This window comes from Saccostrea echinata, unplaced genomic scaffold (assembly GCF_033153115.1).
Source record: "Saccostrea echinata isolate AGI-Se365-2 ecotype Australia unplaced genomic scaffold, CSIRO_AGI_Sech_v1 ptg000016l, whole genome shotgun sequence".
Classification (NCBI taxonomy): domain Eukaryota; kingdom Metazoa; phylum Mollusca; class Bivalvia; order Ostreida; family Ostreidae; genus Saccostrea; species Saccostrea echinata.
This window is the reverse complement of record NW_026889765.1, coordinates 22992889-23064977: the sequence shown is the minus strand read 5'-3', so window position 1 is coordinate 23064977 and position 72089 is coordinate 22992889. Positions and strand designations below refer to the sequence as shown.

The following is a 72089-nucleotide window of genomic DNA, read 5'->3' as shown; positions in this document are numbered from 1 at the left end:
GAAGTTATTACTTTGATATTCCACATATGTATTCCTTGTGACAAAGTCTTTCTTTGGGTACCAACATATTTAACCTCTTAACTTTGAAGTTTGACCCACTTTTTGCAAAAAAATGATCCGTGTTAAGCTTGGTCATGACTTTTGAACAATTGGTGATAGGGCTTTTATTTTTCACATGCGTAACTCATAAGTCTGGTGTCAAGACCTTTACTTGAGTATAAATATTTTTTTTTTACCTTTTGACCTTGGTTTTGGAGATTGACCCACTTTTGAAAACTTTAACCTTGTCCATAACTTTTGAACACTAAGTACTGTGGCTTTTATATTACACAGGTGTACATGTATTCTTTTGAGAAACTTAAACGTTTGCCCTATAATTTGCCATGTGAGGGCATCAGTGTTTTACAAGCACATCTTGTTTAATCTTTTAATTAATCTAAGTGAATTTGGTAAGTAGACAGAATAACAAATCAAGTATAGTTTCTAAACACAATTGCATTTATTAAAGTTTGTATGAAATACCCTTATCAAACTGAAGCAAACAAGCATAAAATTCGACTATTGCCTAAATAGAAATACTTCCGCCCGGTGCAATTTATTAGAAGGTTTAATTTGTTAAAAGTATGAAAGGGGTATGTACAAAAAGCAAATTCAACGTAACATATTTTCCGGAGATAAATTAAAAGTTTAATTCTGTCTTGGTGTAGTAAGATTATATCAAATTAAGCCTAGTTTTCCACGTGATAAAATTTAATTTTATACAACACATGTACGTAATGTATATGCATTTTCATACAAATTAAATGTTCGCCACATTATTAATATTATCTACTCTCACTGACCAAACCTACACTGTACTGTCTTTTTTTCCCTTGTCACCATTACGGGTTAGTACTCTCATGGTAATTAATAAATTGTGCTAAAACAATTGACATTTTTTCACTGCCCTTGAAGTTTTGACTCGGGAACGGGTCTCACCGCGGGTCTCTTCTTTTGCAGACAGGTAGAGTATGAAAACAGAAAAGCTCCACACTGCAAGCACTAATAATTAACACACAAAAATTTTGTTATTTGGGTTTGTTTTTTTTTGGGGGGGGGGGGTGTTGTTGTTGTTGGTGTTGTTTTTGTTTGTTTGTTTTTGGGAGGGGGGGTGTTTTTGTTTTTGTTTTTATTTGCATATTTTGCATGTTTTGCACGTTTCTTCATATATTTCACAGCAATATTTTGAAAAAAAAAAAAAAAAAAAAAGATGTTTAATGCATGTATGTTTGTTATTTATCGTTAATTTTGTATAAAAATGTTCGTTTAAAGGTTATTTGCCCCCCCCCCCTTTTTGTGGCATCAAATCAAATTCCCCCATTGTATAATCTATATATTTTTTAATTCACCGAAAAGTTGGGATTTTCGTGTTTGGGATTTTTTTTTATGCATAATATATTTTATAAAAAATTAGTGTGAATTGTTATATTGATAAATTTGAGTATAACGTACACAATAATGTATTTGTGTAATAGATGACAATTTTGTGAGATCCAAATTCCTATTTGGGATCGGTTATGTGATTTCTCTTCAAATTATCAAAGCATCTAAACTTTCTTAAAGCCGATCAATAAATTATTTCATTCTTCAATTTATCAAACATTAAATTTTTAACAAAGGCATGGTACTTGAACTGCTCGCCGAATTTTTCCCTCATTTCACCATCAGATAAAAATTGTAAATGAAAAATTTCAAAGGTTCTTAATTGTTTGAAAATCAGGTTATTTTAATTAAAAAATAATTGAGGCTACATGTACAAGACCATATGAATGAAAATATATAGCTTCCTGATTTTTGACCCCCATCTTCAAACATTAACTTTAAATTGCCCTCTACAAATAAATAAATAATTAACAAAAATTTAAAAAAAAAAAAAAAAGACAAATGAACAGCGAACGCAAGCTCGATTATCTGAGATGCCTCCGCACTTAGACCATCTGCGATATTTTGTTTAAAAGGGGGGGGGGGCAACGTTACACCCAAAATTCAAAATTATTGTAATAGTAGTGCTAAGCAAAATAAAAAAAAGTATACGCAGCCAGTATTTATAATATTGATTATAAAATTATAAAAGCATAGCACTCACTGGAGTAAACATTATCTGTTCAGGCTGGAATAAAAATCGGGATCGGGATACAGAAATCCTCTGAACTTCCTTTTCCTATCGGTAGCCATTAATAGTGAGTTTCACGTTGTATATGGAAATAAATCCACACTTATCTCAATAAATATTTGTCATCTCTGGTGTTTATTCATTTTATGACATTAAATACTCATTGTACCAACATTTTAATAAGTAATGGCATAGGTATATGACGCCATATACATGTAACTATAGGTAAAAGTTTAGTCAACATTGGAGGAAAATGTCAATTGATCTGCAAGGATTGTTTAGTGAGATGCGTCGATAGGGTGTTTCATTTAGGAATTTCCAAGTTCTTCAAACATTAGTTCAATTAACTCTCATAATTTTGTAACTGACACACTTCACTGAGTCATTAAAGGACTACATCTCGACACTCTATTTTTTTGAGGGGCTTATTTTTGAATGCCACACGTTCCAAGTTATTAGTTTCATGTCATTATTTGCAGAAAAATGGGCCGAGTGATCAGGTCTCAAAGAAAGGGTCCTGGAAGCGTTTTCAAGGCCCGCACAAGATGTAGAAAGGGTAAAGCAGCCCTGAGAGCTGTCGACTATGCTGAAAGACATGGATACATTAAAGGAGTGGTGAAGGTAATGTTCTGTGAACCAATGTGATGTGGACTCTGTGAATCAATCTGTGTTGTCAATGTGTATCATTTGTGTGTTGCTTCATGTTTAAAAACACTGTAAAATGGCAGAATTATGGAATGTTAATTAAAAATGAGCTTGAGGAATAAATACAATTTTCTTACTGTTTAACACAATGTAAAAATGCAGTTTCACTTCATAGTAATAGAAAGAAAATATGAAATTGAGAGTACTAATTTGTAAAAATGTACATTCACTATTTTATATAATTTTGGAGAAATGAACTGATGAGAAAATCAAATTTCATTTTGCAATTTGTATTGTTTTTTCCTGCATGTATAGGACATCGTTCATGACCCAGGACGTGGTGCACCTTTAGCCAAGGTGGTGTTCCGTGACCCATACAAGTACCGTCTCCGCACAGAAACCTTCATTGCCTCTGAAGGAATGTACACTGGACAGTTTCTTTACTGTGGAAAGAAAGGTTAGTAATTACAATTATAATAGTCAATTGAAGAAGGCATTTTTCCCTCCACCAGTGGGGAATATAGTACTGGTACCCTTTCAGTTGAGAAAAGAACTTATTTGGAATTTTCAGTCATATGTCCTCTGTTCTTAAAGTAACAACTATTTATGCATGTTTTGAAGAAATACAACAAGAATTCATTGTTCCATAAAATTATATCTCTTGTTCTTTTGTATTTAATTAAAGACATCAGTAATGTCAGACACTTGTTTATGTCGAGCAATCTTTCTCCTTCCCCCCCCCCCCCCCCTTTTCACATGAAAAAGGTAGTCAAATATAATATCTTAGTAGGGCTGAAACGATTCACCGAAATATCCATATTGTTCAATATTACTGCTTGGTTCAGTGTTCTATTCACAATCTCGATTTTCGGTTCGGTACATTTTTTTATAATCGGGTTTGGTTACTCCTTGAAATAGATCGGATTCGACCTCATTTTAATAGTTTGACACACACGTGGGAGAAAATTGCAACGGAGAAAGTTTCAGAGCAGGCTGCCACTGCTAGTATTGACACGAACAAAGTGCTCTTTTAATCTACAGAAGCACAAGTAGTGCTCTCTATTGTTTCACCACCTTTTACTTGCCTTTTGAAATCTGAATACATGTTTTCTTTAACTTTATGATTTTTTTCTTTTTTAAAATGTATCGTATTGGAAAAATTGAATTGTGACACAAATATCGCAATGCGTACCGTATCTTGGAGGGGGCGTATAGTTTCAGCCCTATATCTTAGATAATTTCCTGGTTTGGTAATCTTTGGATAGTTGGGACAGATATCATTGGTAACTCATTGTGAATTTTAGACAATTCAGAGGAATCCATCTTCAAATTATGCTCATCTCTTTTTCTGTGTATGGATGTTTCAGATAGCAAGTGTCAGATAGGATTTACAGAAGACAAGAGATTCAATTTTTTGGTTGAATCATGTATATTTTATCCTAATACATTGATAAATTAGAGCCATAACTGAAATTTAGAAAAAAAAAAACATAGACATGTTAAGTCAGGTTTCATTCTTATTTTAGTTTTTAGAAAACGTAGACATAGCTCGATCAGGTTTCACTGTAGAGTAAAACTTATAAGTTAATACGAGTGACTTCCATGAATGTGGAGAAAGCTATGGTTTTGGCTTCATTAGTGGGTGAAATGGAATGATGATTTAAAATTTTCTTCACTTTGAACTGATGATCATTGATGTGAAGTAAAATTGTCTGACCTTTGATGGTTTTTATAAAACCTTATGAATTTTAGATGTCACTGAAATCAAAAATCATTTCACACTTTTCTTTCAAAGAATTTTTTTTTTTTTTGATATCTGAGTGACAAGGTACAATATTTTAAATACTAATATTTTCTGAATTTTTTACAGCCAATCTTCAGATTGGAAACATTTTGCCAGTCGGATCAATGCCTGAGGGTACCATTGTGTGCTGCTTGGAGGAGAAGATGGGTGACCGAGGCAAGATTGCCAGGGCTTCAGGGGACTACGCGACAATTATCGCCCACAATCCTGAAACCAAAAAATCGAGAGTCAAGTTGCCATCTGGCTCCAAGAAGCTTATCCCCTCTGCAAACAGAGCTATGGTTGGTTAGTGTTTACCAAAATGGACCAGTGTTATTTATCAATTCATCAAATGAAACTTTCTTGTATTTTTTGGTGTAAAACATCCACATTTGAAATTAATAAAATATATCTTAATGTATTAACTGATAGAACCAATACAGTGTACATGAATATTGTAGTTTAAACAGTAACTTCTAGAGATGAGACCCAAGTCCCCCCTTCAGGCAATAGAATAATTTTATTAAGATTTTCCCCCTTATATTCTCTGTAAAAAAATATAGGTGAGAGAAATTTTCTTGGGTACCTGTCTCAGTCATTTCTTAGTGTTGTAGAGTCTGCATTGATTAGTGTTATTTATATCTGATCTCTAGGTATGAATAACAGGTTAAAGAAATGCTTACTGGAGACCCTTTTAAAGTGAATTTCAAAATTAACATTCTTGTGTGATCACAGGGATGCATCATAATTTCTTTTATTTGTGTCCAATAAGCTGATTTTAATCCTCTAAATATAAAACTTCCATGTAACCATTTAGCCTTCACCTGAACATTACTAATCATTAAAAAAAACTGAGGTTCCAGAAGCTTTATATATATATATATACAGTATAATAAAATTTGCTACTTTGTTTGGTGTATAGGTATTGTAGCTGGAGGTGGACGTATTGACAAGCCTATGCTCAAAGCAGGTAGAGCTTACTTTAAATACAAGGCCAAGAGGAACTGCTGGCCTAAAGTCAGAGGAGTGGCCATGAACGTAAGTAATCATTCTAAATTCTTGACATGAAATGGCCATTTTTCCTCCTGTGCAGGGATAGACATTATCAGTTGTCAGATAACCAGGATGGAGTAAAATCTCGATTTTGGCAAGTTAAACTGTCAGTTAACTTTCCAATTGGGCCAGTAAATGTTTCTGATAGAAAATTATTTTAATCATACAGTAGTTTGTAAGAAGTTTAATAATAAAACACTATTTTCATCAAGAATTCAACATTGTTTTTGCTTTCTCAGTCCCTTGCTAACATTTTTTGAAAAATTTAGAATAAACCAGTGAACCCCACATAAAATAAACCAAAAATTTAATCTCATTGTCTAGAGCTATTTATTTAATAATTTGTAATAAGCAAAATTAAAATGTTAATCATTTTTAGTGTCCAATTCCTATTTCTTGAGCCTTAAAACTTCAAATTATTAATTGAGTTAATTTCTTAGAAATTTTAGGCAACCATATTTTAATAGACAAGTAAAATTTCATGGCAAATGCATTTGAAACTTAATATCCATCCTTGCTGTGTGGAATATCTGCTGTATTTCAGGAATAATTATTTTTGTTCTGTTGGTTTAGCCAAATTGAATTTTTCAAATTTTCTGCAAATTGTTAATTTTCCAGCAAGAATTTACCACAAAATTGAAATCATGTTGATCCTGTCTGTATTAATATCCCTCTTAAATCCCCACCCCCTGCCTTTTCAAGTTGCTTTAATCCACATTTTTTGAGGATAAGCAAGTTTATGGACAGTGGTCTTAGCAATAAATATTTTGGTCGCATTATTTCAGTCAATCACTCTCAGTCTTATTTAGGATAGGAATAGCTGATTTTAATCTGATCGTATTGAATTTGATCTCTCTGTTTATGTGTGATTCCAGCCTGTTGAGCATCCCCACGGAGGAGGTAACCACCAACATATTGGTAAGGCATCCACAGTCAGAAGAGACACACCTGCTGGTAGAAAGGTAGGTCAATGTCACCAAGTCCACCTCACTGTTTTAGTCTTAGCTATTTGCTCTAAACAAAAGAATGTATTTTTTTGTAATGAAGCAATGGTAAAATATTTACTTGCTACTTTATATTGTCAGTATATTCACAGAATCTGGAACAACGATCTAAGGAAAACAATTATAAAATTATAATTTAATTAATAGTTTGGAACGCAAGATGTGAATTACTATGGAGGTGCTTTGCTTTACAGGTTGGTCTTATTGCTGCCAGACGTACTGGTCGACTACGTGGTACAAAACAACAGAAGCCCGCAGAGAAAGAGTGATAGACTGTTGTTGTTGTATAAAGATATTAAAAAAAAAAAGATGCAACTGTCCTCTTGTGTGTTGCATAGGTGCTATATAATATCACCCTTTCCTAATATCTGATATATGGTGTCCTGGACTTTTATAGCAGAATTTTGCAAAGTTGAGATAATTTAATCAAATCTCAAAACAAAGAACATGGGCTTCTGCAGGAATTGTGTATGAAACATTTATAAATGTCCACAATTTGGTCGACGGACCACAGCTGGACAGACTTGATGCACAGAAAATGTTAATTTACTTTGAAATACCTTTTCGAATTGTAAAATATTTAAGTCCGCATATGTTAATAGTTAGGATAACATAGTAACACTTCACATAAATAAGATGATAGGGTATTGTAAAATGCAATTATATTGAGGTTTCAGTGGGAAGAATTGCTTTCCATTTTGCAATTGAACCAAAATTTATCTGTTTTAAAATTCAATTAAATTGGTAAAAATTAAACTGACATACGACTTTAAAACTAAATAAACGCTCCTTGCGAGGATCGAACCAAAACTGGGATTCCTGAATGCTCTAGACTGGTAAATCCTACTACTGAGCTATCATAGCTACTTAAACGATGGATTTTAAAATGATAATGAAGCAATGCATTTACACAGTGGTATTTGTTGGTGGTTTCATTTTTAGCTCACCTGAGCCGAAGGTTCAAGTGAGCTTTCTGATCACATTTTGTCCGGCGTCCGTCTGTCTGTCCGTCCGTCTGTCTGTCTGTAAACTTTTCACATTTTTGACTTCTTCTCAAGAACCACTGGGCCAAATTCAACCAAACTTGCCACAAAGTATCCTTGGGTGAAGGGGATTCAAGTTTATACAAATAAAGGGCCTCGCCCTCTTTCAAGGGAAGATAATTAGGAATTAGTGAAAAAATAATGGCATCATTTAAAAATCTTCTTCTCAAGAACCACTGGGCCAGGAAAGATGAAACTTATATGGAAACATCCTCAGGTAGTGTAGATTCAAGTTTGTTCAAATCATGACCCCCGGGGGTAGGGTGGGGCCACGATGGGGGATCAAAGTTTTACATAGAAATATATAGGAGAATATCTTTAAAAATCTTCTTCTTAAGAACAGCAAAGCCATGATTGGTCATATTTATATGGAAGCATCCTCAGGTAGTGTAGATTCAAGTTTGTTCAAATCATGACCCCCAGGGGTAGGGTGGGGCCACGATGGGGGATCAAAGTTTTACATAGAAATATGTAGGAGAATATCTTTAAAAATCTTCTTCTTAAGAACAGTAAAGCCATGATTGATCATATTTATATGGAAGCATCCTCAGGTAGTGTAGATTCAAGTTTGTTCAAATCATGACCCCCAGGGGTAGGGTGGGGCCACGATGGGGGATCAAAGTTTTACATAGAAATATATAGGAGAATATCTTTAAAAATCTTCTTCTTAAGAACAGTAAAGCCATGATTGATCATATTTATATGGAAGCATCCTCAGGTAGTGTAGATTCAAGTTTGTTCAAATCATGTCCCTTGGGGATAGGGTGGGGCCACGATGGGGGATCAAAGTTTTACATAGAAATATATAGGAGAATATCTTTAAAAATCTTCTTCTTAAGAACAGTAAAGCCATGATTGATCATATTTATATGGAAGCATCCTCAGGTAGTGTAGATTCAAGTTTGTTCAAATCATGTCCCCTGGGGATAGGGTGGGGCCACGATGGGGGATCAAAGTTTTACATAGAAATATATAGGAAAATATCTTTAAAAATCTTCTTCTTAAGAACAGCAAAGCCATGGTTGGTCATATTTATATTGAAGCATCCTCAGGTAGTGTAGATTCAAGTTTGTTCAAATCATGTCCCCTGGGGATAGGGTGGGGCCACGATGGGGGATCAAAGTTTTACATAGAAATATATAGGAAAATATCTTTAAAAATCTTCTTCTTAAGAACAGCAAAGCCATGGTTGGTCATATTTATATTGAAGCATCCTCAGGTAGTGTAGATTCAAGTTTGTTCAAATCATGTCCCCTGGGGATAGGGTGGGGCCACGATGGGGGATCAAAGTTTTACATAGAAATATATAGGAAAATATCTTTAAAAATCTTCTTCTTAAGAACAGCAAAGCCATGATTGGTCATATTTATATGGAAGCATCCTCAGGTAGTGTAGATTCAAGTTTGTTCAAATCATGACCCCCAGGGGTAGGGTGGGGCCACGATGGGGGATCAAAGTTTTACAAAGAAATATATAGGAGAATATCTTTAAAAATCTTCTTCTCAAGAACAGCAAAGCCATGATTAGTCATATTTATATGGAAGCATCCTCAGGTAGTGTAGATTCAAATTTTTTCAAATCATGACCCCTGGGGGTATGGTCGGGCCACAATGGGGGATCAAAGTTTTACAAAGAAATATATAGGAAAATATCTTTAAAAATCTTCTTCTCAAGATCAGCAAAGCCATGATTGGTCATATTTATATGAAAGCATCCTCAGGTAGTGTTGATTCAAGTTTCTTGAAATCATGACCCCCAGGGGGTAGGGTGGGGTCACAATGGGTGATCAAAGTTTACAGAGGAATATATAGGAAAAAATAATTTTCTCAAGAACAGAAAAGCTATGATTAGTCAAATTGATTATTGATATGGAGTCATCCTTGGGTAGTGTAGAATGAAATTTGTTCAAATGAGGGTCCACGGGGGTAGGGTGGGGGCCACAATGGGGGATCAAATTTTTACAAATGAAAATATGAGAAAAAATCTGCTTTTAAAATTCACCCCCCCCCCCCCCCCCCCCGGTAAACTGTTCAATACTGAACTGATTTTTGCTTTTTTTTTCCCAGCCAATATGCTCAGGTGAGCGATGTGGCCCATGGGCCTCTTGTTAATGATCTCTTTGATTTTTAGCTCACTTCAGCTGAATGCTGAGCTGAATGTAGCATCGTTTTTGAAAAGGGGGGGGGGGGGGCAACCAGAGAAAAAAATTTCAACTTACCTGCTTTCCTGATCACTTGTTGTCCGTCTTTAAACTTTTTACATTTTTCAACTACTTCTCAAGAACCACTGGGCCAATGTTAATTGAAGTTACCAGTACAAAGCATCCCAAGGTAAAGGGGATTCTAAATTATTGAAATGAAGGGCAAGCTTCCTTCCAAGGGGAGATAATCAAAAAGACAAAAATAGGGTGGGGTCATTAAAAAATCTTGTCAAGATCCACTGGGCCAGAAAAGCTGAAACTTATGTGGAAGCTTCTGAGGTGTTGTAAATTGTTCAAATAGTGTCCTTGGGGGGGGGGGGGGGGGGGTAGAGGGGCCACAATAGGAAATCAAAGTTTTATATTGATATATATTGGAAAAATTTTCCTCTCGAGAACCACTGGACCAGAAAAGCTGAAACTTATGTGGGAAGCTTCCTTAGATAGTATAGATTGTAAATTGTTCGTATCACAACCCGTGGGTTTAGGGGGTATGGATAGGGAATATCAACCAATCACATTAAGCCTTTTATATTATCCGTCTTCTTTAATTTGATTCCTGCTTTTCAATGAGAGAAGCAAGTCTAAAGATTTCGAATGAAATTTTTCAGGGGTCCAACGGCAACGTGTTGACTATGGACCCCTGACGTTGTGAGGATGATGGCCACTGGGGATACGATGGGGCCACAATAGGGAATCAATGTATTACATTGAAATAGATAGGTAAAATCTTTAAAAATCTTCTCAAGAACCACTGGACCAGAAAAGCTGAAAGTTATGTGGAAGCTTCATGAGGTAGTGTTCAAATCATATCCCCTGGGAATAGGTTGGGGCCACAATAAGGAATCAAAGCATTACATTTGAATATATAGGAAAAATCTTCTCAAGAACCACTGGACCAGAAAATTGAAACTTATGTGGAAGCTTCCTGAGGTAGTGTAGACTGTAACTTGTTCAAATCATATCCCCTGGGGTAGGGTGGTCCCGCAGTAGGGTATCAAAGTGTAACATTGATATATATATAGGGACAGTCTTCTCAAGAACCACTGGACCAGAAAAGGTGAAATTTAAGTGAAAGCTTCCTGAGGCGGTGTAGATTGTAAATTGTTCAGATCATGGTCCCAGGGGTAGGATGGGGCCACAATCGGGAATTAAAATTTTTACATATAAAAAAAATCATCTCCAGAACTGCCAGACCAGAAAAGCTGAAAATTATGTGGAAGCTTCTTGAGATAGTGTAGAATGTTAATTGTTTAGATCACGGTTCCAGTGGGTAGGGTAGGGCCATAAGAGGGATTACATAGGTAAAAATCTTTTAAACTCCTCTACTCAAAACAGCAAAGCTATGATGAATCATATTAATGTGGAAGCATCCTCTCACTCTGTAGATTCATGTTTGTTCATTCTACGGCCCCTGTATATAGGATGGGGCCACAAAAGACGATCAAAATTTTACAAAGGAATACATGTATTTTGGGAAAAAAAATCTGTTGCAGAACAACAGGACCAAAGTGACTCAGGTGAGCGGTGTGACACATGGCCACTTGTTTCTCCATTTTTAGCTCTACTGGTCAGAGACCAGAAGAGCTTATGCGATTAGTAAGGTGTCCGTCGTCCGTCCGTCTGTCAATTTTTTCAAGATGCTACTTCTAAAGTTTTGGTCTGATCTCAATATAACTTGGCAAGCAAGTAGAATACACTAAGATACTAAATGATTTCAATATAACGACACACAACTAGATTACAATGAGATATATGATTCTGTATGTCGTTATTTTGATATTAGTGAAGTGATGCCATGGTGACATGTACTAAAATTGAAATTTCTGTGAAATACTTTTAAAACACCACTCCCCCTACAGTTTTGGTCTGATTTTGATATAACTTGACATGCAATAGACTTCACTAAGAAACATAATTGCCTTTATCATTTTTTTTTATGAATGACGTTGCCATGGTTACTAAAAATAGAATTTTCTGAACTTTTTTTTTTCAAAAGACTACTCCTCTTACAGTTCTAGTCTGATTGCAATAAATCTCTTGCCACAAAAAGAGAGTAAATCATGGATCATTCTACTAATTGCTTTTGCAAAGTTTCTTTGATTATTGCATACAAATAACGTTTTAAGATCAGAGAGATGATCCAGAGGGTGCAAATTTTTAGAAAATCGTGTTTAAAAATGTAACATTTTGTACCAAATGACTCATCTAGCCATATTTTAAGCTATGTTTTAGCAAATCGAAAAAAATATCAAAAAAAAAAAAAAAAAAATACCGGAGAAAAATTTCCCTTTCCTATTTCACAGGAACCCGATACATCAAAATAATACTAAAATTTCATGTGACAGGTTGATGAAATTTTCACTTTTCAAGTTTTCAGATGCCTATCAAATGCGCTCTCGTTCTTTCCAACTATAGTTCTACTTGTAATGGAGGCCGTTACAGATGTTCCCCAAACACTCCCCTTTTCCTTTTTTGTGACCGTTCCCTATAAGCCTCATTAAATTAGGAAAAATAGACTTTTATAACTTATTTTCCAGAATATTTTGGGAAGTAACAACACACATATATCAAAACGAACATAAGACACGCACATGATTTCGAAAATTTTATACATCATCTCATAGTATGCCTTGATAAAGAGCTGTATTTTAGATTTTAAAAAAATATTACTGTAAACGTAGAAAGTTGCAGCAATTTGAGTATCAATCAATCAGAATTTAGCACACGTGCATGCATCTCTTTGTATATATTCATTTCTGAAGATTTCATAATTTAGGGACTTGATTTATATACATATACATTCTCATATTTTGTCTTGTTTCATTAAAACCAAGAAATATGTACTAACTATTTTCAATTTTTGCCCAATCAGATTTCAGCGCAAGTGCTTGCGCGTACTTTCTAATAGTACCGTACTTTATATACTAGTACATACTGTCCTTTGTCTTAAATTTCAACGTATTTCGTTGAAAAGTAAGAGAGCTATAGGCCTACAAAGTACATGTATTGGCCAATCAAAATTCAACACACGTGCATAAATGCATGTCATTGCATTCATTTCTGATTGATGAGACTGATCGCATAATGCAAAGACTACACTATGTACAAGTTCATTAGAAGATTGGATAACTCCCTTTCAATATCGGAAAGGGAGTTATCTTTCGCTGTCTAATCCTGGAGGCACAACTGATCGTCATGCATGGACTAGTTAATCAACGACTAATGTAAATAATTTCCCGAATGAGTAACAAACTTTTGAAATATTTTATCTTTATATTTTATTTGACTTTTGATGATAAAATTTAAAAACCTGGTCTTATAATAACCTTTTTTTTTATCTCATACATCAAAAAGTGAATCTCGAGCGAGTTGACAGCTGCCGCAGACGACACCAAGAACAAGATAAAATCAAAACAGTCATCATTTCATATTTCTATCAAAAAATTCTTGAAAAGATCTCAATCGAGGATAGGAGTGCATTAACAAGTGTATTAAAATCGCCTAATAAGAGGAAATAGCTTATGATCATTTTAGATCTGTAATAAATGCTACAAAGCACGTGAAAGATAAAATGGGGGAAAGTGACTAAAAAGGTGACAAAGAATTATGAAATGATTCATCTCTATCAATTACGAGCTATAATAATTTACAGGCCCGGGTTAACCTTGCAGTTTATCATTCAAAGGCACCGTTTACGCTGGGCTTTAAATGGCTCAATATGAAATACCTGCCTAAATTGTTTCAGCAAAGGACCTCAAAGGAGAGCGACGATCGCTCGCAGTAGAAGAGAATGGCAATGTACACGCACAGGCGTATACAGGGCAGAAAAATTATTAAAGTACCAAAACCACATAATGTTCAGTATTTTAAAACATCGGGGAAGAAACATTTTATATGATGCAAACCATTATTCATCGCAATATGCTTCGCTTCTCAATAAGTAACACTGGGTAGACGGTGGCAGAGTTCAATTTTAGTAGCTTATAGATTATAATTATTAAATCAAATAATAATTACAGCGTGCATATTCTTGCCCTTACTGCCCACTGCCCTTAAAATGCTTGGCAACACGGAGTTTGCAACTGAATCTCGAAACTCACTTAGTGTACATATCATATATTTTCAAATAGTTTCATTTTAAAATATTGTAATATATACATGTTTTAAAATGCATATAACATATCAAGATGGTAAATAACAAAAACATTCTGATAAGACACATTCAGTGGAGCTCACCATACATTGTTTCCATCAAACTTACTGACTAGAATTGAAAATCATTAAAATGGAATGGTAAATTACTGTATACAGTACAAGTTGCATTGCTACTGCCTAGCATAAATATATTGTTTTGTTCTCTTTCACATTTCTGACAGTCATTTACCTGTTTTGGAAAAAGAGTGTAAAGAAATAAAATGTGTTATAGATTAATTTGCTGGATCGGTGAAGTAAACGAAATATATTCAAAAGCATAAGTTTCGGAAATTTTTCTTGTCGTTAATAGTGGGAACTTGAAATTGTTCATATGTTGGACATCGCATGCAAAAACACATCAACGTGTACCTATATACGTTTACATTTTATTTCTTCTATGGACAATTTTCCACATTTCTACCTTCCATAATACCTTAACACTCCAACTATTTTAATGAATTTCACCTGGTCGGGAAGTTTGATTAAAATAGTCTGTGTTGAACATTCACTGAATGTGCATAAAATCCCTTAGTCGTTTCGTAAATTTACAGGGAGAAAATTGAGCCTAAAACCGTGTTCTATGTGAATAATTGTCCATTTCAAATTAAAGTACGTTTTCACAGTACAAATTTTCAGTTACCAAACGTCTGTTTTCAGTGTAAAATGCACATGTTTCAGAAGCATTAGCTATCATATTGAAGAAATTGAGGACGACTGCAAAACATGATTCATTTCCCAACCACATCTGACCTGCAGCATATTTGATCTGCCAATATTGTAAAAAAAAAAAAAAAAGAGAGAGAAGCAGGAACCATACGTGCGACTTCACAGGAACGTGCACTTAATGAAAGATATTTGTCCCCCGCTTTCGCTGGTGATATTTTAAAATTTGGGTTTATCCGTCATTCTGTCTGTCTAATACTGCATTTTTCGAATGATATCTCTAGAATTCCTATAGCTTTTGCAATGAATTTTTACATCATAACCCACTAAGACTTATAAAATACCTCTATTGAATTTGATATCAAAAGGTGAAAGTCCAAGGTCAAAAATTGTAGGAAATGGTTTCCTGGTTATAACTTTAGTTCTGGCTTTGCAATGAAACTTGAGCTGATGACTCTCTCTTACTTAAGAAAGACCCCTATTGATTTGAAGGTCAAAAGATGAAAGGTCGAGGTCTCAAAATCATACATGCATATGGTTTTGATCAATTCACTCTATAACAATTTGGTTTCCAGATGGCTTCCAGATGACAAGATCTTTTACTTTTTAAACTTCCTGTGACTCAAAGAAGACCTGTATTAATTTCTAGGTCAAAAGGCAGAGGTTAAGTTCAGAAATTCAAATACTGCATTAAAAGGTTCTTGGTGATAACTTTTGTTCTCCTGGAGCTTTTGCTATGAAATTTGAGATGATTACCCTCTTTAACATAAAAATGACAACTATTAATTTAAAGGCTAAAAGGTCATGGTCACATTTTTTTTTTATTTGGACATACTCACTCTATAAAAGCTTAGTGTCTGGATATCTCCAAAAGTTCTTCAATTATAGCTTTTACATATACATTTATATCATATTTTCCTATGACTTCAAGAAGATCCATATTGAATTTGAGGCCAAAACGTCATAGGTCACGGTCATAATTTCATATACTGCATAAAATGTTTTTTGATGATTACTTAAGTTTTTTTTAAGCTTTTGCAATGAAACTCATTATGATAACTCTCTGTAACTTAAGAAAAATCTCTTTTGATTTTGAGACGAAAAGATAAAGGTCACAATTCACATATGGAATGAAGCTATTCTTTCTTTTGTCAATACATGTGCTGCATGATTTCTACCAAAACAATATTATAAATCCTTAACATCATGACTCTTCGATCTTTTCTCTCTCCATCTGCATTCTTCAAGTCTTCCATCCACTTATTCTGGCCGTCACTGTAGCTCAGCCGGTAGAGCGCTCGCTCCGTGATCGGAAGGTTGTGTGTTTGAATCACGGCCGCGATTAACCTAAGTGGATAGAAAATAGGTAGCAACTGTTCCTTCACCAAGCGCTTGGCACTTTGAAGTGAAAGTTGCGGGTCCTTCGGATGAGACCTTAAAAGACGAGGCGCCGTGTCACACTAGGCGTTGGCACGATAAACAACCCTTACTGCTCAATGGCCCTGAGTGCTGAGTAAAGGTCTAAATTTGAAGCCCTTCACCGGCATAGGGTGACGTCTCTATATGAGTGAAAATTCTCGAACAGGACGTTAAACAACATACAATCAATTGATCCACTTATTCTGTTCTTGATTAAGTAGGGACATAATTTCCTTGAATTAGCTTTTCATAACAAAGACAAATATTTCTTTAAAGTTTATTACCAAATAAACAATGGTAAATATATCGTAATTACATTAATCATAACACATCAGAATTGCCATAATACTCCGTGCAAGTATATTAATAAGCCATTGTGCCAGGTCAGATTTATAAAAATTTCTCTCTAGATACGAATTAGTATTAGGTTGTCAAATACATACACATGGATCTTAAATGGAATATAACCTATAATTTTGTGTCTGATGATATAATTATCTTTTGTGGGGCCAGTCACGGGTAATAAAGTGGGATTTAATGAACTGCTCAATTTTAGATTTAGTGTTTACACAATGATTGGGGGTAATTTTGTGTATACCGATATTGAAGAAGCGTGCAACAAATGGCTTTTCTTACAGGTATATTGGCGTATTACAATCATTATAAATAATATACGACTTATACATGAATCATCTCCATTCACTCCTAACGAGGAAATTCGGACACACAATCAACATTTACAACAATTCAAATTCTTACAGTCGGTTGACAATGATACTGTCATATTGAATAACATTTAATTTGGCAGATTGAGAAAATACGAATGACATTTTGGATAACTTGGATTAGCATATAATTTATTCTAGCAAGAATTTGAAACTTCTAACCATCGAAGATATTTAAAGGTCCTTTGACAAGAGAAGATCTCGTTTTACCAAATAAAAATATTTAGGTATCAATGCATTGAAAAGATTGAATGGGAAAGGTAGGAGTTGGTATTTCCTCTGCTTTTCACAAATCCTGTCTAATTGGCTGCTAATGAATGTATTGCACTTCTATCAATTCTGACAACATTTTTTCAACAACAAAGATTCACACACAAGATTTATCAAAAAAAATACTTCTGAATACTCATCATAATTATAGTTCTTATTTACGTGATCGGAAATACCATTCATTCACTATCACAGACATGTAATGAGGTATCAACCCAAACAAATCAAACTTTCAAACATAAAACCCTGACATTTCTATCGTTTTCCCAGACTGACTCGATGTGGTTTCCGAAGACGACCGACTGGAACCACGTGACCTATCGGAGGTATCGGACCGGTCTGATCTCTTACGGGTAACATTGTTCTCTATTGGTTTGTTTGCTGATGGCAAGACGCAGCCTGTTACTTCTAAAACAATGATGTTTCCATCATGGTCCATGGTTTCCCATCGAGTGTCTGATAAAGGTTTACAAACATTTGGGAAAAGTGGCACAATATGGCCGACGTCCGTTACACGAAATTGTAATTTTACACATTCTAGAGGTCGAGGTTTTGTCTCCTTTTGGAGTCTTTTTAATGCAAATTGAACGTCGTAATGTGTATGAGTATGCACCGTAAATAAACAGAAGTCTTCCCGTAACAATTCTGGATCCGCTCCTATGATAAGTTTGTAGAAATGTACCATGTCGTCCCAGTTTTCTTCACTAGCAAATATTACTATTCGAATATGCTCTTTCCCATAATGCACCTGCCGAACAGCCCAAAGCGGAAGATCTTCTGAGGTATAAAAGAAGTCCTGACTGTTATATGGATACGGATTAACCCGGCCTCGGGACACTTGCTCCGAATGGTGAAATTTCCATGGAGATTTTTCAAAATGAATTTTGGCAGTTTGAATTCTTTCACATCCTAACATGCCTTCCTCCTGTAAGAATATCATAACGGCGGTACTGGGGAGGCTGGCATCCGAATCAGGGAAGTTTTTCTGTCTATGTTCAGAAACATTGATCCGCTCCGAGACCTTGAAAATATGAAGGTCTGGATCCACCCAGTCAATTACGGGCTGATACATGTCCATCATAGGATAAACTTCGTGAGAATCCGCTAAAAAATGCACAGTTAGCCGGTAGGGGTCGCTCAGCATAATGGAATCAATGTCGGAATTTCCAGACAAACTTATGTTTTCCCCTTCCGATCTCATTGACCCGATGGAAGAAATACTGCTTCCTGTGGAGAAAAAAAAAATAAACATGAAATAAAAAGGAGAAAAACATTATAAATCATATCATTTGTAATCGAACAAACTAGGTCTAGAAGTGTATTATATCCACTCGGTACCTTAAGTTTCAATGAAATGAAACAACATACACATTTTCAATCTCAAGTTTTACAAATTAGACGCTAGACAAAGATAAACAAAATTCCTAAAACACATGTTCCTATCGTGTCCGTAATTCCTCAGCACGAAATTCGTTGCCATCGAAGTTTTGTTTGCGTTGTGTCAGGAGTTACAAAGTAATGGTTCGAGGTTTCACCTTACTTGTTTGATGTGAGGGGTCTACCCTCTTGTGTGGAAAACCAACACTGGCAAAATCCAAAAAACTCTTCAATTTTCAAATATATGCACCAGATTTAAGACCCCAACCTCGCAGCATGGTTTTATTAACAGAAGTGTTCTGGATATCTTAAACAGGATGACCCTACACATGTTTTTTTTTCTTTTTTTAGCATTCCCATTATAGCCAACAAAGAGCCTAACCCTAGTGGTTTTAATAAAAAAAAAACTCATTGCAGTGGAAATTATGTTTTTTAAACACAGAGATTTTTAGAGAAATACAATTGTTATGTTTGAGGTTTGAATGACTTCATATTGGAAACGTAAAATTGAAGTTATCTTTAAATAAAAATACAAAAGAAAGACTGCCATAATTGATTCCCTTGGTCTCGTTCATTGCAGTCCAATGTATCGAATTTCCATGGAAGTGCATTGAAAGAAGTTTTTGTAGAAGTTCAACAGAGTAAAACATTTCATAAAGAGATCATCGATGCCCCTCAAACAAAGAACACAGTAAAAAGAAAATTGATATAACAGTTGAATACGCTTTGTTACAGAATTTTCGTGTAAGAAGATTTTACGACATGTTTTAATATTAATGATGCACATTTTTCTCTTGAAGACAATTATGGGTGATTTTTTTAATGGTCATTTCATGAATATTTCGAACATTTCCATTCAGGCTGTTGTTTGAACGTATCAATTAACAGCAATAATTACTTTGTTATAAATAATGAGATTCATTTTATAATTGCCTGCTGCATATTTTGAATAAATTTAAGATATGCTGAGTCATCAGCTTAAGGAAAAATTTAAAAAAAAAAAAACAAAAAAAAAACTAGACACCATGAATACATGACTATAATTAAGATGATTAGTCAATGGTTTCCGCTCATGATGAACTGACTATGTGACCGATAAAAAAGAAAAGATAATTGCTGGATCCACAGTGATCCGTCAATGAACTTGAAAATTCAAATTTCGTTAAAACAACTTTGTATAATTATGAGGCATATCCGGTGTCGAAAGATGGGACATATTGGAACAGTAAAATTCCTTACTTCCCCTCTCCATTTTGCCAAAATTCTAGAAATATGTAGAAAAATTAACTATTTTTTTTAAATGATAGAATCCACATTGACATCAAATGACCAGTAGGCGTTAATATCTAACACTTCTTTTTAACCAATCTAATTTAAACGAAAGTCTTAAAAAAACTTAACTCATAAAGTAAACTATAGTAAAGTACCAAATTATATTCAGAATCAACAGGGAACAGTTATCATTTATATAAACACAAATGATGTCAGAACTTACCATCATTAGAAGAATTGGAGGCAGACGTTGATAAACTTCCTCTACGTGATCTGTAAAACAAGGAGAGAAAAATCAGAGATGTTTCAGGCCAAAATCAGATTCAGAGAAATAAATAGATGTTACAGGTCAAAATCGGGTACAGAGAAATAAATAGATACCACAGGCCAAAATCAGATCTAGACAAAAAAATAGATGTTACAGGCCAACATTGGGTCTAGAAAAAAAAAATCAGAAATGTTAGAGGCCAAAATCAGGTCCAGAGATGTTACAGGGCAAAATTAGGTTCAGAGCCGATTATTGCACATAGACAATTGTAGGTGGAAGTTTATATTTTATTGTGCATATTTACACAGGTCCAAATTAAACAATTATGACTCTTATTAAAGATCGTGCAGATCCAAATTTAGCAATTGTACATATTCAAGTCTAAGGCCCTACAGGTCAACTCCTAAAATTGTAAAGACTGAAATGTAAAATGTATACGTATTCAAACATAAAAACATTGTACAGGGCAACATTCGAATATGTTTAATTGATCATGTAAAAAAACTGTAATTATGTAATCGATTGCCTTTTACACACCAGATCTTGCATGCTATCTCTTCCTATAAAATCGTTTTTCTATCAATATCAATGATTAAATAGACAGTGTTGAAGAAAGGAATCGGTGCAGAATAAGTATTGTGTAACTGTGTTAATGTTCAACATAGCCTCTTCGCGTTGTTCCATGTGATTTCTTGGGGAAACTAAATTTCTAATGGGGAGATTTATGGAAGAAAAAAATGCCACTATCACGCAAAAGCCCTATTACTTTCCTTTCATTGCAGCTTTTTGCTTCAGTGACATTTCAAATTCCTGAAGAATGAAATGTCTTTGTGTGAAATGACTGACTTCTTGTTTCTAATGATCGAAACATGTGATAAAGTGCATCTTTATTTCCGCCTGGTAGTTTTTCGGTGTGGAGGAGAACGCCGTTATCGGCCTGACGCGCGCTCGTAGTCAATGGGGTGTTACTGAATTAATCTTTACTTAAAATGTTGAGTGGGCAATAAAATTGAAAATAAAATGAAAATCTTGGAGGGGTATTAATCCACCTTAATAGTGGAAGGTGTTCTTAATGCATATATTGAAAGTTATATATTAAAACTCTTTAAACACAAAAGAAAAGACGATTATAAAATCTCAGTTTATAATCCGCTTGAAAGGGGATCATTTTCTATTGTTATAACATGCTGAATATTTTCCTTGTAGATTTTCAGGTAAACAAACTGAATACACATTTTTCTGAGGATGATCCGACATAATTTGATTGTTTACTGCGCGCACCTGTCATAACAAGAATTATTTCAATGTCGCAAAAAATTGAAGGAAAAAAATCTACTTTTCAAAAGAATTCCTTTATCAACCTTACTTTCCCATTTTAGATTTCAATTGCCTTACATAAGATTATTTCAATACCAGTCCACATATCTTAGATACTTTATAAGATTTTGGGTATCTCATAGAGAATTCTTTTATATCGGAGAAAGTCCTAATTGTTTAACATATCAGTTTTGTCTCGTTTCAGTGCAACTTCGCGCGATATTGCCGGCCTCCTGCCAAGAATGGGGATATCAAAGATTTCTAGGGATTAGGAAAGGTCCGGATGATTGGGATTAAATTAATAACCCCATCAGACCTGCTTAATGTCAAAACTGTTATAATTAGTTACGGATCAAATATTGTCATTGACAAAACTTTCATAATTTAATCTTTCATATTCACGCCATTGTTTAAAATATTTCAAAGTTTTTGGCTGATCCATTTTTAAGAAGGGTGTCCGTGAAGGGGGAGGGGAGGGATAGATAAAATTAATTTTTGTTCAGACGAGAAAGATCGATGTTTCAATACTACAATTGAGACTCTTCCGTTTCAGCAACTTATAGATTGCGGCAAAAAAGATGAATGCGATTGCATTTTAAATGAACACAACTGCCTTTTAAATTGCTTATTTCAATGACTGGTCATGATGTTTTCGGTTTGTTGTGCATTTGCTTTTTGTCTCTGATTCTAGGAAGTCTAGACAAGGGGTCTAGTAACCGTACAATCTCTCAAAATAAAACCCATAGGACAAACAAATGCACTCTGAAACTGACAATACTTATACAAATAGCCCTAAATGTGTATAATCTTATCGTATGACTGCTGTGTTCAGACTGTTTGCATTTTGCAATCACAATTATTGACCGCTTATCAATTAAAAAACTGTTCTGTTTGAGATATAAACAGACCCTCACGGATTATAACTTATCAGTAAATAGTCCATAAACCACTTACAATGCATGTAATGTTTCGTTAAAATCATTATTCATTAAAATTGATGCCGTGATTTAAGTCTTGTTTTAACGGTGTCGAATTTCTAAACATACGAGACATTGTAAATCCTTGCAGACTTCATATTACAGATGTGTATCCGATCTCTATAGTCCGGGATGATTCCGACAGGATAAGTAATAAAAAGATTATCATACGTGGCATCGAAAGAATAAACATTTAATTACGCAGAATAACAAAACATGAAACTGTACATTGAACTCTTTTTTTTTTAATTATTGAAATGCACTGAGCAGCTTCTCCATCCGTCAGGTTTCCAGCAAAAACTGTCAATCGGATTAAAACGAAACACAGAAGAACAAAAGGGAACTTCACAATGCGACACATGAATAAATCAAGACATGCTAATACGCTACTGTCTGCAGACAAGATTTATGATTTAGTTAGAATTTTTGGACGTGCATAGAGTTTCCGATCTGCACATAACTTGACATTTTTGACGCAGGTATTTTCTCGTTTGAACAAAAGCATTTTGACAAGATTTGGCATAAAATTAAAAGTTTAAAAGGTTTCAGAAATGCACTTAGAATTATACGATGATAACATTTTACGTCAAAGAGTCCAAATGACTTCCGGTATCAGTGTTTTGACTAACGCCATGACTAAATGTATAGGAATAACTTTTTCATTCTCCACCATAGCCGTATTCTGGGTAATTTGATTCCGTTTGTAAGTTCCAGAAACAATTAAGTAAATGCATTAAAATATCATCAAGGTACTATATATACTCATTAAAAAAAAATATTTTGCTTAACATTTCGGCATAAACAACAAACAAACAATTGACGGAAAACATATGTTTACTGATCTCTTGAAAAAATCGACCTTAGATCCCTGAACAAACACTACAACATGTTAGTATACCAACACAATCTCCTCAGGTTCATATCGTTTCCATTTAACACAAAAAGCAGAAGAAGCGATAGTCGCCAATATAAGGAAAACAAGGTCTCTTTGTAGAACTATCAAGGGGAAAAGTACTTAGAATATAGATCTATTTTTTTTTTTAAAATAATCAACAACAAACAGAGAAGTTTCTAACGACATCAAGATAACTTACAAGATTTGCAATTCCCTCTAATTCTCACCATGAATTCGCTCCATTTCAGGTTTAAATATGAGGGCAAAGTTTAGAATTCGTTAAATCTAGCCTATTTAGGACTGGAGTGTTTTGATATTGGATTAAACTGGTCAGTAACAGCGAGTATTGTTGTAAGGTACACGGTATTCTCTCTGTCTCTCTTTCTCTCTTTACGTATAAAAGATACCACGTTAGGGCGCATTTCCACCTCCGTCCGAACCCACTTCTTTGGATATAACAGGAATTTAGCCAAGCAAAAGTTAGTATTTCTTTTTGTGATTAGCCGAAAATTGTGCGAATTTTCCGAATAAAGAAGATTAATTAAACTGAGAAAATAGTCGTAACACCATTTTATATCTTAATAATATCAAGACGTTATTAACGTAACTGGAGTTCTCCGACTTCATACCGGTATGTTAATAAAAAAAGGGAACTGCTAATATTTAAATATTATACCTGTAGATTTTCCCCCTTTTTCGACTTAAATGTTAAAGTTTAGTCATATGGCAATTAACTATACAGCGAAGGTACTTTGAAACAACATACACATGTTACTACTTTGAAACCATATATGCATGTATGTATATATGTATGAAGGTTCACTGAAACCACGTACATATGCTGGTACTTTGTAAACACGAAGGCACTTTGAAACCACATGCATAGGTTTGAAAGTATCTTGAACCCACATAACATACGAAAGTACATGTGCTTTGAAACCACGTTCACATGTTCACATGGTGCAAAGAACACCAATGAGCCGTTTGTTTGATAAACTGTTTGATTAAAAAAAATTAAATTACTTTATGCTTGTTCCAAATCACCCACAAGAAAGCTTTTTTTCTGATCAGTAGATACTTTTTTTTCGTACGAAACTTCTTTAAATGTTTGCCTTTCTCAAAAGGTCAACAAAAACTTTAACGACCTCTTTAAAACATTGGTCAACATTGAAGTTAAACTAGCACCTGCTGTTGGTTTGTACATTACAATTAAAGAAGTCTAGGTCAAATAGATTTTAAAGTTCCTTTTAAAAAAATTGGACACCTGTATTTTAGTAAATCACGAACATCTAAAGAAAATAAATGTAAAATATCCCATCAAAGAACTTATATGTTTATTTGCAAGGTTATAATTATTTATAGAAAAAGGTAATAAACTTAAAGCAAAATTAGAAACCTCTTTCAAGCCGAAGAATGTCGCAAAACTAAACTTTTTCTTTTGCCTATGTTTAACGAAATCCAAAAAGTGTGTACTTATCGTGTATTTGATTTTTTTAAATGTTAAAGAAAATCGTCAAATTACGTTATCACATGTATTTTAAATCACTGGCAGTTTTCCTGGGCTCTTATTAATCTTTTGCTTTATAAAACTGAAATTAACATTCAAAGAAAATTAAGGAAACAGTTCGCTTTCAATGTATGAAAAGATAACGACGAAATCCTACATCTACATGTATTTTCAAGCATTATTGAAAACTTGATAACAGTTTTCTAACCTATTCACAAGTACGTTAGATAAAACACTCAAGAGATGTATTATCAAACATCATTCGGGAAAAGCTATATAACAATGACAGAAAACTAATGGCGTCGTGTTTACCATAACTCAATAGTCCTCAACACAGATATATTACCTCGATGCTTACAAAGGAAGTAAAACAGAAAACCATTGCAAAAATTGTGTCAAAGTATGTGATTTTATAATTGAAAATGAAGTATACATTTATTGGGTATGAAGATCAGTTTGTTATGCCTGTTTTCAATAGTGTCATCTCTCCAGTTTGCTTTCAAGCATTGGTTTTATGACAATTAAACGCTAGTTACTTTGTTTACAATAATAACGGGGAATTCCTGACAATATTGAAAATTGTCGCGTTGACGCCTTCCCCAAATAAAGCCAGCTTTCTTTACGAAAATAAAATCGTTACTATTTGATAAGTTCTTTCACTTCAAGTATATTCGATCGAAAGTATATTGAGAACGAACACACAAGAACACCGTCATGAGAGCTGAGTTACGTTTTAAATTTATTGCGTAAAGAAAATATTGTCTGCTGGGTTGCGTTCAAGGTCGCAGTGACTACGTAGATAGCGCTACTAAGATAAGCATCTGGGTTAGTCCTGCTTAAGGTCTAAAAATCATAGACCTAGATATCTACCTTAGTGGTTCGATCTTGAACGCAACCTGCAATGTGACGTCATCATCTGACACGTAGTCTAAAGTCTAAATAATAAACAATCATACAGAGATTTTGAAAATAACTCAAATCAGTCAAGATTTAAAAATCCATGGAGAAAAAGAAAAGGTATCATATCTGTCATATTGCGCCGGTCAGCATCTGCAGGTAGCACTGCGTTTCCCATTTGTCTTTGCGGCATCTCGCGTGACGGTCGCGTGGTTTGGAACTTTATCGAATTTGCCTCACAATGGGTCGGCAGGTGTTAATCCCTACCAAAGAATTGTTCTCCAAATCCATACGTTTGTATCTGATCCCTAATGAATTGGCAAACATCATTCATCAAAAGCTGGGGAGGAAATGAATAGTTTACAAGCGGAAGGATTAATATCTTGTGTTTGTGATGCGCGAAGCAACATATGAGAATTATCGTTGTCAATACCATCTGACTCATTTATGAACCCTCTCGCATCTAACAAACGCTTTATCATAACGAAATATCAATTAATTTTTCATTAACATATAAGGTATGAAAGTGCAGTCGACTAATTCCCTATGCCATAAATTATCCGCGCTGACCATACCTTGACAATGAAAATTTCCATCTACGATTTTAAAACCGGTAAGGTGAGCAGATTGTCTACACCGTCGCTTTTCCAGAATCGACAATTTTCCTCTCAGAATGTTCTTTGTCTTCTCTTACAAAGAGCATCAGATGTTCGACCATTTTTCCAGCTTGGCCATTATTATCAAAATGGTCAGTCGATGCATTGGCGGTGATATATACAACGTGGAAAAGACAGCAGAAAAATAGATACCTGAGGATTACCGGACACGGACAACATAAATAAACACTTGACCTGTCCATAATGTGTCACTCGTCAACACATCCTAATGAACATGCATTTAATAGGTGTGAATATATTAAGGGTTAACAATGAGAGTTATAGATTTACAGTTTTACTTGCAATTATTTTAAAAATCAATTATCGTTGATAATCTGAGATTTTTCTCTTTTAAAGTACGTCAGTTAATGTTCATGGGAAGTGCATATGTACAGTGTACATGTACATCCTTTGAAAGGCATCTTTTAAAGTACGTATATTTAATAAGTTATCAGTGTCATTTGTTAAAACGTAACACATTCTAATTTTCTGTGGCTGATTTGAAACTTGTTCATGATAAATATCTCTAAGAATATATGTATGTATATCATTTATTTCATGTACAAACATCCAAGTAACTGATGTTAAAACCCATGCATGCCCCATCTTGATTGCTTATTATTTAGCTTACATATTATATGAATATGGCACTTATAAGACTGCGATCCGATTTTCAAATATCTGTCGTATACAACAAACCGATTTACCCAGCTACCCGTGGTGAAAATCTATTGCTAATTAGAAATCTACACCATATAAGTGTGTCTAATGAGATTTCTCTGGCCACTCCAGCAACGTTTTAATAAGGACCTCGCCAGGTGCCCGTTTCAGAACAAAAAATGACAAAAGAATTGGTCTGTATATCAAAAGACATTAAAACTTATCAAAATCCGACATGAATGAAACTGGTAAACAGATACGTGTGGATGATTCGCAGCCGCTATGTGGAAGTTAAATAATTTGTTCATCTGTGAGCAGAAGATGATAATTAAGTCCTCAGATTAAGATGATATCGTATTAATTACCAATTTATTAGGATTTTCGAAGTTTAAAATCAGGGTTATTACGACACGTGTTTATTTGATTACAGATAATAACGTGTACAAACATTGACCGGACCCCTAATCGTACTGGGCCTACTTCCTCTCAACGAACCGAAAACTACTTTTTATCATTTCAAGTGAATTTCTCAAATTCCACTTCAGAGAGTTTTGGTTCGTTTTGCGGTTTAATCGCTCGTCATTTAATTTTATTTTTGGCCTCTCTTTTCAATTTTCAGTTGCGTATATTATCATATATCCGACTCAGACCCGCCTTAAACATACCTTTTAATCATTATCCATAATTGGTGAAACTTGTAAATATTCTATTCTATATTGACGCAAAATTTGAAATGTTAGGGGACCATTGTATGTTTGCACAATCGCAATTTCCTTATCCGGTTTTTCTTAAAATATCTTTTGAAATCTAACCTTTAAAGATACAATCAGTTATATGTTAACTGTTATAATCGATTTTTAATGTTTTTATATCTGCATCATAACCGTCTTCATACATTCTATGCACAAAATACACCTCTTTTTCCTTGGACCACACATTCAAATGGGGTACATAGTTCACGCTTGATATCGACAAAATCAAAACCCTTTGAGAGCTGATAATAAAAAGTTCATTGGTTGTATAGACAAAGGTTATTTCGATTTGAATCAATATTATGAAACATGGGATTTATCAGTAAAAGTTCTGTCAGAAATCGAAATTCGTTTTTTGAAGATTAGATCGTCTACACGTTGATTAGATCATGAATTAACGTCTTTGTCGTTTATGTCTCAAATACATCTATATGTCTACAAATGGACATTAAGCACAGAAATGGGCAGGACTAAATTCCTGCATGCAGAACAAAAACATAGACCGCAAAGAGGGAAATCAGAAAGTCGCGCACATATATTGCACCACTGGAAGATGATGATGGTATGGTAGCTGCAAAACTGTAGCGTTATGGCTTTATATTTTAGTCTTTGACCGTAACATAAAACCATAACGCTACAGTTCTGCAGCTGATGGTATGGATAATGATTTCTTCTAGTCCAATATGTCCTTACATTGCCTAACCCACCCATACTTTCGAGCAAATTTCTCGGATTCTGACATCGAAGAAACTCCCGGTCTCCTGCTAAGTATTTTCATTTCGGGTAGATCCTGTCCATTCTTTGAAGTGACACACACGGAGCAAGGGTTAGGTCGACAGGTCCTCACAAAACGGTTAATTACCAGTCAGAATATTGCTTTTCTGTGCATGAGGTCCGTGAGAGAATTCTAATGTATCTAGCTTTTGAGAAAGTTTCAAACTGTCAGCAAGAGGTCATAGATAGATCGACTATTGATGTTGGAAAGTAACGAATAAAAGGAAACAGAGGAAACGCATAAGAGACGAGAGTCTTGTATAATTACATTGTGACACGTGCACAATAGATGTCCCAATTACCTAAACATGTCAGCCACGCCCTCTCTGGAAATCAGAATGTAATTATAAACTATCGACAGAGGGATAATAAATGTCCTATAGACGAAAAAAGATTTTTTTTTTTCGATTTTCCTTTTCATCATTTGAGGCTATCATATTAAAGGAAAGGAAAATTTCTTAATTGGTTCAAATACGTACTAGTATATATATATCTATACATACTTATATATAAAAATATCACTTTCTGTAATTTATATATGATTCTAACATACGATCATATACGTCTTGGTTTTCAAAAAAAGTTTTGTTTAGTTGATATTGTAAACATCTTGTTTTACAGGACGAAGAGCTTGTGGCGTCTTGTCAGAAATTTGACGATTTTTCCTTCATGATTCAATAGTAAAATACAATTTAAAATAGGATCCGTCTGGAGTTGATTTTCAATCAGTACGAAATCCAAGACAATTGTTAAATACCCTGCTCCCTATGGTCTACTTTTTCTCTAAATGTAAAATATCATACAAAAAAAAAATTGAGTCAGACCTTAAAACAATGAAATATATCGTCTTACAAGAAGTTCTCTCTCTCTCTCTCTCTCTGAGACCCCAAACTTTTGTAAGAAATGACCAATTTTCTTCAGCCTGTGACTACGAAAGTTACATGTGCCCCACATTAAATATTTAGGGGTTCTTCGCGGAATTTTTCTCTCTCCCATGCACGGATGGATAATCTCATTTGGCCGTTACATTAAAGAATCGCAACAGCAGTATGTTAGACTTCCCATAATCTCTATAAAAGTTGAATCTCGTAACCTCTGAGTGTAGTGAAGTACGAATGTTCTTATCACGAGGTGTTGTGAATTTAATACAAATGAAGTAGTTAAGAGTGCCACTGTACGGTAGCAGTTTATGTCTCCCAGGAACAATAAAGTTCGGGTAAATACAAGACACATCACGAGCGTATTTAATTGAAATCAATCGAAATACAATGGTCGCATCTATGGCAGGTTGTCGTATGAATTTTCCATATCTTGTATACGGACCCTGCTTGGGGAATTTTGATGAGGAATGAAGGGGAATTTGTCAAACATGGTATTTGGAAATGGACAAGGTTTGGCGACCTAGATGATGAAGATTTATATGACAGTCGGCAGGTGCGAAAACAAAATAATTAACCTCCTAATTTAATTATAGATTTATCTTCTTTTCCTGTTTATTTGTGTCAAACCATTGTTGGAGAGAGAAAGAGAGAGAGAAGGAGAGAGAGAGAATAATCCAAATACAAAATGTTTTTGTCGTTCCATTATATCTGCACAATTCAATATTCACAAGAATTCCAAACGCCCATTAGGGATACATACAAACTGACACAAAGGTAAGATGTAAACCACAGGATGCCACTGTTTGCAATGTCTGCGAGATTGCCATTTTATTACTGCACGTGTAAGGTTTAGTATCGGGAAATGAATTTGGTGACTATTGGTGCAAAGTCGTACATGATTGCAATTAGTATTCCCTGTCAAACGGGCCCACAAACCTTTGGTGTATATTAATTAAGACAAAAATTCATAAACCGGTAATTCATTTTCTGGTCAATACGAATACATGGCCCATAAATCTATTGGAGACTATTTTGATACTTGTAGCAAGTTCAAAATAACTGGAATTTGATAGAGAATACCATATGAATCAGAAAATAAAGTGTTATCTATACTGCATAATGAACAATGATTCATAGTTCAAGTTTATTAATTCAGCCGGACAATTCATTTACACAATGTGGACCACCCCAATTAACTTTTCCTGTTTTTGCAACTACTTAACGGACTTCAAATAACTTCGCTATTGTCAGTTCTTCGACAAGAAAAACATATTTTTGAGACCTTTCAACAAGAAGAATTTCGTCATCAAACAAATATGTACGCTTATTCAAATGACGTTTTGCATTGGCTGCGGTTACACCCATTGTAAAAGGTGACAACATGAACGGAAGGTGCTTGAAAAAAGGCAAACAATTTCCTAATCATCTCAAAAGGTCCTAAAATAATCAAACTTGATTACAAGACCTTAATAGTTCCTAGACCATCATACCACCTACGGTGTGTACCGTGTATTATACCTGACCTTATTATTTCAACAATCTCTAAGCTAACGGAAGTCTCTGTTTGACTAACGACCCTTCAGATTAAATTATCTTTTGAAAGCATCTCCAAAAAACACTCGACGATCGTCTTGATCAGTTTTTACGTCGTCAGAGCAAATATGATGAAAAAAGATATATATAAGACGATCCTGAGTGAATCGGCGGATTCTAAATTCAAACGTTCTTTTTCTTATCCACTAAATCTAATAAGGAATTGGATCAAAATTGCAGCAAGAAGTTTGAATGGGGGGGGGGGGGGGTCTTTACCATAAATACCTTGAAGAAATAAAATAAAAAAAAAATCTGCCATAATTAATATGCTGTTGCATTTTGATGGTTATGCATACCGATGTGAACAAAATTAAACATGACATGAAATAGAGATACATTTTGTTCACCGCAAAACACCCTCTGATCAGGAAAGGGATCTATACTTAACATTCTTATTGGTTTATTGAAGATCTCGTCTTCCTCGCTTTCCATTATAATACAGTACATTAATTAATTATGCATGGCAGGCTCTTGCTGATTGATAATTAGCAGTTTCGCCATATGTCTCTACACGAGCAAAGACAGACGTATCAATATTGGACAGACTGTCAAATATATATTTCTACAAAGAAAAGCAATATTCGAGAACCAAAATGCAATTAGCGGTAGGGTGCTGTCTCAAATGAGAAATAGCATATAATTGCACGTGCCTTATTTACCTGTCGGCTCCGCACACCCAAAGAGCGCAGAATAAGTGAGAGCGGATGCCTGCTTAATGTGTATTGAAAGCTTACAGAAAACATCAAAGGTCTTTACGGTGACAAAAGATCGCAGCATGCATTAAAGACAGGGAAAACAACTCCATGATAGACAAGGTGTCTTGGCTAGTTAACGCTTCAAAAATGCTTTGCAATTATTTCAAAACGTTCTCATTTTTCACGACCCTAACATAACTTGAAAGTGTTTAGGAAATAAGCTATAAATATTTACAGTGTATATTTCACATGAACGACTTTCATGTATCTTCCTCCCATTTTCCGGACTTCTTTCCACAAACAATCACACCCCCCGATGGCGAGGGAGGGTCCGTTGTATTACTACAATGGGCCGTAAAATCGGGTTAGTAACGGGTTGGCGACATGATTTCGCTGGGTGGGCGTGGATGACACCAGAAACAGATAAAATTAACAACAAAAGCACAGAGGAAAGGAGAAAGTCAATTGTAATAAAAATCGTGGTTAAGATACAGATTTCAGGTTTCTCGGGTTATAAGCCTTTGGGAGGTATCGAAGACTGATTTGATACTTTTGATATAAAAATTTAAAAATTGCTTCGTTTTCCTGACTTTTTTTTGCCCCAAGAGTACTCGGCAAATTGTAATCAACTCTAACATAAAAGGCAAAGATCCAATATTAAAACGTTAAATAAAGCTGCAACTGTTTGCATTTATTTATTTCCTTTAAGGCAAACCACCCATCTGCACGTGTAAATAAAAAAATAATTATATTTTTGCAACATATTGTTCAAAAAACGCCCCCGAAATCGATATGAAAAGCTAATTAATGATACAGGTATACAATCGATATGTTGTCAGCGAATACAAATCGCTATAAGAGAGTTTCGCGTATAAGTCTTTTTTTATGATTATTAAATCAGGCTTTTAAAAAAGACTCAAGTCTTCAATTGCAGGCTACACAATCTCACAAAGAACCCTTTCCAGTTCTACCGCTAATATATTTCCGATTAAGACATTAATCTTGTATATAAGTGTTATTTGATATAATCTTCGTTGAATATATAATTGGCTATAAAGGTGCACACTTGTATATGCAATATAACATATCAGAATAAATTTCTAATTACATTAGCATTAAAATTTGGCTGGATGGCAGTAGCTATAGGAAATAAAATGCCATTTCATTACTAGGAAGGGATTTAATTTCTCTCTTCGAGACATTCATTTTTAATCCAGTTTTGAGTTGGTTTTCACTATATGTTAGAACTAGTTACGGTGATATGAAGTTATATATATAAAGTTCTATAAACGTTCAGATATATACATTTATTTGTAAAACTTGTTTAGCTTTGTAAATTTATTTTGTAGATGACTTTGTATTGGTCAGAAATGGAGTTCTATAGGAGTATATACACCTATTTAGTGAACACAAAATAAATATATTGATAAGCGTTACTACACTTCGATGGGACACTTAGACTTTAATAAATTATGTAAATATTCCCTCATGGTTCAAAGTGGGCCATAAAATAAAAATAAATGTCTTTTACCGTATAAAAGGTTCGATTTTTTCCACTCTAGAAAAACTCTTTAATACATTCGACAGACAAGAGGTATGTACACATATGTGTATTTTACGAAGACAAACATGAAAAAATAAGAGTTTTCAGACACAACAGTTTGCAAAACTAGACCACATATAAAGGTAACCAAAAATAAAGGTAGCCACACAAAACTGTGTGGATAGGTATACCACATATAAAGGTAACCAAAAATAAAGGTAGCCACACATATAGGTAACTACATATAAAGGTAACCAAAATATCTAAGTAACCACATATAAAAAAAGATAATCAAAAATAAAAATTGCCACATACATATAGGTAACCACAGATTAAGGTAACCAAAAATAAAGGTTGCCACACCTAAAGGTAACCACATATAAATGAGGTAACCACATATAAACGTTACCAAAAATGAAGGTAACCACACATATAAGCAACTACATAAAATAAACTTAAGGCAACCACGCATATAAGTAACCACACATAAGGTAAATTGTATGTGTTTTTTTTTTCCTTCAAGTGCAGGGATCAAAGATTGACAATTTGAATGTTAGATAGAAATGATTCGATTAAATCAAATATATCTATTGATACAGACATCGTTAATGCATGAACACCTTTAGACGATTAGATACTGCAAGTTTTTGATGAATTAGAGTAGGTCATTTGATAACGGGAGAAGCGCGGGATAATATTTTAATGGTACATATATAGTGATTAATATACATAGAGTTCGTGGTAGAGTGCGTTTAGTTTCCTTACTTATTGCCCCAGTGTAGGAGGCTGGGTAAGGGTGCGTTTATATTCTTACCTATAGTCCCAGAACGGGTATTTGTTGGTCGTTCCCCCGGGACGGTTCTTCTGGGCGTACGTTCTCTTGACATAAGCCTCCATTTCGATCTCCTTTTAACCCATCGTCTGCTTCAGAGATTTATCTTCTGCATCCAGTGATCATCACTTAATTCATTAAAATCCAATACACAAATAACGAATATCCAATTCCTTTCGTATCTTGTTAAGTAGCTCAATAGAGTGTCGTTTGAATGCTTTCAAATTAGTAATATTAAGCACCAAATTCCGTCAAGAATTCTCATTAATTTCCATTTATGTCCAATTAACTGTAATTAAACAATCGAGAGCGAATTCAACGCTATATCACTTGTAAACATTATCACTGTTCGCCAGTCGTTCGATTGCGCTCTAATGACTAGACCTTTTACCGGTGTTATGTAGATATATAAATATCGACAAGAGATTTTGCTACCTGTTTTAAAATACACGCACCATTCCACCAGTGTATACGTACAATCTAACAGCGCGAGTAAGATGTCGTCTGTTTCCCTCCTTTTTCATTGATTGACGACGTCACAGGTACGTGCTGAAGAAGATCCATGATAAAAATCTGAAAAGGTGAACATTAAGGAAAAAAATGAAACTATGAATGTATAGGCTTTAAATTTTCGGTTCTGTAGACTGTCATAATGATTCAATAGTCAATATCTTACTAAACCCTTCTTCTTTATAACGTTTATGCAAGGCGACCTATGCTTCTTTAGGTGTGCAATGGACTGCAAGAGCGAAACGTTCAGGAGAACAAATAAAGTCCTCAACACTTCGTTGTAAGGGTATTAGAGAAACAAAAGGCGTTTACACCTTAATGGTAAACGAAATTTAGCTTATGACTATCCATTAGACGCACCTGCATGTAATAAAAAAAGTCTTATCTCCATAAGTGTTGATGCCAACCGAACCTAGCTCCTCCTTTTGCTAGTACATGAAACAAGGTATGCATCTCCAATGAATCGTTCACAATTTCCTTAAGATCCGCGCCTTTATTGTTCCTCTTTATGTGGATCACTTCTTCGTGATAAGAAGGTTTGAATTGCTACTTGTTTAACACAAATTTTTCCAAACTTTAAGTTTGTATCCCGTATCATTCCAAAACTTGACAATTAAGCTGATGCCAAATTTATATCAGTTCGTCTTAATGTACTTGTTTTTACACAACTTTTATTTTAAGCGGAGCTTTCAGAACTTAAGAAATTGTTAATGTTTGCTTAACAGTTTTGGTTTAAAAAAAGTTTCTTGTGTACGTTTAACCCGTTACATTCTACGGGGTGGTAATCTTTACTTCAGCACATTTGTTATATAAGCTGTATGGTTATATTTTAGAAAATTTGACACGCAGTTTATATATTCGAGCACACTTATTTATTGAGTGGTTAATCGAACAAACCTTACTTTTTGAAGAGACATACCCAGTATTTCTGACATCTTTTCCTATTGCAGGTCAATTCAATTCACAATCTTTCTTCAGTTGTTCTCAGATGGTCTTAAAGCATTTTTTTAGCTTTAAAATCTATCATCATGGACATTTTTTTTTACTTTGACTTCGTAAAAACATGAATCATATGATTTTCTGAATGGGTTAATTTTTCAAGTATGTATATTTATAGCTTAACATCGTTTTTTTTTTGGGGGGGGGGGTATCATTTTTTCTTTATCTGTCTAGCTATATACAAGAAGCACAGTGTGCATTTTTAAAAATTTATAGAAACGATCCAAAAAAAAAAAATATTGAAGTAGTCATTTTCTTTTCATATTAAAGCGCATCCATTATACTTCATTGATGATGTTTTCCCTCCCAACATTTAAAACAATGTGATGCAAAAAATCCACGACACTGTTAACGATTTTCCAATTATATTCGTACAAACTGAATCCCTACTTTGTAAATAACTCGACTGCGATTTACATTGGGTCACAATAGACTGGGTCGCGTTACCCGTAACGGTCGTGCAAATACGCGCACATTGACACTAACCGTGGGGCAGTTGTACCTGCTGGTTCTTTGGTCATGTGACCAGAAATTGATTTTTATTAGGGATGCTAAATCGAATCCCGTTTCACGTTATAAAAATATTTTTTCTTAATTGTCCATGTTGGTCTTTTTTTGTCGTCTGTGTTAGAATGTACATGTAAATACCTATATACATGTAGGTTAGATATATACCATACACTTTGCAACATTATTCAACTCAGTATAAATGATCGCTTTTTTCCCACATGTTTAAAAAGTGTATTAAAATTTCATAGTTTAGGTCGATTTGTGTAGAATAGCTCACACTCTATTTTGATGGGTGTTGTATTTATCTGTAAAAAGTGTTAAGTCGTTATATAGTCAACTTTTTGTTGATATGTTGGAATGTAATCAAGGGGATTTGTGTTTTGATTCATACACACACAATTCAAAATAATTTTTTTTCTTTTAGGCTTCATTTTTTTTTTCTTCATTATCATGTCATAATGTCATCTCTACCAGACGTTGTTATGTAGAAATCTGTCAGTTTCTGGATCTGTAATAATGCTGTCCACAGAATTCATTAACCGAATTCTTCGCCTAACCTTAATATTTTTTTCATTTGAAATAGAAAAATCATTCTGGTTTCCATGGAAATCATATACGTTTCCATGGATAAATGCTAGGCCTGCATGTTTCTGCAAATGACGCATGTACCCTAAGATGCTACGAGTTCTGTAATCAATACAAGTAGATAATATCTACGAGCAATTCGTTTTCCTAGGTAAAAAAAAAAATATTCACCTCTATTTGACTTCTTTCATTTCTTCTGGATCCCGCGGGAACTTATCCTACTTTCTAATCTGTCAAATAAAATTTCTGTTAAATATTCAGGACATTTCTAGGGTATCACATAGTCATCAGGAAAGAATTAAAATATTAATATACCTAGATGTAACAAATGATTTCAGACTGTCGGTAGGTCTGTTTTAAACCCATACCTACATTGGAAGGTCACAGAAAAACAGGAAATGTTGTATAAGGGGGGCTTTGCTCTGATTTAGCTATAGTTTGACACTAATCTGTTATTTTTATTTTTTACGTAAAGTGATTTTGATTCACTGTTAAAGTGCAAAAATAGTGCCACACTGCAAGAATTGGATCAATATTTTCAAATAATGATCTAGTCATGTACTGGAAATGCCGATAAAATGAAAAAAAAAATGCAAGTCTGCATTATGTGTGTACATATGTAATGAACTCAGGCAAAAATACACATGCATTGATTTATAAAACTGCACACAGAGTAAAAAATGCAAGTTTTAAGATGTCATATTTTAAATTAGAAGGAATATTTGTCAAACAATCAAAAAAAGTACTTAAGGTCATTTCAAATTTTCTATAAATCGCAAACCTTTAAAGGGGATTACCAATATAAAGACTGGCTTTTCAATGGGATTAACAACTTTACAAAACAAGTTAAATATTGGAACCTTTCATCTATTTTCAAGCAATTTGACTATTGGATTTAGGATAACTAGATTATATTGATTGTGAGAATTGAATTCATGTTATGTAGTACAGAATTGGAGTTATTTTCATAATGCTTTGTCCTTCTGGGGGGAAGCGAAGCTGGTTAAATTTACCACGATCAAACGGAAAAAGAAAAACTGCTTATTAAAGACTCCAGGCTCGAGAAAAGGGAAAACATTACACTATTATTTTATATATCTTTAAAAGATTACATGTATAAATGTCGACAGAAAGGGTATAATAGTGCTATTCAATTACGTTATTTGTTCTGATTAATTTAACTCTATATTTTAACACAATAATGAAGAACATTTCAAGGTCATCTCTGGCATAAATGAAGCAAATCCATTTTTGTTACGGTGACCTGTACAACAGCAATAGAAAATTCCTTAGTTGCTGTACTTAAAATACTATCAAGGAAGTAAATGTCCTGCAAAAAAGTTTTTTTCCCCCAGTGGACTGCATGTTTTTCTTTAATTAGATTTAGCCTATATTGTTGTTTTATTAGACGTGCACATCTCGTTCGCTTCATATGTTTAAAGTTTCCAACACAGTGACCATTTTCTACCATATACACTGTACAACAGCACAGAATGTAACAAAGATTAATTGCTTTCACCACATACTTGCATGTGGATAAATGTACTTACTATTATAAGGATATACAGGATACGATATACACAAAAATTTGGCGCCTATATCATAGGGGCTCGGTTTCAGGACGGTGTATTTTGTGTATTGTGTGTTTTTCTATGTATATCTAAATATATGATAATAATAAACAATGAAAATCGCTGCAATTTGCACTTAAAAAAATTTCTTGTACATAAAACAGCATATACGTGATATTTAATTTATGATTTTAAAATAATTTTTTTTCGATAAGTTTTCAAAATTACTTGGATACATTTGTAAGTAATGGAATGCAACTGGCTTTTTCACAGTAAAAACAATTTAAAAAAAAAAAAAAAAAAAAAGTTCTGGAGATGCCGGGGATCGAACCCGGGGCCTCTCACATGCAAAGCGAGCGCTCTACCACTGAGCTACATCCCCACGTTGAGAATTCAGGGCATTAAAGTAAATCCATGCAATGCACAACAATATCGCTAAACTTGGTAGAAAACATACTTCGGATCAATAAAATTAAACATAGGTTCAACTCATATAATATCATATGAAGTGTAAAAAAAGTTCATTATATGTATACAAACTAAATCCCAAAGCACATGAACTGGACTGTTTGAAGCAATATATGCAAAGTAAAAAGAAAGATAACTCCCAAACTTTGAAGGCGTAGTGCAAACGTACACTGGTATAATAAGAGTTATTCTTCTTTGAAATCTGCATACAGTCCATTTAAGTGTTTTATAAGGTCCACTTCTTGGAAACTAGTGTTTACCAAATTATTCTAACACGGACAAATCAAAATGTATGCTTAAGATCCGTTTTCAGGATGGTTTAATTTGTGCATTGTGTTCTTCTATGTCTGTCTAAATGCACCCGAAGAATCATCTAAACTAAAGGATAGTTAAACCAGAGACCCATATACTTACTTAGTATATATGTCCCTGGTTAAACATGTTTAACTTAATTGTGTGTTTTGTTGTTAATTTACCTGTTTACGGCATGAATCTTCAATATCTCCAGGATCTTTTTTGCCGGTTTTCTTTTATTATTCCTTTTCCCTAAGTTCAGAATTAAATCATAATTTTCGTTTACCTAAACATCAAACAATCCCATTGAAATGGAATGTAAAATTATCCACATCAATATGGGAAAAATTAATTAGCTAACGTCCATGTTCTTAAAATTTTTCTTTCAAACATTTTTTTAATTCTTCAATGTATGCTAAATAACTGAGTATGTTTATTTAGTTAATTCCTAATATGTCCTTAATATCTTTTTTTTTTTTTTTTTTTTTTTTTTTTTTTTTTTTGGTACATAATTATTTATTTTTAAAATTAACTAAATTAAGGAGGTTATCATTTTATTTTTATCTTTGATTGTATCATGTTAAATATATATTTTCTTTTCCCCGAACACAACAATGTTTATGACATTGTTTGTCCCTCGATATTGCCCAGTTAAAATTTGAGATCCCTCTGGAAACTTTTTTGAAATTGAAATTTATCAACGTATCTAGGAGAATATCTTTATCAGAGACTGAATTGATAAAATAGGTTGTAAAAGTTTTTATATCAAAGTTATATTATTTAATTTTTACATGTGAAACTTAAAGTACGGATATACTGCAGATTTTCGCAGCTGTCTTCTTCTTCTTCTTTTTTTTTTTTTTTTTTTTTTTTTTTTTTGAATTAAAAAAAAATATTTCATTTATTTATTTATGTATCTATTTATCATAATTATAATATATATTTTTATATTTTTTTCTTTTTGTATTACCATAAATTATAAACGTGTGTATACAAACAGAATAAATGTAATTTACAACAAAGGTGTTCTTACGAACAGAACAAACCTACGTGATACGCCCCTGAATGAGTACATGTGTAAAGTGTTGATTGATCCACGCCTCGTTCTCTTTAGATACGTTTGACCTATTCCTCTGATTTAAATACCTGATCTTACCGGCACAAAATCGATAACCTGTGATGGTTCTGTTACCCGGTGTAATGTTTTGAGGAAGGGCCAACCCATGTAAGTATAAAACAATAATTACTTATATAATTCAATTAAACATTTATTTTCATTGACAGATATTCACATGTATTTTTATTTCTTTTTAAATTCATTTTTATTTCAAGAACCTATGAAATTTGATGTGATGAAGATAAAATTTGTACGCATATATTATAATTGGATTTTATTTTTATGTTTTAAACAAGAAAATAAAAACAACAATTACAGAATAATTCGTATAATGAAAAGAAAAATATTCCTTTTGTTCCGGTTAGATATACATCTGAGAAATAAACAAAAAAGCGTTGATATGAATGGCTTTTAATCGGCCTTGTTGAATTAACGATTGAATTTTTGCCAATCTTGTACCACATCGCACGATCCTGATTGTTTTGTTGCTCTCTATATATGCACACCTCCATTACCTTATTGATCTTCGCTGTAAAAAAAAAAATTTCTGCCAAGTCTTAACGATATTATTATCAAGGATATGTCTATACAACACATTAATAAATGATATCGCACAGCCTGGTTTATCTAGTAGTTTCCAGAAGTTTATGGATCAAGTGACCAATTTTTAAATTCTGCAGTACTTTTTTTCCCACTATCATTACATATACAAATATGAAAAGTTTGTACATGTATATAGCAAGCTACATTGAAGAATAAAATTGTAAGACTTATTTTTGCGAAATGGTATGCAGTGTGAATCATGTTTGAGAGAGAGAGAGAGAGAGAGAGAGAGAGTTGTCCTGTGACTTCAACAAATTCAGCACTACACAATTTGTATGTATATTACTTGAGTATCGTCAAAATATAAAAAACATTATTGTTAAAATGCTGACAACACTACGTTTTTAAATATGTATAAAAAATCTCTTCTCTTTAGATTTCTAAATGAAAGGTGAACTCCCCGAGAACATGACCGCAGTATACAAAAGGGTTACGCGACGTCTCCAAACAATAATCCTTTAAACTGTTAAACTCTCAATGACTTCATTATAAACATATCATTTCACTATTGCCTTTTAATATGGTTTAATATGGTTTCATTTATATAAATAAAAGTAGTATAATAGTTAATCAGGCAATATCTTTTTCTTGCCATGAAATGTACGTTAAAGAAACAATGAGCTTAGTTACAATATCTTTAACAATGACATCGTGTTTCAGTGTGAGTAAAGTCCTCTTGAGCCCTTGAGATACACGTATTTCAAACTTATATACATGTACATGTATATCTTCTATGTATTTATTTTCAGTTTTGATTTCTTTTACAGATGACAAAGGATGTATGTGGAAGTGACATCATCGCGATCATCTGCTTCCCCTGTCCCGCCATATCCGGGGTATGATTTAGAAGATTCTTACCGGGAACCCGTATATGTACCACGTGTCCGGCCGGAGGGTGAATCTTACTACAACCGAAATCGAGGGTCAGTCGGGAAGTGGGCCTTCGGTTGTTTTACTGAGCGAAGGACACCGCGTCCTGTCCCCCGGTGCCCGACAGATTCCTGTAAATCGAACTACCAGCATGGTAAAAACGGAACCATAAAACCTCTTTTAAATGGAAAAGCTACGCCGAGACCGGAAACAGCACCTCCTCGGATCAAATCCGAGGCGGAACCCATTGCTTCAGTAAGTAGAGGAAAACGCATGAAGAGAATTATACATAAATATGCCCAGTCTGCTCCTACACCTCGTGTACCGAGGGTTAAACCCGAGGCTGAAGAAATAGTCGTACCTCATAAAGGAGGACGAATGGAAAATCTGATTCATAGTTATGGAAAACTGCCATTGTCAGATAGAGGAGTTCCTAGAGTAAAACCGGAAGGAGAGAGTAACGCGTACCTTGACAAAGGCAAACGAATGAAGACCACAATTCACAGTCCCAAGACTCCGGGAGCACCACCGTCCACAAGAGCAGTTCCTAGGGTCAAACCAGAGGCAGAAGACAATGCCGAATTAGACAAAGGCAAAAGAATGAATAACTTACTACATAAGTATAATCGTATGCCTGAATCTTCTAGAGCTGTTCCTAGAGTAAAGCCCGAGGGAGATCCGAATTACACGCTAGATCTCGGTGGAAGGATGAGCAGAATAATGCATGAGCCTCCAAGTTCTCGACTTGTCTCGAGTGCAGTGCCACGTGTTCGATATCCTGAAGCACAAAAAATATTAAGAAAGAGTCGAGGACAGATGGGACGAATTTTGAGTCACATTGGGCGGAAGTCTGTTGTTCCGGTTCCTGGGTACCAGAATCGACAATTCGAACGCTGCCCAACTATGTAGTTCTCAGACGAAAGTTAGATTAAACTATTTTGTGCAGAAATTCATTATCTGGTTGAATATGTCGTAAAATTCGAGTTTCGGAAAATGCAGCCATTTCTGTTTCAAACATGTACAATGTATTTCGTTTTTAGTTTTTATGGCATTGAAGAGCAGTATTAATCTTCACTTGGTGCTTCCATATTGGTGTTTTTATATTTATATATTTATTTTGTTGAATGTTGATCGATGAGTAGAGGTGGGTTTATTTCTCTAATTATTTTTATATTCAAAATCAACTCACTATATTAATCTATTATATTAAGTTTTGCACTTAGAGTTGCTAGAGTTGCAAATTCTCTAGTAAGGATTCCTTAATAAATTTCGTTGATAATTTTTAATGCAATGTTTGTTATTATTAGAAAACTACATATATTAACAGCATTTCAGGTTCTTTGATCCTCTGTTAAGTCTGTTAACTCTTATATTAGAATAAAGACTATTATCCCCTTGAAAAATTGTTAAGTAAACCCCCTTCACCGCAGTCACGCATTTTAACGCATATACCTTTTCCCCGCAATATGTCCGAGTCGTCCGATTTATTTGACGAAACTTCGGGGGCGATTCTAGCTGCAATAATGTAGCCCTCTCCAATTTTTTTATATCTGATATTTTCAGGAGAGGGCTACAATTCCACTGCATCTCCGTAATGGTGCAAATATATTTTTTAGATATGGGCGACTGCAGGCAAAATAAATTGTTTTTGCATTCAACTTGCTTACAATAAGACGGAATTTTTATTCACTATCAACATCATAGCCCTTTATACGCGAAAACCAAGTAAAATAAAGAAGCCATGACAGTTCTCGCGTGATGTACAGAGACTTGCGCTTGAAATTTAGAATCACTTGATAAAGTAAATGTCGGTGTTGATAAATGATTGTGTTGTATGGTATCACTAAACATCGATAAATAAAAGCATTCCATGTGATATTTTTTTCATAAACAATGATATTTATGCTTAAAGGAAACGATCCGCTCCCCTAGATCCCGAATTCTCATTGGTTGTCCCAAAATAAAATCGATCAAGGTCAGTAAACATGGCGGATAAATTCAAGTTGTGATGTTGACGAAAAATAACCGATATACGGATTGTTCTGTATATTTTTGGATCAATTCATGTCTTGCATGACTACATTTTATGAGTTCAGGTAAGATATTTTAATAAAATACCCACTTACTGATAATTTGAGCTGAAATCTGTGCGTTAGTGAATCACTCCCGCACTTGCACCATTACGGAGATCCTAAGGGGTTGTAGCCCTCTCCCCCCCCCCCCCCCCCCCCCCCAAAAAAAAAATCTGAGAGGGCTGCATTATTGCAGCAAGGGCGATTCAAGTAAAGAAAGTCTCCCTATTGACTAAATAAGCTCACCACTGGAACCACTGGCTTGGTGATGTGGAAGTCCTCCAAATTTTGTGTGAGGTGGGGCCCTCGATCCACGATTTACCATTTTTTTTTTTTTATTTATTTTATTTTATTTAATTTATTTTTTTTTTTTTATTTGTTTTTTACTGTTTGTTGAAAAGCGTGCACAGAAATTGACTGAAGGAACAGATAAAATCACGACAGAAGTTTATATACTCGTACAGAGCTCTGCGCAGAGAAAAGGAATTTTGATCATAAAATAATGCTCTGTACTTATGGAACGCCATAGCTGCCTGAAGGTCACTTTCATATTATATGAGGTGGTATAACCTTTATATAAAGTGGTGAAGTCATTATTTATAGTGGTAAAATCATTATATCCAGTGATAATTGTATTATATGCAGTGGTTTTATCATTATATACAATGGCAATGTCATTATATGTAGTGGTTAAATAATGTAATGAAGTGATAATATCGTTATATTATTCTGTAAAATCATTATATGCAGTGGTTATTCCATTATATTCATTAATGAAATCTTTCTATGATGTGATAAGTTCAATATATGCAGCTATAAAAATAGTTTGTGTGATAGTGCAATCATTACATTATACTAGACTTTGCCCGTGCGTGCACGGGTTGGCATTGTTATGAATGCATCAATGTGCATATCGGACATTTACAAAATAGATACATCGACACATTCATATTGAAAGGTACTTTTGAAATAAACAATGAATGTGAATATAATTCTGTTTTTTGTTTGTTTGTTTGTTTTGTTTGTTTTTGATTTTTTTTGTTTTGTTTTGTTTTGTTTTGTTTTTGTTCTTAAAATTGGTGCGTAACGGCGTAGCGCAGAATGGGTTTGACCCCCAGTTAGCTATAAATCAAGTCTTGAGTTCGAATCACGCAAGAGCTTACATAAATTTCACATTTCCAAACAAATTTAATAAAAGAAATTATGGATATTTATTGAAAATATGACAACAACAAAGATTTGAGCACTGCTGATACATATCAAGCAAAGTAATGAAAATGAAGAAATGTGCTAAGGTGGTATTTTTACACAATCAGTTATTAAGCTAAAGGTGTAAAAAATTTTGTAACAATTTTAACACTGCAGATCTCAACTTGTTCAAAATATGACCTCAACAATAAAAGATTATTAAGCACTGCTAATACATATAGTTTATATATACACAGGTAATAGACATGTATATAATCTGTAAAAGCAGAAATGAAAATGGACAAATGTGCTATACTGGTATTTCTACACAATTTAGCAGATGTGAAGCATATACCCCCCCCCCCCCTCAAAAAAATACTGGTTGTTCAAGAGATCATAATAAAAATTAAGAATATCAAATGGACTTTATCTAATATATGATATAAGAAAATGCTCTCATGACTGTCTGTTTTGATAAAAATTAATGTAATACCCTTAAATTAGTAATAGTTTGGATCGATTCGATTAAAACAAAAACCTCGGTTTTTGAATAATTTTGATTCAATTTTTGGAAACAATATGTTTGCTTCAGTTGTGTTTAAACCTGTTATAGTTATTGAAAATTCGAAATAAATACAATGTAGTGACCAATTTGAAAGTTTTTTTCATCTTTTATGATTCAACAAATGTAATTTAATTGTTTTACTTTTTAGCTCACCTTAGCTGAAAGCTCAAGAGAGCTTTTCTGATCACATTTTGTCTGTAGTCAGTCTGTTCGTCTGTCTGTCCGTCTGTAAACTTTTCACATTTTCGACTTCTTCTCCAAAACCACTGGGCCAATTTCAACCAAACTTGGCGCAAAGCATCCTTGGGTAAAGGGGATTCAAAATTGTTAAAATGAGCTACCACGCCCTTTTTCAATGGGAGATAATTAAGAAATATTGAAATGTTTTGGTAAATCTTTAAAAATATTCTTCTCAAGAACCATTTGGCCAGGGAAGTTGAAACTTTTGTGGAAGCATCCTCAGGTAGTGTAGATTCTAAATTGTTAAAATCATGACCCCAAGGGGTAGGGTGGGGCCTCAATGGGGTTGAAATTTTACATAGTAATATATAGGAAAAATCTTTAAAAATCTTCTTCTCAAGAACCTTTTGGCCAGGAATGTTGAAACTTATGTGGAAGCATTCTCAATTTTAATTGTTTAAATCTTATCATGACCTTTCATGACCCTTGGGGGGTACGGTGGGGCCACAATGGGGGAGGGGTATCAATGGGAGTATTTATAGGATTTTTTTTTTTTTTATGAATTTTCTTTTCCAAAACTATTTGACCAGAGAGGTTTTCTGAAATATAAATTCATATAATGTACATTCAAATTTGATGATGACGATCACAGGGGTGATGATAGGGTACAACCACAATGGGATGGGGGGGGGGGCAAAATATTTACTGTAAATTTTACATATGAAAATCTTTGGAGAAAAAAGTTAGAATATGTTTCAAAAATTTAATATAAAAAACTAAACAGATATATCTGATTTGTTAAAGCTGTTTGGGTTAGAGTAATTGACCATTAAAACATTAGTTGCTCAAGTGAGCGGTGTGGCTCATGGACCTCTTGTTTATGCTAAGTTTAAAATATTTGGATACAAAAATTATGATTATCTTAGATAAGCCAAGCAAGGGTATCCTAAGTAGGAAAGTAGGAACTTGAAGGTACTTCTTGCTGCAATAATGAAGTCTTTTCCCGGGGGGGGGGGGGGGGGGTTACAACTCTTTTTGGATCATACAATATCACTTCCATTTTTTATTTGAAATCATACAATGTAATCAGAAACATTTTAAAGTAAATGTTTCTTATTTAATTATTCAGAGCATAAATTTTTCCAAAATATTTAATATACATGTAGTCTGAGTTTAGCGCAAACTTTAAAGTTTACTGACCTTGACCGATTTTATTTTGGGACAGCCAATGAGAATTTGGGAGCGGATCTTGAACTGAATATGGGAATTTTTCTTACTTTATACGTAAATAATGCAGCAAAAATATAATACATACCTCATAAACATTTGTATATCTATTTAGTGATAACAAAAATTAATCTACTGCAGTATTAAACGTTTTCAATCAAAAGTCATTACATCACATGAGAACTGTCATGGCTGCTGAAGAGGACAGCTTGTTTTCACGCTGGTGTATTTTTTCTTGTGGCGATTTAATAAAACATAAGTTTGTTTGCTACGATTAAATATAATTCATTTCATCATTGAATAAATATTTTTACGATCTTAATTTTGTCCCACCTCATAGTTTTGAGATTTACTATGCATGGATTATATTTTACAAACGATCGATATTTTAGCAGCATTGATAGAATGAACTGTACGGGCCGCAAGGGCTGCCTTCAGACTACCTATCAAGCGTAGTTACCATGACAACCTTTACATATTTAGAAAATATCTAGCCTAGAACAGGCTGTCCCTTCCATATAACGTACTGAAGATCAATAACAATAATTTACATATTTCATCCACTTTTTTTAAAGTTTAATAAATTTTGGAGGTGAAATTATAAATCTCAGCAGTGAAGGTAATAGTAAACATGGCGAACAAATTCAAGTTGCAATCATTTAGACACATTTCAAATTGAGAATATTGGTTTTATTGACGTTATTTAATTATTTCGATTTATTTCAAAGTTAAGAAATGAAAATAATGTAATTGTAATTTTTGGCGGAAAAAGAATGCTCACTTCACCAAGATGTGATTTTAGGTGGACTTGTAACCCCCCCCTTTCCCCTCAAAAAAGCATAAAAGAAAGGAAGGATAAAATAAAATCAGGTAGTTACATTAATATTGCTTCTACGATCATGAGCTTTTTGCGTTGAGATGGCCAGAGACATAAATAACATAATTACAATGTGTATCCGAGATGGCGAATGATTACCCACGTGGCCACAATATCAAATTTGCATAGATAAACTCAGAAACAATGATACAAATACGTGTAAATTTCCATTGGAAATTTGCTATATATTAATGATTTCTTATCTATACTACTATATTAAAATAATAGACTCGAATTTGCTATATATTTTGTTCATATATATTTATGATTTCTTATTAGAGAAATTATAAAATAACAAATATATATCTACTTAGTACAAATTACTTTTGTCTTCTCCGATTCCTGAATAGACTGGCTTGCCTGTCTGATATGCGCGATATACAATAGAGGCAGGCAATATCAGTCTACGATTTGAACACCCTGATTTAGCGTGAATGTAATGCGCACGCGCAAGATTGTAAAATCCAAAAAATCCGGATGACTTCCGGAATTTTTTTAGGAATTTTCGTTGATTATTAATTAGCGAAGCTTAATTGAGAAAAATAAAAACAAATTGGTAATCTTCAAGTACCAATGATGTTTAAAATATATAAAACAAAACAGTACTCTTCCGATTTATCGGTATTAAAGGCCAAAAATTCGAGTCTATTATTTTAATATAGTAGTATAGATGAAACACGCTGCATGTGCAGTGCCAAGTTCATTTCATTCAGTGCGACATCTTTACATGAAGTGAAAAATTTATTATGTGCAGTACTAACATCATTATATTATAAAGTAAAATTATTATATATATTTTAAAACCATGCTATGCAGTGGTGACATCTTTATATGATGTGGTTAATAATTATTTGTCGTTGTTAATTCGTTATATGAAGTGGTCAATTCTTTATATGCTTTAATCGTTTCATGTTATGCAGAACTTGGTAACTTCTTTAAATCATCATCTAAACTGGTCCTCTTAAGGAGAAAACATAGGTAATCAGAGATTACAGAGCTCACCTCAACGAATGTTGTCTTTAAGTAAGGCAAAGTCCCACACTAAACTAATAATCTAGGAGAGTGCATCCCTAGATGCAACATTTATGCAATTTTGGTCTGATAGGGCTTGCAGTTACTTGAGAATAGACTTATCTGAAAACTTAAAACTAGTCACTCATCCAGAAGATTTAAGTCAAATCCAGCATCCGAAGCAAGTTTTGAGATTGTTTGTCCCTTGATGCATCATCCATGCAAGTTTGGTTCAGATAGGTCTTAAAGTTACTTGGAAATGAGATCTGCTCCAAAAACTTTAACCCGGTCACTCATCCGGAAAATATAGGTCAGATCCAGCATCCGAAGCAAGTCCAGTAGTGTGAATCCTTATATGTATCATCCGTGCAAGTTTGGTCAATATAGGGTTTATAGTTACTTGGAAATGACATCTGCTCCAAAAACTTTAACCCGGTCACTCATCCGGAAAATATAGGTCAGATCCAGCATCCGAAGCAAGTCCAGTAGTGTGCATCCTTTGATGTATCATCCATGCAAGTTTAGTTAAAAGGGCTTATAGTTACTTGGAAATGAGACCTGCTCCAAAAACTTTAACCTGGTTACTCATCCAGAAAATATAGGTCAGATCCAGCATCCGAAGCAAGTCCAGTAGTGTACATCCTTAGATGTATCATCCATGCAAGTTTGGTCAATATAGGGTTTATAGATACTTGGAAATGTCATCTGCTCCAAAAACTTTAACCCGGTCACTCATCCGGAAAATAAAGGTCAGATTCAGCATCCGAAGCAAGTTCAGTAGTGTGCATCCATAAATGTATCACCCATGCAAGTTTGGTCAATATAGGGCTTTTAGTTACTTGGAAATGACATCTGCTCCAAAAACTTTAACCCGGTCACTCATCCGGAAAATATAGGTCAGATCCAGCATCCGAAGCAAGTCCAGTAGTGTGCATCCTTAGATGTATCACCCATGCAAGTTTGGTCAATATAGGGCTTATAGTTACTTGGAAATGAGATCTACTCCAAAAACCTTAACCTAGTCACTCATCCGGAAAATTTAGGTCAGATCCAGCATCCGAAGCAAGTTCAGTAGTGTGCATCATTAGATGTATCATCCATGCAAGTTTGGTCAATATAGGGCTTATAGTTACTTGGAAATGAGACCTGCTCCAAAAATTTTAACCTGCTCCAAACACTTTAACCTGCTCCAAAAACATTAATCTGGTCATTCTTTAGCTGAAATTGCAGCATCTGAAACCTTGACTGGTACAATGAAACACACTAGAAGCATCCTCCATGCATCTCTGACTAATATAGGCCATAGAAGTACTTGAAAAGAAAACTGCTCCAGAAACCTTAACCTGGGACGCCGACGGCGACGCCAAGGGTATTACATAAGCTCCCCCAACTTCGTTGAGGTGAGCTAAAAAACGCGCGGAGTTCCAGTTTAAAGAGGGTGTTGCTAAAACGCGGAACGGAAAACGGCAAATATGATACATTTCCCAGTTTAAATCTCTTGAAAATATATAAATTATACCAAAAACGATGTTCATTATATAGGTTGTTCATATTAAACGTTGATTATCAAGAACGAGTTGATTTATTCATGTTTATTCTCAAATGAAGATTCCTGTACAAAAGCAAAGCATAGGGTACAGGAAACATAAAATGTAATGCCGTACACATGGTATATATATATATATATATATATATATATATATATATATATATATATATATATATATATATATATATATATATATATATATATATATATATATATATATATATATATATAACATTTTGGTAAAATATGAGTGAAGTAACTTTATAATAGACCACTTTGATCAAAATGAATAGCCAGTATTCGATATTTATACATGTATGAGCGAACACAACATAATTTTAGATGCACAGGCACCTACAAAGCGTGATTAACCATGATACTATACAACTCTGCATCCCCCACCAACCCCACCCGCGTATTGGCCAAATTATAAAACTGGAAATTGCACAGAATAACATTAAGATTGCTATGATGGAGAAATCACTCATTTCCCAGAAAATGCACTCAGTAATTTATACATTATTTTGTAAAGGGGGAATGCATAGATTACGTTGTTCACGCTTCAAGTGCCTGACGGTGGATAGCGCGGATCCAGGATATTTTTCGAGGGGGGGGGGGGTTACACCCCAATTAAAAAAACAGCATTTAATGTTTACTTTCAGTTTCTTATCAACTTTACAGGAATCCGTGTTTTCGTGGGGGGGTGGGGGGGGGGTTGGGGGGAGGCCAAGGTCATTTTTCTTTTATTTACTTTACTATGTAAACATACTTTACTTTGTACACGTAGTCGCCCGCGTGTTTAGGGCGTTTGCTCTCGGGTCGCGGAGTATAAGGAGTTAATCCTTACGTCGCGGGTTCGAATCCCATGTGGGACGTGGAGATCGGTCCTTCGGATGAAACTGTATAAACCGAGGTTCCTTGTCGCAGTAGGTGCTGGCACGAAAAAGATCCCTCACTGCTCAATGGCACTAAGTGCCGAGTATAGGTCTAAATTTGCAGCCCTCCACCGGCAAGTGGTGGCGTCTCCATATGAGTGAAAAATTCTCGAGAGGGACGTTAAACAACAAACAAACAAAAAACCATGTACACATAATAACTCCACAAATTTCAGGGGGTCCGAAACCTATCTCGAACCCTCTCCAGATCCGCACATGATATATAAAATAGAAATCCATCGCAACTCATTACAGGCGAGAATACCTGTATTGAGTATAAACACAGAGTGAATAATTCTTGTCTTCGAAGAAGGGTGTGCTATGCTGAGTGATCGTGTTTTAGTTACAAAGGAATTTACGATTTGCTTTCACTTTAGGGTCTTCTATATCAAGAATGAATATACGTATAAAGGATAGATAATTGTAGGAAAATACACAAGCCCTTATAAAAAGTGTCTGAGAAGGCGTATATTTTTAACAATAAAAGTGAGACACCAGGTGGATTCGAACCATGACTCTAAAAAAATACCCGCGGTGTCAATATCTATAAAGTCAGCAGTTCTACCATTCGGTCTATTCTGGCTATGGAAATAGGAGGTATAAATGTGAACCAGGTTGTCAAAAACAGCTTTCAATCTTGAGTCAATACTATACAGAAGAGTAAGGTTTTTTAAAATGTAAATTGCATATAAGGCAATGGATGGATCTGTGTCCCATCTAAGGGAAGTCCATGACTCTTATCCACTTAGAACCACAGAAAATGGGTGTAAGCACAAGATTTCTGATTCTCATGACTCGGAGAATGTGTAAGAAAAATTTACTTTTTCTGGAAGACATTTAGTTATTTCTTTAAAATTAGTTATAAACAAAATTTATAACTAAAAATCAATAATATTTTATAATGCAATTTATAACATCTTTATTTGATACAAAACATTGAATATCTTCTATTGCTTGTTTATTCAAAACTAATAAATATTAAAAGCTTCTTTTATATACAAAATGGACAGAATTGTCAAAAAAATTAATGACCCTATTTTAAATTTTATTAATATAGTAATCTGTAAATGTGGGTTGGATGTCCTCTTCAGAACTAAAAAAGAAAAAAAAACCATTGTATTATAAACAAAATATACATGAAAGGGGGGGGGGGGGCAAGCAAGATAAAGCTGATAAAAAGAACGATTGTGAAAGAGATAGCTCTTCAATTATCTATACAAATGCTATATAATTTTGAAACATCTTTTTTCCAAAGCAATGTCAAGATTCTAAGAATTACTGATCATGATACACTAGTATTTATTTTAAAATTCTATTATTCTATGAAAAAATAATCGTTTAGCCTTATTTTGAATACCAACTATCCAACCACCTATCTTTGAACGAAAACGAGAACAGATAAAAAGTAAAGAAATGCCCGGGATGTGACTGAGAAAGCCACAGAAAAAAATAAAACTAACTTACTTCATGTATCGTGGATTTTCCTCCTACACAACTAAAGGTTTTTCTGAACCATCTTCTTAATCTTTTCATTCTCTGAAATGTAGAAAGATGATACAATATGCAGATGCACAGAATGATGCTCTTTAGTAATTTAGTTTTACTGGTTACATCAAAATTGGATTAGCTATGATCTCAAGGATAGTTGCCTGGCATGCAAGAACTCAAATCCAGATTTTAACAAAGATACTAAATTATCTATGGTATTTATCATTCTAAGACAGACATTTATTATTCCTTGTTAGATCAAAAGACTATCCTTTTATTCAGAAATACTAAATGGAAATTAGTTCCTATGAACATCAAATTCTTTGGAAATTCTGGGACAAAGTTTGTAAAGTTGTATCTTTAATATTTGACAACGACAATAACAACAGTTCTCTATATTTGTACTGGATTTTGTTTGTGTGCAAAAACTGCTAAATACAACAATCTCTCAAGTTTCCGATGATTTTTAATGGTTTCTTCAAGATTTGGGATAAAATGTCAACAAGGTTTACCAAAATCAGACGTAAATATGTTAACACTCTATATCATTTAGAGCTTTACAATAATAGAGTTTATGTTCTAACACATTTAGAGTTTTACAATAATAGAGTTTATGTTCTAACACATTTACAGCTTTACAATAATAGAGTTTATGTTCTAACACATTTAGAGTTTTACAATAATAGAGTTTATGTTCTAACACATTTACAGCTTTACAATTTAATAGAGTTTATGTTCTAACACATTTAGAGTTTTACAATAATAGAGTTTATGTTCTAACACATTTAGAGTTTTACAATAATAGAGTTTATGTTCTAACACATTTACAGCTTTACAATAATAGAGTTTATGTTCTGACACATTTAGAGCTTTACAATAATAAAGTTTATGTTCTGACACATTTAGAGCTTTACAATAATAGAGTTTATGTTCTGACACAATTAGAGCTTTACAATAATAGAGTTTATGTTCTAACACATTTAGAGTTTTACAATAATAGAGTTTATGTTCTAACACATTTACAGCTTTACAATAATAGAGTTTATGTTCTAACACCTTTAGAGTTTTACAATAATAGAGTTTATGTTCTAACACATTTACAGCTTTACAATTTAATAGAGTTTATGTTCTAACACATTTAGAGCTTTACAATAATAGAGTTTATGTTCTAACACATATAGAGCTTTACAATAATAGAGTTTATGTTCTAACACATTTAGAGCTTTACAATAATAGAGTTTATGTTCTGACACATACCCCTAATTTTTTACACTTTTTCTTTTCTTCCTCCTCCTTTACCTTCTCTTCCACCTAAAATAAAAAAAAATGTAACAAAAAATGTTAAAAATAACCATAGGTTTTCTTCAGATACACAGAATAATGACAGAATAATGCCTGCAGGGCCATTTTTTTAAAATACTAAAATCCCCATCTGACACACAAATTACACCAAGTTTGGTTGATATTGCTTGAAAGGAGATCACAAAATTAAAATATTCTGGGTGCATAAGACAGTTTATGCCTGATTAACCACAAGCATGACAATATTATACTCATGCTGTAGTCCATTTTTCACCAAAAAAAATGTTATATCAATTGAATGGTGACATCAGCCAAAATTACATGTAATTAGTCTCGCTTTTTCCAGATTTTCACTCTCAATACTTTGCACAAAGAAAAGTCTCATAATTAGAGCAAAAGTCTGGGAAAAGAGAGACTAAGAATTACTCTGAGGATCGAAGCTCACAAAATGATACCCCCCAAAGATACCTACATGTATAGAGGCCATGAGCAATCCTTTTGTCTATTACGAGCTTTACATGTTTCTTCCTCATTCAGTATGGAAGGAAATTATACATTTTTCTGAACTTGCCTAAATGACTGTGGGATCAAAACACATGCTCAGGTTATAAGCAATCAAAAAGTTTTTGCAAGGTTTTTCTGCGAAACATAAATTTGACACTTTTCTGCAATTTACCTTGAATTTACCAAAAAAGTGAAAATGAAATCACACTTTAAGATGATTGGCAACATTTTTTCTACGACCTCCCAACGTTTCTTTATTACAAGATATGGCCAGGATAGGAATTACACGTTTTTCTGCCAGTTACCTTGAACTTGTACAAATGATGTCAGGGTCTTGACACACTCTCAGGTCATAAACAGTCAAACAACCACAGCAACCCCCAACCCCAACCCCCCAGGTCATAAACAATCCTTCATCAAGAATGAGCTTCCAATGTTTCTCCATTACAAAGTCATGGTTCGAACACGATTGTACAAGTAGGCCCCGCAGAAAGAGGGACAAGGCCTATGTACCCATCCTATTAACCCTGACTTTTCCCCCATCACATAAAAGTTTGTTAAATGGACAGATGGACAGGTAATTATTATTGGGCACCTGCATTTTGATGTAAGGCCTTAATACTTTAAAAGAATTACCATTGTCAAATTTGTATCCTGCATTATGATGGCTGCTTGTTTTTCTTTTTCAAGGCGGACGTGCTTCCACTTTAATGTTGCTGTTTCAATCACAAGAACCGACTTCTTGAGCTTCAAGAACTTAATGCGACACAATCTCCCTCTCACCCAGTTCTGCAATCAATCAATGTTTAAACTCATTCTTTGTAACCATCTGTCTGACACACAGCTCATATTTACCTCCTGTAAACCTCATTATCTCGCACTCATTGGGCCAATTAAAAAATGGAGATATCCATGGATTCAAGATATTGATGTTAAAGTACATAAAGAAAAGATTGTTGTGACCTCTACCTTACTTCATACGCATGATATTTGAGATACTAATGTTTGAGTACTGTATTCTATCAAGACTACAACCTTATTTCAACAATTAACATTTCATCACCTAACCTATTTGAGAAAGGAATTTGTTCACACAATTTTAAAACAAAGAACATGTAAACTCCACCTGTATTATGAGAGCACTGTGTAGTTGTTTCCTTGCATGTGCTTTATATTTTCTGTAGCATCTCTGTAAGACTGTTGCTGACAAGTGAATCTTTACTTGCTTGGCAAATTGTAGTAATTGTTCTTGTCTTTCTTCTTCCTAATACAACAAAAGAAAATAATGCTTTTATAAATTAGGTAAGACAATCTAATGCAAATACACATACCAGTTAATTATGTAACAGACATGTTTCTGCCTGGGAATGGATTTGAACATGGGGCCTCTGGCATGCCAGTTTAGTGCTCTACTGATCGAGGTTTTGACCAAGGTCATAAACAATCTTTCACCAAGAATGAGCTTCCAGTGTTTCTCCATTACAAAGTCATTGTCTCAACACGATTGTACAAGTAGGCCAGATAGACAGAGGGACATGGTGACTCATATGAACCCCTCCTTTTAACCCTGACTTTTCCCTATCACATAAAGTAGTGGTGAATGGACAAAGGGACAGTTGATTATCATTGGGCACCTGCATTTTGATATAAGGCTTTAATATTTGAAAAAGAATTACCATTGTTAAATGTGTATCCTGCATTAGGGTAGCTGCTTGTTTTTCTTTTTGAAGGCAGGTGTGTTTCCACTTTAATGCTGCTGTTTCAATCACAAGAACCGACTTCTTGAGCTTCAAGAACCTAATTCGACACAATCTCCCTCTCACCAAGTTCTGCAATCAATCAATGTTTAAACTCATTATTTGTAACAATTTATCTGACACACAGCACATATTTACCTACTGTAAACCTCATTATCTTGCACTCGGTGGGCCAAAAATGGAGATTTCAAACAAATCAAAATATTGAGGTTAAAATGCGTAAAGAAAAGATTGTTGTGACCTCTACCTTACTTCATACGCATGATATTCGAGATATTGATGTTCGAGATACCAAACTTCAACAGTACTGTATTTTAGCAAGACCGCAACTTTATTTCAACAATTAATATTTTATCATCTAACATATGATATTTGAGAAAGAAATTTGTTCACCCAATTTTAAAACAAAGAACATGTACACTCTACCTGTATTATGAGTGCACTGTGAAGTTGTTTATTGGCCTGTGCTTTATATGTCCTGTAGCATCTCTGTAGGACTGTTGCTGACAAGTGAATCTTTACTTGCTTGGCAAATTGTAAAAAGAAGTCTTGTCTTTCTTTCTCCTAATACAATAAAAGAAAAACGCTTTTATAATTAAGATAAGGTAATCTAATGCAAGATTGCTTACCAGTTAATTATGTAACAGAGACATGTTTCTGCCTTGGAATGGATTTGAACATGGGACCATTGGGCATATCAGTCCCGTGCTCTACCGATCAAAGTAAAAGGTGAACTCCTTATCTAGTAAGGCACTGAACTGGCATGTCAGAGGTCCTGGGTTTAAATCCATTCCAAGGCACAGACATTTCTCTGTTACAATTACATCTTGTACCAACCAATTAGTTGATTCATTGTTTTGAAAAACTAATTCTTATAAAAGCAACCCAATTTTAATCATCTAAGCAAATTAACAAATGACTATGTATTTTACTAAAGCAATTTTCTTTAAACTATTACCTTAATTTTATTCATTTTGATGATTGACAAACAAAATATTTTTTACTTGATCTAGCCTTGACAAGTTTGATGTTCCAGTGGTTTTTAAAAGCCTGTTGTATAAAGGCCGCAGCTTCATGAAGTTCTTTCATCCTTTTTCTATCTAGAAAACCTCTAGAACTAGCCTGGAGCAACACTATGGCCTGCTCCATTCTTTGGTACATGCATCTTGTCTTGTAACCTTTATAAAATGCCTGTATAGTAAGAACAGCTCCTTTAAGGACCAAGAAATTCCTTCGATCTGACTGTGCTAACTTACTAGCTCTGTAAGTTCTCTGACAAACAAGGATTGATTGCCTTAGTTCTCTGTACAATATGTATTGTTTTCTGCCTTTGTACCATGACTGAATTCTCCTGGCACTTTCTTGTTCAAGCAACATCAACCTACTAGACTGCTGTCCTGTAAAGCATGACTGCATTATCACAGCTGCTTTATGGAGCGCCAAACACTGTTGATGGATCAACCTTCCATGCAATTTGGCTTGCTGGATTTCTTTACAAAATTCTGACACTTTCCTTAAAGTGTGAAACTTGCGATCAGTTAATGACTTTCTGGCCGCAGCCTGGGTTTGGATAATTATGATTTTTCTTTGTTTTGCTTGTTTTCTAGCCATCCAACCTCTGGCAGCACTTTGTAGAACTATTACTGATCGTCTCTTTCTCTGGTATTCTCTTTTAGCCCTGTCTCTTTGTATTTTATTTCTGAAAAACTTCTGTATTTTACAGACAGCCATCTTTTTGACCAAAAATAAATCTCTCTGGATTTTCATGCGAAAGAATGCCTGCAGTTTTACAATTGCTTGCCTCTTTTGATTGTAGTCTCGCTGATCAGACTTAAAACACCTCCAGTAAGACTGAAGAGTGGCTGCTGCCTGAATGTGTTTTTCCATCTGTTTATCCCGAGCTTGCTGTTTCTCATTTGACGATATCACCTGAATAAATGTGGATCTATGCCTTCTGGCCAGTTGATGAGCTTTGTATTTTTGTTGTTGAGATACTGCTTCTGTTTGTTTCCTTAGAAAATCTTTCCTCAGTTTTCGTGCACGCCATGCTCTTTGAATCACAGTGTTGCTTGACTGTATCCTTTTGTACCAACATTTCACTTTGTAAGTTCTCCATGTTTTCTGTAGTACAATTGCAGCCTTTTCCTGACAAAAATAATTACGTATACTCAGTATTTAAAACATATTTTACTGAACATATCACTAATTAAACTTAATTTGCACCCGTTTCGAAAATCTGCCTTATTATGACTACAAAATTAAATGTACGGTTAAAGTTGAAGATGCTTGCACATCAATATGACTAATTATTGCCTTGCTATTTTTTTTTCTTATAGAATCAGAATTTTAACTTAATATTCCAATAAGAAACATTAACATCCTATTGTGGCCCCAGACTACAATTTGAACAAGCCTGATTTTGATTCATTCATATTAAAATTAAGAAATTAGATTTCTTCTTTTTGTCTACATATTTCATTAAAGCATTTTTCTTTTAATGTTGCTTTTATTCAATTGACATTTTGATTATCAATCCTAATATTTTTACTTGATCTAACCTTGACAAGTCCTTTGATCCTTCTTCTCTCTAGCATACCTCTAGAACCAGCCTGGAGCAACACTATGGCCTGCTCCATTCTTTGGTACATGCATCTTGTCTTGTAACCTTTATAAAATGCCTGTATAGCAAGAACAGCTCCTTTAAGGACCAAGAAATTCCTTCGATCTGACTGTGATAACTTACTAGATCTGTAAGTTTTCTGACAAACAAGGACTGATTGCCTTAGTTCTGTGCACAATATGTATTGTTTTCTGCCTTTGTACCATGACTGAATTCTCCTGGCACTTTCTTGTTCAAGCAACATCAGCCTTCTAGTCTGAAGTCCTCTGTAACATGACTGTATTGTCACAGCTGCTGCAGTGAGGGTCAAATACTGACGACGGATCAATCTGCCATGCAACTTAGCTCGAAAGCGCCTTTGACAAAGCACAGTATATTTCCTCCAAATCTGGAACTTCCGCTCATTTATTATTTTTCTGGCCACAGACTGGATTCGGATAATTAGGAATTTTCTTTGTTTTTCTTGTTTTCTAGCCATCCAACCTCTTGCAGCACTTTGAAGAACTACTATCGAGTGTCTCTTTCTCTGGTATTCTGTTTTAACCCTGTCTCTTTGTAATTCATTTCTGAACCACTTTTGAATTTTACAGGCAGCCATCTTTTTGACCAGAAAAAAATCTCTCTGGATTTTCATGCGAAATAATGCCTGCAGTTTTACAATTGCTTGCCTCTTTTGATTGTAATCTCGCTGATTAGCCTTAAAACATCTCCAGTACGACTGAAGAATGATTGCTGCCTGATTGCGCTTTTCCATTTGCTTTTTTAAAGCCTGCTGCATAACAATGGAGGAGGATTTCATCTGAATAAATGTGGTTCTATGCCTTCTAGCCAGTTGATGGGCTTTGTATTTCTGTTCAAGAAATACTACTGCTTTTTGTTTCCTTAGATAATCCTTCCTCTGTTTCCGTGTGCGCCATGGCCTTTGATCACAGTAGAGCTTAACTGTATCCTTTTGTACCGACATTTCCCTTTGTAAACTCTCAAAGTTTTCTGTAGTACAATTAATAGTTTTCTTCGCTTTGCTTGTTTGCTGTGCTTCTTCCAGGTCCGCTGTATAACAATGGATGATGATTTCATCTGAATAAATGCTGTTCTGTGTCGTCTGGCTAATTGATGGGCTCTATATTTCTGTTGTAGAAGTACTACTGCTTTTTGTTTCCTTAGAAAATCTTTCCTCAGTTTTCGTGCACACCATGCTCTTTGAATCACAGTAGTGCTTGACTGTATCCTTTTGTACCAACATTTTATGCTGTATAGAATGTTCGGATTCAAAAAGATTATGGGAAAAAATATCAAAAATATTGAAATTAAATATATCCTGGAAAAATATTGTTGTAGGATTTTTTAATGAGTTTAACGAAACAACAAAAATTTTTAATAATGTCATATCAATTGTAGGTTACAAAATATACAAGTATAAAATGAAATGTAGATTACAAAATGAAAATGTAAATGCACATGCAATGTTATCTTTTTTGAAATCATCATTATATCAGTATTATTTAGTTGCAAAGGATGCAAAAAGTGTTCAATTAAATTACCACCTTTTAAAAAAGTTAGCTGACCAAATATGATTTTCTTTGTGTATGTATTTTGAGAAGTATATAAATTAAGATATTTCATCTATGATACTTATTTTATTTATAAGAAATATTATACAATGATATATAAGCATATGTATAGAAATGAAATGTCAGCAATGATATGTATACGTACATGTAATTTTTTTTTCTCATTTAATGTATATTATTTTGTAAATTAAATATTATAATAAAAATACCGATCCAGGGAGCTCCTGGCACCCCAGGTGAGGTATATACAGAGGGCTTCTGCGGAAGTTTTGCCTCAATATTTTGTTGTATGTTATTGAAAATAAATATATCATTTAATAAAAAAAAAAAAAAAAAAAAAAAAAAAAAAAAAAAAAAACATTTTATGCTGTAAGCTCTCCAAGTTTTCTGTAGTACAATTGCAGCCTTTTCCTGACAGAATTGAAAAAAAATTAAGATATTAAATACTAGATCAGCAAATCATACCGGTATTTAATTTGTATATTTTGAAATATCTTATTTGAAATAAATTTCAAGAAATCTCTATATAAATTGAAATATACAGTGCATGAAGATGTTACACATAGATATGACTGAATAATGTCTAATAACAGTCTTGCTATTTTAAGAACTTAATATTTTTGCTAATATATGACCCTCCCCCCTCCCCCACTGGCCATGAATTTGAAAAACCTAAAATCATCAAATCATAAAGAACTTTTTTCTGCTCTTGGCATGGTTCTTCAATTCCATGTGTTGAGGAATTAGTATAAAATGGAAAATATTTTTCTTTGTGTTTGGGGTGTTACTTTTAATCACTTTATTTTTATCTTAAAAAAGGTGAACTTAAAAAAGATACTCAGTAACTTACTTTTTTTTTCTCATAGACGCCTTCTTCCATCTGCCAAAATAAAAAAAAAATAATAATAAAATTTCCTTTTTAAATTGAAAATAATAATCCCAATATCTTAAGTTAACGTTTTACAAAATTGCCTTTTAAGAAAATGTTTGTTATCTCAAAGACTTATAAATAATGTTTTATACAGTATGTATTTGGTACAATTGCTAGCTTTCTTTTCAAAATGATTTTTTTTCCCAGAGTGATAAAATTTGCATAGTTACCTTCATTAGGTTTATAATGAAGCGTCTTAATTCACCTCTTTTAATCAGCTCTTCCTTGAATTTACGCTTGACATTTTCAAGCAGTATCTAGCCAAAAGAGTTAATTTAGGGATGTATCAGAAAAATTAATCATATTTTAATGCTAAAACTTAAACAAAGTGGTAACATTTACTTGTATATTGAGTGAGTTGGATAGCTAGTGGAAGGAAAAATAAATGTACCTGTACATATATAAAATGATATCCATACAGGATAAAAAGAATTTTCTTCTCTTTTAAATGAAAACTCTAAGCCTGTCTCCTCGCAAAAATTGCAATAAAAACTTCTGGTTTCAAAAAGGCTTCTTCTTTAACATAATTATGATATATTTAGGTTTCTGTTGGTGTATATAGATAGTTTTCATATGACATATTTATCTCTCCGAGTCATTTCCCTTGGCCGCCGTCTTTGTGGTCAACCTGGTAATTTTTCCTCTTTGTCCTACCAAATTTAAGAGGATGTAGCAGAAATATTTGGGGAAAAATCTTTATAGAATAAAAACTATGAAATAAAGGAGGCTTTAACAAACGTATTTTTTTTTTCAGGAAAACAATGCTTCTTATCTCAAAATGGCCAATATTAAAAGTTAAAGTTGGTTGAACAATGAAGAAATAAGGGCATGTTGACATCCAATATGGCGACCAACGGGAAATAACTCTTGCTAATTTAGGCCTACTAAAAACCATCTATTTTATATGTTGGCACTATATTCTGAGTAACTGAATTTGCATTTAAAATACCGGTATTGTGAACAATTTTATAATGTTTCATATGGTAATTTTTCTGCTCTATTGATTTTTAAATGCTCTTTAAATTTTTTAATCCTTAACATGAATTTATTGGTCAATGACACCACAAAGTATTTTACTCCTATACTGAAATCCAAAGTAGAAAGTGACTTTAACATTTTTTTTCAATATTTACCCATGTAAATAGATAAAGCCCTCTTTTGAATTATTAGCATTTTTATGTTTTCGAAGCAAATTTATTTAGAAATTGTTATAAATATTTCCCTATTGAGTACATACTCATAATTCAGATTTCAATAAGAAAAAAACTTAAATACTGGTCCTGAATTTTAAAATTGAATTAGCTTTAAATGTTAACAGACTGGTTAATGTTCATATTTTACATATAATTAAGAAATAATGAATGAATGGACAGTGCATGCATGTGTGTAGAGTTGCTGACTCATTTTTATTTAACTAAGATGGATAAATAGTTAATTTTCAAATATTGATATGAATATATTTTTACTTACTACAGCCTTTACTTGAATTTGTCTCGCTTCTATTATCCATGGCTCTGGTCCATTCTTTTGAGAAAATAATGGAGAATAAATCATAACAATAAATCTTATTTTAGAAAAAAATCATAAATTATCTTAATACCTTTGTTTATACTTACCAATACTATTTCGTACACTTTCTGTGAAATAGCTTCGGCAGTTTCCTTGGGGAATTTCTTTTTTTCCTGAGCAAATATTCTCCACAATAGGTCCTAAAAAAGACAAGAGATAAAAGACAAAGTTTCTATATGAAGAGTATTTGATTACTTTATAAATTTAAACATAGTTTGAACTGATGAAGTAACAAATATTAATTTATTTAATGGATTTTTACCAACCTTTGCCCAGTCGAACATTTGCTGCTCATAGCTGCGAGCTCTGGCCTCTCTTTTCACCTAAATGAGATTGAAATGAAATATCTTAACATATGCCTCTCATGAGAAATAATTATACAAAAATTTTAATTTCTGAGCAATATAAATTACATTATACATATATAATGTTTATTTTCTTTTGAATGTGAATACCAAAAACTACAACAATATGATTTTTAATTCAGTCGAGTCTTAGTGATCCGGATAACAATAATCCAGATAATTCATCTTCCAGACAAAATTGGGAAAACAGCATTTTTAATTAAATCTTCCAATTATAAAAGGTACGTTCAGTAATCTGGACGCCCCATTGATCAGTACAAATTTGCTTGAGGATTTCACAAGCATCCTGAGAATGAGTTTCGACTGTACATAGAGTAAAACCTGTCTACTCTGATCCCTGTGCAAGCCCTTCTACTGTCACAGTGAATTCTATATGGCCTTTATTTTTATTTCTATACTTTATACTTTCTTTCTTTTTTTTACACTGAAATCTGACTTCGTCTATTCAGTATGTATGTCGGATTAAACAGGTTTCACTGTGCTAGGTTTTGAAATATGACGTTGCAAATTTTTGATTTGATCAAAGATATCTTGTAACACCTCCTAAAGAAAGAAATTAGTCATACTGCGTAAATAGTATTTGATTAACAAACAAGAGGCCCATGGGCCACATCACTCACCTGAGCACATTTTTAAAGATTTGTTTTCCTATATATTCTCTTGTTTAAAATTTGATCCCCCATTGTGGACCCTCCCTCCCCCCCCCCCCCATCACCATCATTTGAACAAACTTAAATCTACACTACCTGAGGATGCTTCCATATCAATATGACTAGACATGGCTTTTCTGTTGTTTTTACCTATATATTCCTATGTAAAAATTTGATCCCACATTGTGGCCCCACCCTACCCCTGGGGGTTATGATTTGAACAAACTTGAATCTACACTAAATGAAGATGCTTTCATATCAATATGACAAAAAATGGCTTTGCTGTTCTTGAGAAGAAGATTTTTCAAGTTTTTTTTCCTATATATTCCTATGTAAAACTATGATCGCCCATTGTGGCCCCACCCTACCCTCAGGGGTCATGATTTAAACAAACTTGAATCTACACTACCTGAGGATGCTTCCATATCAATATGACAAAACATGACTTTGCTGTTCTTGAAAAGAAGATTTTTAAAGTTTTTTCCTATATATTCCTATGTAAAACTATGATCCCCCATTGTGGCCCCACCCTACCCCCAGGGGTCATGATTTAAACAAACTTAAATCTACACTACCTGAGGATGCTTCCATATCAATATGACTGAACAAGGTTTTGTTGTTCTTGAGAAGATGATTTTTCAAGTTTTTTTCACGTAAATTCCTAAGTAAAACTTTGATCGCCGATTGTGGCCCCACCCTACCCCTGGGGGTCATGATTTGTACAAACTTGAATCTACACTACGTGAGGATGATTCCATATCAATATGACTAATTGTGGCTTTGTTGTTCTTGAGAAAAAGATTTTTCAAGATTTTTTCTATATATTTCTATGTAAAACTTTGATCCCCCATTGTGGCCCCACCCTACCCCAGGGGGTCATGATTTGTACCAACTTGAATCTACACTACCTGAGGATGATTCTATATCAATATGACTAATTGTGGCTCTGTTGGTCTTGAGAAAAAGATTTTAAAATTTTTTTCTATAAATTCCTACGTAAAATTTTGATCCCCCATTGTGGCCCCACCCTACCCTCGGGGGTCATGATTTGAACAAACTTGAATCTGCACTACCTGAGGATGATTCCATATCAATATGACTACTTGTGGCTTTGTTGTTCTTGAGAAGAAGATTTTTAAAGATTTTCTCTACATATTCCTATGTAAAACTTTGATCCCCCATTGTGGCCCCACCCTACCCCCGGGGGTCATGATTTTTACAAATTTGAATCTACACTACCTGACAGTGATTCCATATCAATATGACTAATTGTGGTGTTTTTGTTCTTGAGAAGAAGATTTTTAAAGATTTTTCCTATATATCTTCCTTTGTAAAAATTTGATCCCCCATTTTGGCCACACCTTACCCCCAGGGGTCATGATTTGAATAAATTTGAATCTACACTACCTGAGCATGATTCCACACCAATATGACTAATTGTGGATTTTTTTGTTTTTGAGAAGAAGATTTTTAAAGATTTTTCCTATATATTCCTATGTAAAACTTTGATCCCCCATTGTGGCCCCACCCTAACCCCGGGGGTCATGATTTGAACAAACTTGAATCTACACTACCTGAGGATGATTCCATATCAATATGACTAATTGTGGCTTTGTTGTTCTTGAGGAGAAAATTTTTAAAGATTTGTTCCTATATATTCCTATGTAAAACTTTGATCCCCCATTGTGGCCCCACCCTACCCCAGGGGGTCATGATTTGAACAAAATTGAATCTACACTATGTAATGAAGGTCTCACATTAGTTTCAACTTATACAGCCCAGTGCTTCTTGAGAAGAAGATTTTTAAAAGATACCACCAAATTTTGACTAATTCTTAATTATCTCCCCTTGAAAGAGGACGTGGCCCTTCATTTGAACAAACTTGAATCCCCTTTACCCAATAATGCTTTGTGGCAAGTTTGGTTGAAATTGGCTCAGTGGTTCTGGAGAAGAAGTCGAAAATGTGAAAAGTTTACAGACGGACGGACAGCTAGATAGACGGACGGACGGACAGACGGACTACAGACAAAATGTGATCAGAAAAGCTCACTTGAGCCTTCGGATCAGGTGAGCTAAAAACCTTCTTATTAAAGATGAATATGGCTACAGTGAGTTATGCATTTGATTTACAACCATTATGATGATGTGTAATTTCAAGTTTTATTGATAAAGTCATTGCCTCTGGGACAAAAACGAGACTGCTATAAATAGAAAATTTATTAATAGAATTTAAAAAAAAATCCTGCAACGCTGAGGGGGTTTGGAAAAGCAGTCTGACCCAAAAATTATGAATTTTTAGCTCACTGAGCCGAAGGCTCAAGTGAGCTTTTCTGATCACATTTTGTCCGTCGTCCGTCTGTCCGTCTATCTGTCCGTCTGTAAACTTTTCACATTTTCGACTTCTTCTCAAGAACCACTGGGCCAATTTCAACCAAACTTGCCACAAAGTATCCTTGGGTAAGAGGGATTCAAGTTTGTTCAAATGAAGGGCCACGCCTTCTTCCAAGGGGAGATAATTAAGAATTCGTGAAAAATTAATGGCATAATTAAAAAATCTTCTTCTCAAGAACCACTGTGCTTGAAAACATGAAACTTATGTGGAAGCATCCTCAGGTAGTGTAGATATAAATTTGTTCAAATCATGACCCCCGGGGCTAGGATGGGGCCGCAATGGGCGATCAAAGTTTTACATAGGAAATATCTTTAAAAATCTTCTTCTCAAGAACAGCAAAGCCATAATTGGTCATATTTATATGGTAGCATCCTCAGATAGTGTAGATTCAAGTTTCTTCAAATCATGACCCCCGGGGGTCGGGTGGGGTCACAATGGGCGATCAAAGTTTTACATAGGAATATATAGGAAAAATCTTCAAAAATCTTCTTTTCAAGAACAGCAAAGCCATGATTGGTCATATTTACTTGGAAGCATCCTGAGGTAGTGTAGATTCAAGTTTGTTCAAATCATGACCCCCGGGGGTAGGGTGGGGCCACAATGGGCGATCAAAATTTTACATAGGAATATATAGGAAAAATCTTTAAAAATCTTCTTCTCAAGAACAGCAAAGCCATAATTGGTCATATTTACATGGAAGCATCCTCAGGTAGTGTAGATTTAAATTTGTTCAAATCATGACCCCCGGGGGTCGGGTGGGGCCACAATGGGCGATCAAAATTTTACATAGGAATATATAGGAAAAATCTTTAAAAATCTTCTTCTCAAGAACAGCAAAGCCATAATTGGTCATATTTACATGGAAGCATCCTCAGGTAGTGTAGATTTAAATTTGTTCAAATCATGACCCCCGGGGGTCGGGTGGGGCCACAATGGGCGATCAAAGTTTTACATAGAAATATATAGGAAAAATCTTTAAAAATCTTCTTCTCAAGAACAGCAAAGCCATGATTGGTCATATTTACAAGGAAGCATCCTCAGATAGTGTACATTCAAATTTTTTTCAAATCATGACCCCCGGGGGTCGGGTGGGGCCACAATGGGCGATCAAAGTTTTACATAGGAACACATAGTAAAAATCTTTTAAAAAAACTATTTGTTAAGAATAGCAAAGCCATGATTGGTCATATTTATATGGTAGCATCCTCAGATAGTGTACATACAAATTTGTTCGAATCTTGACCCCCGGGGTCGGGTGGGGCCACAATGGGCGATCAAAGTTTTACATTGGAACACATAGTAAAAATCTTTTTAAAAGGTATTTGTTAAGAATAGCAAAGCCATGATTGGTCATATTTATATGGAAGCATTCTTAGATAGTGTACATTCAAGTTTGTTCAAACATGATCCCTGAGGGTCGGGTGGGGCCACAATGGGTGATCAAAGTTTTACATAGGGATACATAGGTTAAATCTTTAAAAATCTTCTACTCAAGAACAGCAAAGTCATGATTGGTCATATTTAAATGGAAGCATCCTCAGATAATGTAGATTCAAATTTGTTCAATTCATGACACCCCCCCCCCCCCAACCACTTTTATATTTAAACTTTTCAACCTTTCAAGATTGAAGTGATTTCTGCTTTTTCCTAGCCATAGTGCTCAGGTGAGCGATGTGGCCCCTGGGCCTCTTGTTTTTATTTCTAATATATCCTTATGTAAAATTAAACCCCCTTTTGTGGCCCTTACTTACCCCAGGGTATATGACTTGAAGAAATTTGGGAATAATACATGTATTATTAATACGATTTAATAATAACATCTCTGTTCTGAAAAGCATAGTTTTAAAGATTTCTCTAAAATATTTTTTTCTAATATATTCAATTTAATTCAATTCGTTTATTGATCAATTAAGGGCCCTCAAGGGGCAAAAAGAAAGTACATCGTTAATACTCATATATAGTCATATACGTGTAAAACAATATACATATACACTAGAGAGAAAGATTTGCATGGTTGAATGGAAAAGCAGACACAAAAAAGGGGGGGGTGAAGAAGATAGTATATATATTGTATATTTACATAAGTTCTGAGCAAAATTATTTTTTTCTTTATATATGCATTATCTACATGCATACATACTTATAATATCACACACATATGAAAGTACATACTTCTACATAATTCATGATACAAGTTACGATATATTTATGGCAATGCCTTTTGTAGAAATCTACAAAGGGAGTTTAATATATTTAATTCTTCACAATTTAATATCCAGAACAATTTTTGTTATCGTGCAAATTTGTAAAATGTTTTACTTTTAGATTAAATTGTGTTAAATTGTTCCTCTCTTTCCTTTATTAATTTGTCACAATGAATAAGGGAATGTTCTTCATCTTCAATTTGATTATGCATACAATTTTTACATAGTCTTTCTATTCTAGGTATTAGGCCGGAGTATCGTAAGCTACCTAACGATACAATTCATATCACGATATGGTCATGCGATACAACATGTATCCCGATACAGCTGTCAACAATTGAATTATCCGTTACCATAATTAACATGTTATTCTTTGCTAACCTCCACAGTTTCTGTTATAGAAAATATAAAAAGAATATCTTGATACCCCTGACCAAAGTTAATAAAAGGTGGATTTATAGTCTTGTCATTGTATTTTTTCTTTGCTATCTTTAAAACATCAAAATTTGTTAGGTTGTATGTAGAAGTTTCAAACAAAACAATGAAAATTATCTTGTACTGTATCACGATACATACATAGCGATACGATACGCGTATCGTGAGCCCTTGCGATCAATACAATCGATGTATTGCTGTATCGTTACACCTCTACTAGGTATGTTATTATATCTGCCCAATTCTATGAAAAGTCTGTTTGCTGATCCGCGTAATCTGCAAATTGCCGTTCTGTATTCAGATTTTAATAAAATTAGATATTTTTCCAGTCCGAAATTGGTCTTCAAAATTAAATGACAAGTTTGCCCTCTTTTTGTGTTTCATTTGAGTACTGCCAATCCATTACATATTTTTAAATCTCGGATTGGTTTAATGAAGTTAAAAATTTACTCTTAGTATAGATTCTATGTATTACAAGATCAAACTTGAACCCGTTTTGGCTTTATTCTAGTCCTGTATAGGCATGACTCACGTATGAACGAAAATTTCAATCAATACACGGATACATCTGTACATTAATACTACCAACTGTATCCTTTCTCTCTGGAGAAGTCTTTTTTCTAATTTGAGTTAAAATGCCCCCCCCCCCGTGGTCCCATCCTAGCCCCAGGGACCATAATTTGAAGTATCACTATCTGCACTCAATAAGGAAGCATTCACTACATGTATGTTTTATCTGTAATGGTTCAGTAGTTCTTTAAATGAGCCCACTTTATTTCACTATCTTCCTTTATTATTACCCCTTTGAATTGGGATTTGGGATAAGTTTATATTTGAAAAAACTAAGTCAGTGGATTGAGCAAATTCAACCAAATTGAATCCTTTAGTGTTCACGACTTAGTGTGTTCAAATGAAAAACATTTACATTTTTTTTTCAAACTAATACCCCCACCCCACCCCACCCCGCAGTTGACTGTGTAAGGGGAGGGATATGTAAGAGTGGTCGGTCTCAGAAGCTGAATTTCAATCCAGTACAACAGCAGTGGATTACTTGATAGGCCTGACCTCCACCACCGCCGCCAAAGTTCGAAAGTGGATGAATCTCATAAATCCGACATCCTCTGATTCATAAAATTAGATATAATACAAAGTACTTTCAGGTGTGTATTTTCACAGGCCTCTGAATTTCTATCAATAAGCCGTTATATGATTGCATATCCCCTCTATATATAAATAAAAATATTAATATATAAAGGGGGTATATATATTAGTCTGGTCAATCATAAAACGGCTTACTGATAGAAAATCATAAATCTGCCACCATAGTATTTTTTGTACAATTCTGTAGGCCTAGTGGATCTACTGCCAAAATGGCCGAAATCAAGCGATTCTTGGGATCACTATTCGGGAAAACGTAAGCATATTTGCCCTTAATTCTTCCGTGCATGATACAAGTATACACAGCTAGACAATTAAACCATTACTTACCACAGCCTCGCTTTTTACTTCCAGCATTATTGCAGTTTATTTTCTCCCTAATTTAACCATACACAGTCACTATGTATACGGGGTATATTGTGACGTTTTATGACGTCATGTGCATAGTGAGGTCATAGATTGTAGTCGTGATGTAACCGATAAGTAAAGGGGACACGTGTACATATTTTTTAAAACAGCATCTATAGACCTTTTGCTTCAGGTCTATGCTAAGAGAGAGAGAGAGAGAGAGAGAGAGAAAGAAAGAAATTAATCATAAGAAGGTTTGCTTACTGTGCAAAATACAAGCCAAAGAACTTGGATGAGGTGCAATGCTCATTTTCTCATAACATGTAAAAAATATTATCATCAAAGAAAAGAAAGAGCTAAATCCACGAAGGGGCTAAATCCGCCCAGTCATCAAAATAAATGAAACTTTCTCACATAAAACTCTAAGATGTGTATGTTGTAAAACAATTTATTTTTTAACAATATCTTTTCTGGTTTTCTTTTTACATTCGTTTAAATTTCGTATTGTTTTCCTTATTAATATTATCGCGTCATTACGTTGACGTTACATACTTTAACGTCGTGACGTTGACATTTTGTATAGACAGTTACATATGTACGTTAATGGAATAAAAATAACCAATATAGGCTCTTCTTCAAAATTTTGTAAAATCTTACTTTGAATTTTTCAAGAAGTTCTGAAAACTTTTGGTTTATTTTTTAATTCAAGCTATTTGTACTCTAAAGAAATGCCAAATATTTGTTATATACAGCGGTTGTCTGGAATAATCGTTGATACATGTAACACGTTTTAAATGATAATAAGAGACACGTTAAGCTGAAAACAAACACAAAGTGTTAATCCATCATATTTGAGTAAAACTGAATTAATGTAGTAAAATATATACCATAGTAGCCATGGATAAGGATTTTATCATTCATAAATGTGTTATTGTATGGTCATACGGCGTACAAACAAAAAATAGACGTTTTTTAAGGAAATACACGAGTACTCTTTAATAACGAAAACATAAAATTAAAATGAAAAGTTGCATTAAAAATGAATACGTTTGAAGTTACCATCTATTTTATTGTCATTTTGAGAATTTCGTTGCACTTCCGAAATTTATGGCATTTCCCGGACATTTGAAATGAAGTTGTAGTTCATACATGTAATACACGTAAAATAGTGACGTTTGACGACAATCCTGCGCACCACAGATTGTCAGGAAAGAAGCCACTACAGACTTTTAAACATGAGTGATGCAAAGCATCAAATCGGCCGCAAAAAATTATTTTCCAACGAAAACACAAGATTTCCAAAGTATTTGAATTTCAAAACGGAACCTGAAGTTAAAAAAAAAAACAAGATAAGCGGAAATGGCGCATATACCACTTTACTCAGTGTAAATTACTTAATCGAAATAAAGTTCACTAATTATGATAAATATGTTATATCATCAAAGAGAAACTTTTTTTTAGAGATTTTAGATAATAAAAACGATCGAATGAATTATTGCTAACTAATCGTTTTGTTATCATATTATCATATCTTCCCATGTTGGGGAGTACCTATTATAAACCCTTTTAACAAAATCATAAAGTAATGATTATCTGGTGAGAAGTGAAAATTACAAC

At 34.0% G+C, this 72089-nt stretch overlaps 4 protein-coding genes and 1 non-coding gene across 7 annotated transcripts; 2 read left to right on the top strand and 3 right to left on the bottom strand.

The window, feature by feature from the left end:
• Nucleotides 1-2601: 2601 nt before the first annotated feature.
• On the top strand, nucleotides 2602-6956 carry LOC133188557 (large ribosomal subunit protein uL2-like). Its single transcript, XM_061324028.1, has 6 exons — nucleotides 2602-2773; nucleotides 3113-3254; nucleotides 4668-4886; nucleotides 5503-5618; nucleotides 6509-6595; nucleotides 6832-6956. The coding sequence occupies exons 1-6, from the start codon at nucleotides 2636-2638 to the stop codon at nucleotides 6904-6906; spliced, it is 777 nt and encodes a 258-aa protein (XP_061180012.1). The 5' UTR covers nucleotides 2602-2635; the 3' UTR covers nucleotides 6907-6956.
• Nucleotides 6957-16972: 10016 nt separating this feature from the next.
• Nucleotides 16973-34594, bottom strand: LOC133188556 (protein FAM124A-like). Of its 3 annotated transcripts, XM_061324024.1 has the most exons (3): nucleotides 34030-34594; nucleotides 20024-20073; nucleotides 16973-18378 (listed from the first exon to the last, which is right to left on the bottom strand). In XM_061324024.1, the coding sequence occupies exons 1-3, from the start codon at nucleotides 34110-34112 to the stop codon at nucleotides 17384-17386; spliced, it is 1128 nt and encodes a 375-aa protein (XP_061180008.1). In that variant the 5' UTR covers nucleotides 34113-34594; the 3' UTR covers nucleotides 16973-17383. The 3 variants fall into 3 exon arrangements, with proteins under 3 accessions (XP_061180008.1, XP_061180009.1, XP_061180011.1); XM_061324025.1 differs by lacking the exons at nucleotides 20024-20073; nucleotides 34030-34594 and adding an exon at nucleotides 18687-18830; XM_061324027.1 differs by lacking the exons at nucleotides 20024-20073; nucleotides 34030-34594 and adding an exon at nucleotides 18520-18659.
• A 3938-nt stretch (nucleotides 34595-38532) lies between these two features.
• Nucleotides 38533-38604, bottom strand: Trnaa-ugc (transfer RNA alanine (anticodon UGC)). Its single transcript has one exon. It is a non-coding gene; the product is annotated as a tRNA-Ala (tRNA).
• Nucleotides 38605-40146: 1542 nt separating this feature from the next.
• Nucleotides 40147-42512, top strand: LOC133189024 (uncharacterized). The gene is made up of 2 exons (XM_061324466.1): nucleotides 40147-40209; nucleotides 41472-42512. The coding sequence occupies exon 2, from the start codon at nucleotides 41482-41484 to the stop codon at nucleotides 42481-42483; it is 1002 nt and encodes a 333-aa protein (XP_061180450.1). The 5' UTR covers nucleotides 40147-40209; nucleotides 41472-41481; the 3' UTR covers nucleotides 42484-42512.
• A 9753-nt stretch (nucleotides 42513-52265) lies between these two features.
• LOC133188230 (abnormal spindle-like microcephaly-associated protein homolog) lies at nucleotides 52266-70481 on the bottom strand. The gene is made up of 14 exons (XM_061323606.1): nucleotides 70455-70481; nucleotides 63187-63243; nucleotides 62968-63060; nucleotides 62822-62875; nucleotides 61557-61608; nucleotides 58788-59899; nucleotides 57244-58374; nucleotides 56656-56793; nucleotides 56149-56301; nucleotides 55599-55736; nucleotides 55109-55261; nucleotides 53924-53977; nucleotides 52643-52714; nucleotides 52266-52271 (listed from the first exon to the last, which is right to left on the bottom strand). Exons 1-14 carry the CDS (start codon nucleotides 70479-70481, stop codon nucleotides 52266-52268), a joined length of 3240 nt encoding a protein of 1079 aa, XP_061179590.1.
• Nucleotides 70482-72089: the final 1608 nt, after the last annotated feature.

Excerpts from the sequence above, each read along its gene's own strand:
- LOC133188556 (XM_061324024.1), bottom strand. The coding sequence starts at position 34,112 with ATGGAGGCTTATGTCAAGAGAACGTACGCCCAGAAGAACCGTCCCGGG. Across the intron at positions 20,074-34,029 it reads TACCCGTTCTGGGACTATAG|ATCACGTAGAGGAAGTTTAT; the intron begins GTAAGAATATAA and ends CTTGTTTTACAG. Across the intron at positions 18,379-20,023 it reads CTCCAATTCTTCTAATGATG|GAAGCAGTATTTCTTCCATC; the intron begins GTAAGTTCTGAC and ends TTTTCTCCACAG.
- LOC133189024 (XM_061324466.1), top strand. The coding sequence starts at position 41,482 with ATGTATGTGGAAGTGACATCATCGCGATCATCTGCTTCCCCTGTCCCG.
- LOC133188557 (XM_061324028.1), top strand. The coding sequence starts at position 2,636 with ATGGGCCGAGTGATCAGGTCTCAAAGAAAGGGTCCTGGAAGCGTTTTC. Across the intron at positions 3,255-4,667 it reads TCTTTACTGTGGAAAGAAAG|CCAATCTTCAGATTGGAAAC; the intron begins GTTAGTAATTAC and ends AATTTTTTACAG. Across the intron at positions 6,596-6,831 it reads ACACACCTGCTGGTAGAAAG|GTTGGTCTTATTGCTGCCAG; the intron begins GTAGGTCAATGT and ends TTTGCTTTACAG.
- LOC133188230 (XM_061323606.1), bottom strand. The coding sequence starts at position 70,481 with ATGCTGGAAGTAAAAAGCGAGGCTGTG. Across the intron at positions 62,876-62,967 it reads AAGTGTACGAAATAGTATTG|AATGGACCAGAGCCATGGAT; the intron begins GTAAGTATAAAC and ends TTTTCTCAAAAG. Across the intron at positions 61,609-62,821 it reads AAATTCAAGTAAAGGCTGTA|ATACTGCTTGAAAATGTCAA; the intron begins GTAAGTAAAAAT and ends TCTTTTGGCTAG.